Source organism: Meleagris gallopavo, chromosome 2 (genome assembly GCF_905368555.1).
Source record: "Meleagris gallopavo chromosome 2, MGAL_WU_HG_1.1, whole genome shotgun sequence".
NCBI classification, from domain to species: Eukaryota; Metazoa; Chordata; class Aves; order Galliformes; family Phasianidae; genus Meleagris; species Meleagris gallopavo.
The window spans coordinates 76,267,068-76,339,156 of record NC_139405.1 but is presented as its reverse complement, the minus strand read 5'-3'; the positions used below and the strand labels follow the sequence as shown (position 1 = coordinate 76,339,156).

The 72,089-nt window shown below is 41.3% G+C and overlaps 1 long non-coding RNA gene across 1 annotated transcript; it reads right to left on the bottom strand.

Moving 5' to 3' along the window:
* Positions 1 to 54,691: 54,691 nt before the first annotated feature.
* On the bottom strand, positions 54,692 to 67,538 carry LOC146545040 (uncharacterized). Its single transcript, XR_014881488.1, has 3 exons — positions 65,602 to 67,538; positions 64,506 to 64,694; positions 54,692 to 61,395 (listed from the first exon to the last, which is right to left on the bottom strand). It is a non-coding gene; the product is annotated as an uncharacterized LOC146545040 (long non-coding RNA).
* Positions 67,539 to 72,089: the final 4,551 nt, after the last annotated feature.

The window sequence follows — 72,089 nt, the reverse complement described above, 5'->3', positions numbered from 1 at the left end:
AGGGCTTACCTCATGCTGTGAAAAGGCTAAAAAGGGATAGCAATATCTACCCCTGCCTTGTACATGAAAATACTTGAACAAAAGGTTCTGTTTTGCTGCCCAGCACCTCCCCTTGTTCTATTCAGTTGTCCATCTTAAATCGATGTTCTTTCCAAGAAAGTCTATGCTTGTGATCCAGGCTCAAATTGCAGAGCCAGATGTGGAGAGTCAGCCTTGAGCCTTACCAATTCCTTCCTGCCGCTCTTTTCTCAGACATAATGTTGGTGTTATTATGAGGTGTGCACTGCTCTGGGAGATTGCAGGGAATGCTATTAACCAGTTTCACCCAAGCCTGCGGTCTAATACCTGCTTGTGAATCTCTCCTGGCACGTGATATTTTCAATTAACACTTGCATGGTACAGTTCTTAGACACCCATTCTCCAAGGTAATTGTTGGGCACCACCCTCCCATAGGATAGATACCATGAGCAGCATAAACACTTCAGAGACATTTGGCCCAGATCCAGGCAGTTATTTAGGCTTACAAATAATAAAATCAGGAGTAAAGAACATCTGTAATCCTGGTGTCCTAATGCATAGGCCAGTTCTCAGATGTCCCATAGTCTTGATGTGCTTTCCACTCACCCACTGCTAGATTCAGAGACAACTGCTATTGGCACAGGGACTCATTCCAGCCCATCATCTTTGACCTACCTGTAGTGTGCTACATAGCTATGAACTGCAGATGAATGACTGAGATTGCTAAATAATGAAATCACTGACCTTATAGAGACACTCCAGATGGCTCAGAACACAAATGGCCTGTTTCAAGTTGCCAGGAGCACATCATCCAGGTGCCCTATTCCATATGTTGCTGGTTCCCAGCTGAATGCCAAGCTCAGTGTTTCACTCCTGATTTTTAAATTCCACTGCAGAACCAGCCAAAGCTATTAAAAGGGCTGTTTCATTCATATTTCCTACATTACTCAATTGGCTGAGAGTAGGAGTGATTCATCTTCCACTTAAGCATGCTCATCTTTCTGCAATTCATCTTTAAAAAGATATAGAATGAATGAAGGAAAGCACCTCCAGGGCTGGGATGGTTTTGATGGGTTGAGTTCTGCACAGCCTGAGGACAGGGTCCGGACAGCAGTCCAGCTCATAGGGCAGTACAGTCTTTGGCCCCTCAGACCGTATTCCATCCAATATTTCCTAAACTCCCTTTCTGGAGTCATATTAATGAGCTGCTCTAGAAGCTTTTTTAATTCACTATAGCAAAACAGCAGATGTGAGAGATTGCACAACAGTCTGTGAAATGCAGTCTCTGCCAATTCCAGTGGCAGTTTGGAAAAATGAATGGTGATTTCTATGCACGTTATTAAGGTCATTATTTATCGGATTTACACAATTCTATCACTGGATGAAAAAAAAATGAGTCAATATCTTGCAAAATTCTGTATGGTCTCCTCAAGTCAGCCATTAGAATTTTGTTCCTTTTTTTAGCTTTGCACTGTGTTTTAGTGCTTATTTGCTTGGCAACAAGAACATGGTTTATCTTCTCATTCCCAAAACAAAATCAGGAACTACTCTCCTAATGTGTTTCATTTGAGTGATGGGGTTTTGGTTGAGGATGTCATGGGCCAGCTTTGTTGCACAAGTATACATTTAAATTCAGAATTATTCTACTGAGGTCTGTGGCATTTTACCACAAAATTTGATGTCCTTTGCCCTCTTTACTGGACATGGTGAAAGTACTATGCCCCCAGGCCTTGAGAGTAGGTCCTTTTTTCAGCTGGGAATCATGTATATTATTCCCATGGCTCAAGAGCTCTCCTCCATCTCTGACTCCTCAACCAAAATGTTGAGCACTAATGGAGGAAGCAATTGCCAGGGAGATTTACAGTTCATCTCATGGAATGGTCTAAGCCCATGGCTAAAAGCAGATCTACAAGAGAAAAAGGCTGTTTTCCTTACGAAATATGAAGTGAATAGGAGAGACCAACATTCAGAAAATATAAAAGGCTCAAATGATCATGAGCAGCAAGACAAAAACTGGGCAGTATTTTCACATCCGTGTCAGCTCCCATATTTTACTGAAAAATTTTTCTTACAAGAGGTATCCACAGAGTTCAAGAGAAAGAAGAAAGCTTGCTGAGAAATAAGCTAGTTTTTGTTGTTGTTGTTGTTGTTGTTTTAATTTTTTTGCGAGGAGTTCTGGCTCTCTCCAAAGTGAAAACTATGGCCACATACCTAGAAAGTTAGACAGACTGGCTAGAAAACAGTGGGTGTTTTTGAAGGCTCTCCCTAAATCCTCCCATACAATTTTGGAGAGAATATCCATTCTCTGAAACAGTACTGGATAGAAAAATTAATTTTGACCATGTGCTTGAATCCCAGAAACTTTAACAGGGGCTCAAGCCACACGTATAACGTTCTGCTTGAAGCCTCCTACCTAAATTAGATCCTTCAAGCTCCCTCTCAGGTTTTTTTTAAACCATGATTGAGCTTGAGACCAACTCCTCTCTATAACATGGCTAGTGGAAATTTATCAGCTCCTAGAGAAGAAACTCTCATATAAAAATCTCACATTTATCTTTGTCTTTGAAGACATAGGTTGAGTTTCAGTTTACTTCCACATTTTAGAGCTTTTCATAGCCTTTCTGGACTGTCTCTGCACACATTAACACCACTCCAGTGAGTGTATTCTCTGTTGTGCCTGTCCCTATTACCACTGATTGAAGATTTTCCCCCATTGGTTGATGCACTAAGATATAATTAGTGAGAGTTTGAATATTAACTGTACTGAAAAAAAAATGAAGAATCATTGTGTTTGCAGCTGTAGAGTAGAACATATTTCCACCTTTCCTATAGTCAAGAGGTAGAAGTGAAAATGGAAGACAGAAAAAAAAAAACAAAACACTTTCAGATAGAATTATCCACGGAAACTCACATAGTTGTAGAGATAATATATGGCCACAAGTAATTACATACAAAAATTACAAAATTACAAAATTACACATTAAGACTTACCAAGTCAAGGAAAGTTAAGGATTCATAGTTTTCAGATTATCAGTCTGTTTTCTTCTGTGGGACACTTACTGGAAAAAGATATTAGCTCTTTCTAAGAAATACCCTGTATCAAACTGCTAAATAAGACAACATCTAGAAAATATTTTTGGATGATTTTTGTCTTATCCCTGGATAGAGAATGAATGCTGTGGTTGTTTAAAAATAATCTCAAAATAACTAAGTTGTTGTATGGGAAAAGATTCTCAAGTTAATGCTTGTTTCCAAGCCAACACAAATCCACAGACAATGTTTTTATCTTATAAATAAGATATCTTAAATCTAGACTTAGAGTTCTTCCTTTTATATCCACTTATTGAAAACAAAGTACATTAGGGTAGAAAGATGCCATTGTTTCTGAGAAATTTAACACGAACCAATGTTTTGGGTCAGATCAGTAAACCACTGCTATGGAAATTATAATCAGTGTACAAGATTAATTCTGAATATTGCAACCTATCAACTGACACTGAAGACTTGAGTCAAAAAAGAATTCAGTTTCAGGCCAGCTTACACAATCAGTCTAGATGAAGTGCACTTTGACACTCCATATACTGGAAGTTGGGCCATTCCACAGCAAAGATCTAGTCATTTTTTAAGATGTTCACCTTCATCTGACTAGCATGACATTCTGTGGCGAAGTCTGAAAAATCAGTCCAGGGCATTGTTCTTTTCCTGGAGACTTCTATAGCAAGAAGGAATAGTTGTACGCTTTTTTTTTTTTGCATCAGTGTAACTTTCTCAATTGTACCAGATCCACTTCATTTTCACCTTCCCTGGCAACCCAGCAACAAACTTAGGAATTTTGATTTTCTGTCACTTATTCTCTTTTGCAGTTCTTTTGCCTTTCTGAATGCTAGAAAGAGGAGAGATGGATCTTGCAGGACTCAGAACAAGTATGGGGAAAGGGAACAAGGACTTTCAGAACCACGGAATCACAGAATCATAGAATGGCCTGGGTTGGAAGGGAGCTCAAGGATCATCAAGCTACAACTGACGTGCCGCAGACAGGGCTGCTGACCTCCCTCTTTAATACTAGATCAGGCTGCCCAGGGCCCCATCCAATCTGACCTTGAACACCTCCAGGGATAGGGCACCCACAACCTCTCTGGGCAGCCTGTTCCAGCACCTCACCACTCTCTCTGTAAAGAACTCCCCCTGACATACAACCTAAATCTTCCCTCCTTCAACTTAAAACCATTTCTCTTTATCCTGCCATTATCTACCCTTGAAGAGAGTTGACTCCCCTCCTACTTATAAGTTCCCTCTAGCTACTGAAAGGTTACAATGAGGTCACCCTGCAGCTTTCTCCAGGCTGAACAGAAGTTCAACAGGTAGTCTGCTATTAGCGCCTCCTTTTATATAGTTCTTACATATTTCTGAGTTGACATTGGAACAGGAAGAGAATGACACTGAATTATACCTATGTCAATAAGGGTTTCATAAGGCAATAAAATCTTTACCTAAGATGGTGGTAAAGCCTCGCAGACAATCCATCCCTAACGAGTATTGTAGAATAATACCAAATTACATGATTTGATATCTGGAAACTGGTCAGGTTCCAGAACAGGCAAATAGCCTGTTGTTGCTTGCCAGTTGAATATGTCAAGTTCATATATAGTCATGCTTCTGCTGCTGCTCTCCTACCTTTTCCAGAGCCCCTGAGAGCCAACTCCAACTCCCCATCTTTCACATCCTCTGGCAGCAGACAGTACCCTGAGCTAATTCTCCAGAGCTCTTCTCTTGCTTCTCTGTCCTAGGGCTGGTAATTTTTCTTCCCACACCCATCCCACATTACTTCAGTGACTGAAATGCTTGATTCTCCCCTGGACAATATGCATCCACAGGGCTATAACAACTCAATCGTACTTGCCCTGATAGAAACTGCGAACTGTTTTTTCACATAAGAGTTTCAACCGACATCCAGCTAGACAACAACGGAAAGGTTCAAGAGAAAAACAGAATTTCATTCATGACTTTTCTGCAGTCATTAATTTAGAAAAAATACCTGGAGATCACCTGGTCCAACTGTCAGGTTAGGTCCAATTTCAAAGCTGGACTAGCTTGCCTTAATCACAGAGTTTTGAGAATGTTCTGGAAGATACTGGACAATATTTTGCAGTGTTTGACCACCTTCATTCTGAGTAAATTCTCCTAATATCTAATGAGAATTTGCAATACTGCACCTGAAATGAGTCAGACTCTGCCTTCTTTCTGCTTAGAACTAATTGTGGGTCATATTCTCCAGGTTGAACACAACTCAGTCTGTCAGCCTCCCCACATAACATTTGTACTAACACCACTCTCGACAAATCACTCCCTGGCTGCCTAAAGGGCTTTTACATGCTAAAGAACAAGAGTAAGAAGATGATTAAATATAAAAAAGTTTTCTTTTTTCTTTTGGGATTGGATTGATTTTTAAAAAATTATTACTGGTTTAGGCAGAAGAAGAAAATCAGAGTTTTCAGTTATTCTTCAAGTCATTGAAGGTAGATGTGTTTTACACTATTTTTTTCCAATAGTTATTATATGTCCCTGTGCAAAGCAAGCTGGCAAGCTGACCTTGTGTTAACACTTGCTCCTGGAATCCACTGAGGATGGAGCAGAAAACGTTCATGAGCTCTGCACAAATCCAATGAACTCTGAAAATTTCACAGGTGCATACTGCACCTTGGGAAAGGGCAGCAGGACTTTTGGAAAGGGTAGCGTAAATCTTTCAAGTCTGAAAGAAAAAAAAAAAGGACTAAGCTATCAACAGAAACCTTAGGAACCTTAGCTGATACTGAGATCTATAAGAAAAGTTGCAACTATTCCTAATACATGGTAGATTTTACTGGAAAATATGTTTTGAGATTAAAAAAAATATATATATATATTAATATATCTCCCTCCTCCATTCCTGCTGATCCTGGGCTGCATGAATGAGAGGGTGCAAAGCTGAGAGGTGTAAGCAGCATTTCCATCTACAGCAGAGCTGTAACACTCAGCAGAAGCAGACGTAGCTGTCATAGGCTAAGCCAGAAGGAGGCAGCAGCCAAGTGGTAAGAAATGGGCAAGTTATTTCTTCTTAGGCTGCTCTGGCTGGAGGAAAATGGCTTAGGATGGAGAAATATTCTCAAATTTTCCTTTTCCTTCCTAAGACTGTGGAATGGAGAAATAGCCAGAGCTGACAGAGATGGAGCAAGGCAGAAGGAGCACTGTGCAGAAAGGAATGATGGAGGCAGCCCTGGGCTGGTGGGCCTGGTGGGCCTGGTAGCAGCAGAGAAGCTTGGCAGCATCTGCCTCTTCTCCAAGATGGGGAAATATTTTGACAGTTTTGTACATGGGAACACACACCATATATATACACACAGCATACATGGTGGATTTTTTGCAATATTCCATCATGTTGGAGCCAAATGTTGCTGTAACACTGGGGCCTGCCGATGCTTTTCACCAGCAGCTCTTGCCGATGCAGATGGGACTACATTCAGGAGCAAAACCTGCCATGCAAGATCAGTTTCAGTCATGCTCAGGCACCAATTTAAACCCACTCACATCACACCCACTAAAGTGCAAATCAGGCTTAAGCTGGCCCAACCTGCGCTCCAAGCCCTCTGTGAGGGGTCCCCGTAGAAGGCACTTGGCATTTCCACTTTCAGGACACTTCAGCTGAATCTTTTTGGGGTTTCCTGTGACTGATTTATATCAATTTAGCCCAAGTTTCCTTGCTACTCTCCTTACAAGTATGTAAGGAAGTTTAACTTGGTGGAAGGAGTCCGGAATCTCTCACAGTGTAAATTATGGTTGGGTGCGGCTGACTGTCCTCACCTCAGTTTTAACACAGCTTCTTCAGTGAGCTATTGGAAACTGCATATTTCCAGAGCTTCTCTGGTGAGCCCTATATCCTAGGCTCTTCCCTCTTGCAGATGCTGCTCCAGTTTCCAGGCTCAGACAATTCTGGGAAGAGTCTAGGTCTGGGAGGAATTCTTGCATTTCCTTGGGGCTGTTTTTTCACCACAGCCAGAAGGAAAGTCTTATTTATGAAAATAAAGCTTGGGAAAGCATGTCCCAATTTCTTTTATTCCAAACATCCAAATGAATTTAGCGTTGCACTCTGTAGGTGTCCACAAGCTCACAGAAATATTTCTTTCCTGTAAAACTGTAATAGAATTAAAAAGCCAAATAAATCCACTCGGAAACCTGCCCTTCACTTCTACTAGTGGCAAGCTTTAAAAAACTGTAAAATAGAGCAGGACCTTTTCAAGGTTCACACTGAGAAGCTGTTGAAAAGTGTAACCAAGCGTGACTAATGACTGCATGGCGTGGGGTATTTGCATAGGTTCTGCTTGCAAGCATCAAGCCTGTGAAACCAGATCATTTGAGGTGGAATTTCAGCAGCACATGAAGGAACTCAGATAGGAAAGAAAGCTTCTACACAGGCTCCCGTGGTGGGGAACAGTCACAGTAACACAGCCAGCGCTTCCTGATGCTGAGAGACCACTCAGCTGCACACAGTGAGAGGGACATATGTGATATTTGCCTTCAGGGCTTAGTTTTGATTAATCAGCAAACAAGGAGTAGTAGGAAACAGGGAATTAATACTAATATTCATACTAACTGTAAGTTAGAAAATCAGCCATTATGAGCATTATTAATTCTCTCTGGAGATAATGTGGACCCTCAAATGTACTCAGTAGGCATTGCTCAGTGCTCCAATTTTTCTCCACCACCAGTATAATGCACCATAAAATCCTAAGCCTGGAGATGAGCCCAGCTTTCATGCCCTGAGCAACTGTGTGCCACCTCATGTCTGATTGGAGCTGGTGAGGAGAGAGGTGCTTGGCTACTGCTGTGGATTGACTGGAGCCATATAGCTGCAGGAAGAGGGCTGAATTTCAGCAGTTCCTCACTTTGTCTAGCCGCCAACCCCGCTCTGAGACTCCAAGAGTCTCTGCCCCTTACTGAATTAAAATAAAAAACAAAACAAAGAACACCACTTAACAAGAAGTGGCCCACAGAGGAGAGGAAAAGCCTGCACAACAAAAACAGTAGTCATGGCATTCTGCAAGGTGGGTGTAGTGCCACATGCAGCTGGAGACACAAGCCTCCATCCCTCCCTCTTGCTGTGGTCCAGCACCCCATGGCCAGCAGTGTTCCAGGACACTGAACTGTTCCCTATTCCCTGTGTCAGCAATGGTGTCCAGCTAAAGATGCACAAAACTGTTTTTCCCATGGAAACCTTAAGTAAGGGTCAGAAGTACTCTGGGATTATAAAGGAAACAAAAATCCTAGTGATACCCATAATTTTTGAATATTTTGCCAGTTTATGATAAGATATAGGCCAAAGGCTGTTCATACTCCCACATGATTATCAGTGATGAATGCAAATCTGGCTACCTCAAAGAGGCAATTTTACCAGACTGGAGTATACACCCACCAGCATCTCACAGTGGCTGAGTCTCCTCTGCTGCTGTTTATGCTCCTGTCCTGTTTAAGACTCCTAAGTGTGGTAACATTAAAGGAAGAGGAGGGCAAGCATGCATCCATTTTTAGGATGAACATGGTACCACTGAATCTATTACTGCAACCACAGTAAAGCAACATTCAGTCTGGGTTCTTCCCAGAAACTGGAATCTAGTTAATCCAGTTCCTGTTGCCTTCTCACATAGCTGACCAGGAGACAGTGATGCCAGAGCTGTGGGGATGAGAAGAAGGGACGTACCTGCCGCTGTGCCAAGAGCCTGAGCCCGAAGACTCTAACAGTATTGGCAGAGATATTAAACATGATCTAGAACTGATTGGTTGAGGTGCTGTTAGGATGGTCATGGTCCCAACGCAGCATATGTGGAATAATCTATGCAATTATAGTCTTCTTAGTGCTTCAGAGAAGTCCCAGTGACTGTAATACATGCTAACTTAATCTCAGTCACAGAAAAAATGTGTTTCTAATTTACAAATTCGGCAATTTTTCAATAAAAGTTGTTGCACTTTGTCTGATCTATTCTCAAAATACGGAAGTGCTTGAAGCATGACCACCTGCAATAACAGATTACTGTTCCCTAAAATATTGCCATACACCTACAATGTGGAGGCGTAAAGCTTCTCTAAAAAAGATCTTTGTTATTTCTTATAGAAGAAAGAAATGATCCCAAAGTAAAGCTGGTTTTCAGCAGCCTCTCTGCTCCCCAACGCAACTGGCATCAAAGTCTAATGAAAACCTGTTTGCGGACACTGGATCTGGTCCAAGGTATACTATTGGCATATTCTAGACCCTTTGGGACATGAGTCATATAAAAAACACAAGGCTGTCATCAGATGGCTGGTGGCTCAAATAAATCAAATTTACTTTGAAAACTGAGGCATACCAAAATTTTATTAGGTGAAACTTTGGCATTTCTTATAGCCAACTTGCACATATATATTTTTATTACTTACAGCAGTTTAAAAGTATGCTACCAATCATATGCAAAACAAGACGAGATTGCAAGCGTACATTTTTTACTGGGTGGCAGGAGGAACTGTGTTGTTTTCTTTTAAAGCCCTGACTAGTGCTGCATGTTTGTTAAAGGTGGCACAGCAGAGTGGGCCTCTCTGTTTATTTTCCTGTGAGCGGCTGGGCACACATCCTCCATTTGTGATCTCAAGCCCTAACTTCAAAGAGCAGCTTTTCTTGCAGAATAATTGCTCACTAAGCCTATCAACTGCAGCACAAAAATGACACATCATGTTTGCAACAAGAATGTACAAGAAACAGAGGTAACTACAGCTGAAGTCCCTCAGTGCCCTAGGAGGAACTCGATCCTCAGAGCTGGAGGGGATGGTCCTGTAGCAATCTGTGGGTAGAGGTACTCTAATCCTCCAGCACAAGAATTAAAATCAATGTAAGTACCATATTTGGGACGACAACACATGCTTTTGGACCTGATAATAAAAGCCATATCTGTGACATAGAAGAAAACACATCAATTTTTAAGAATTGCCCTCAGCAGACAGGAGAGCCAAACTCCCACTGACATTTCTCAACTTCATTTATTCTAGTGAGCCTTCAGATAGCCTCTGCTTTAAACTAATAATAAAAGGAATAAAATGTTGCAGATCTGATCTAGGTTTTTTGTTGTTTTTTTTTTTTTTCCAAACTCCAACGAGGCTCAATGGGAATATATTCAAATAAAGGCTGAGAAGCATGCTGGCTCCAATCCAAAATAACTTAATTCACTGTGCAAACACAAAGAAAGGGAAAATAATGGTGCTGTAGATAAAATCATGGGATTTCTGTATCTGACATGTGCTGTTTTGGGAGAGACTCTCAGCCAAATTCTGACACCCCCCTGTCACAGTAAGATGAGGCGCTGCGGTTCCCACCAGCTGAATCCAAGGGGAGTGCTGCAGTGGGATGCTCCATCCTGCTGGAAACCCAGGCTTTATTTCCAGGAGGAGCTCATCCGCAGAGCCAGGTGCTCCTCAATGTGATCTCCTTCACAGAAAAGCAGTCAGTCCAAAAGGAATCTGCCCTGAGTGTGGAACATCTTCTATTTCCTCAGAAGAGTGATGCCAGGGCTGAGCTACTGCTTCCAGACTCTGCTCTGTTGAACCAAATGGCCAGCTCTTGTAGAAGTTGAGCTTGTCCACTTTCATTCTGACAGCAAAAGAAATGTTGCCTGAAAGTTACAGAAGTAATCTCCAATGTTGAGCATTTACAGTGATCTTACAGCATACATGTACATGAAGCAACACCCTCACTTCAGTTATTCCTTGTACAAAGGGACATAAAAGTTTCCAGTGGAAAATGTACCATAGTTTCCAGTGGAAATGCGAGGCCTGATCCAAAGTATTTGAAGAAACATTTCCTTCAACATTAAAGGGCTTTCTCCTTAGCTCTTAATTCCATATGTTGCTGGGTGTGTTTATTTAATCTGCAGCGGGATATGATAGTGCTCAGAAGATTTGAAAAATTTCTGTAGAATTCAGGCTTCTTTCCCTATCATGAAGGAGTAGACATACTTCCTCTTGAAATAACAGAAAACTGAGTCATTAGCAGAGACATCAGCAGTTTTTAGTCACTGAATAACAGTGTAGTGACTCAAAAATTATCCCCATAGATACTAGATGAGTTTCCAGGGAATTAAAAAAATGTAACAAAAAGATGTAACGAATTCTCAAGTGAAATGGAAATAATTTCTGGTAGCTTGTGGTTCTTCTGAGATAATTTCTTGTCTCTTGAATATGCTGCTTGAATATTTTCCAATATTGGTGTTCTCTATCTCATTGTTTTGGCTGCTGTAAATATTTCCACAATTTTCCTTCCCCTAAATGATAATAAAAAAAAACATCAGATCATAAAATGTTTATTCAATTTAATTAAAAATAATATTTACAGTCTGCACAACTTAAGTTTGGCCTACTTTTGCATATGCATCATGACACAGACGTTAATTAAATGATCACATAGTATCTTCCCCTTAGGATTGCAATCTTTTCCTTTGCAGGATAACCTTTCTTTCAAAGTTCCCAGCTTTTGATTGATTGACTCTGAGACTGGGAAAAAAGCTGCAACTGACAATGAGAAGTTTCTCCTCATTACCCTACTAGGCTAGGATCTGTTCCTCAGATTTCACCTTCTAGCCGTGACTTCCTTTCCAGCCCATATCCAATTCTCTCTCCTAAATCCTCTTCTGATCTATCACTCCTTCCTTGTTTCCATCTCTCAGGCCATGTCTCATTGCCTAAGTAGTCCCATATTTCCTTTCCACTTGCCAGTGATCCTGCAGGAAACATCTTGCTGCCATAACGGGGCTCTTTCCTTTCCACCCAGCTTTGCTTTTGTCTTATGCAAGGTTCAGATCAGAGAGTTTTCCTCCTCCTTTTCCGGAGGCATTCTCTGGTGGGAGGCCATGCCAGCAGACATGGAGCCACATGAGGAGAAGCTCAGGCCCTTGCAGGACTCAAGTGGTGACATGTCTGCAGACTGGAAGAAACATGCGCATGCTCAGCAGCTTTACACTCTTCTGACCTAACCAGGAAAAGGCTCCTGCCTATAAGCCCACTATTTTTTTCAGAGTTCAGTTAGTCTGGGCAGGCTTTCATAGGAGCAGACCCACCCCTGGTATAGAAATCACATGAGAAAGGCTGGACTCACTAGTACAGTTGCTTTCAAGCTTTCTGTTTAAAAAAGCCACATCTATTTTCTTCAAGAGTGGCAAAACTGGTTATTTTTTTTCTTTGTACAGTCTTGGATGTGGTCATATTTTTTTTTTCTTTTAGTAGATATTCATCTGTTTTTCAAAAGATCCCTCCAGCTACAAATGACCATTGGAAAGGTTCAAATCATGGTTTTGCAGATTTGTTAGCAACCGAAAACAGAATTGAGACATCTTAGCAAACAGCAGGTAGCCCTGCAACATCACTCTAAAGTACATCCTATACACAGAGTCATTCTGACTAAACTCAGAATCCAACCTTCTTCTCAGCCGTCTGTGGCAGTAAAAATTGCTGACTGAGCCATATATGACTGGAGTGAAGGAAGCCACCAGGAGACACAGCTGCTAATTTAATCTATGAGTGAAGGCTTATAACACTCAATGAGGAGTCAGTGGGGCAGTACCAGAGACAACCTCTACCTCTTGACCCAGTCAGAACACAGGAGAGTACCCTGCGAGAGAGCAGCTGACAGGTCCACTGTCCACTGTCCTCTGTTTTGTAAAAACCAGCTTTCAGAGGCTCAGCCATTGCGAGAGCATTTGAGGGGGGAGCACTGCCTTGTTTACATTCTTTTTCATCATTTCAAACTTCTCTTTGCCATGAATTAAAAGCAAATGCTTTGGAAAGTTGCAGTAATGCCGCGATCTCCCAACTTGGAAATATTTGTTTTAATCAATTCCTTGTAAAAACCCTGCATGTTCAACTGGACCTTGAAAATTCAAGTGGGAGGATGCATACTTCACAGAAAAGAATAGAAAAAGTGTAGAACTCAAATGTGCATGTGCAGTTGGAGGCTGAGTCCACAAAGACTTCCAGCTCTGCAGAAGACCTGTCACAGCCTTGGGTTATTAGCCTAATTAAAAAGAAGCTAGAGGCTTTGAAAAAGTCATTTTTTCATACATGGCTGTTTTATGAACCAGACTTATTTCCTCAGTGCCAAATTGCATTTCAGAATGTGTTCTTGCTAAATAGAGTGAAATATATTTCCATTTTTCATGACTGAACCACATTTCTGCTGAGGGGGAGGCAGGAGTTCCAGTACCATTTCCTGAAGTCAGCTGCAGACCTGCCATTAATTTCTGTGTCCCAGGATTTAAGTAAGAGATAACAAACCCTTGAACGGTTTTAAGTTCATTGAAATGTTAGCCCGAAATGAAGCATATGCCATTCAGTTAAGATGCACATTTACACAGCTGAGGATGACAAGCCTAACTTGACTGAAGACCGGAGGAAAGAAAGATGCCTCCTCCTACATGATCTGCCCCCTGAAGAAAACATCTGCCTGCATGTTTAACCAGGAATGTGAACTGCTAATGTAATCTGACCTTTAAACAAAGCAAAAAATATTGCACCAATATACAAATACAGCAGAAGCCAGAATGTTATGTATTGCTGACTGTTTTCAGTACGTGTATGAATAAAAGTACAATGAAAATAGATAAAGGGCTGAAAAACTTGGTAGCTCAGTGATCCACAGCTTTCAGGCATCTAAGAGAAAATATGAGCCCTTAAGTTCAGCCTGGTTTCATTCTTGGAAATGATCTGAAGTGGATCCATTGATGTCTTTACAGCAATATCAAAGTATTTAAGGCTAAATGTTGTTTCATAATCAAATTCATTTAAGCTATAGTTTAGTCTAGGGCTCAGCACTTCCTATGAGCAATAAGATTTTGAGGGAAGAGATTTTTTCTAAGATTTGTTTGAGATGAAAGAGTTTTGTAGGATCTGGATGGTTGAATTAAATATTCAATATCTACAACAGAGGCAATATGGCAGATATCACCTTTTTTGTTTGTTTGTTTGTTTTTGGGTTTTTTTGTCTGTGGAAACAGTAGAAAAAGGAGATCAGAAGGGCTGGAGTAGACACTTGTTTCTTGGTTAGATAGTGGCTGGAAGAGTATCAATTCAGTTGTTTTTTATTTCTTTTTATCCAGGTTGCAACTTGAAGCAGTCAGGGGCTCTGTTTCATCGGTAAAAAAACTTTCCTGCTGAGACACTGCAGTTTACTGAGGAAGAGAAACTGAAGATGATGTGCCTCCCCACTTATCTGTTCCTGCTGCATTGTGTGTCTGGAGAGGGGATTTTTGCCCCCTCCTTTTGCTTATTTTGTCAGTAGGTACAAACCAACAACCCACGATAAAACACAGGCACTAAAAGACTTAAATCCTGTGACTGGAGAGCATGCTTTCCTACAATGGCAGGATCCAGCTTTCTCATCACAAGGACTAACTACCTCAATAATCATGCAGTATGTTCTTTCAGACTTTTTTTTACTGAGTAATGAGAGTTGGTTCATTACGGATGTGACATCAGAGAGACTGACCCAAACACTCCAACTCTGAGTAATTTAAAATTTCAGAGAGCAGCTGAGACACTTGGTTTCAGAAGGGTAACTGAAGGTAATTCATCAGTAGTATTAAAAGCAGCTGTTGACAGACCAGATTAGTAATCTTGGTAGGTCTCCCAAGGCATTTCTTGTTCAATAGCACCAACATATCGTGGGATATTCAAAATGCCACTATAATATATATTCTTCAGAGACATTTGGTTTTCTCCCAGCCATAGGATACTCTTGGCTCTGTAATCCATAACTGACTGATGGTCAAGAATTCCTGTTCATTAGCTATATCCTCCAGATTTTTTTGCATATACATAGCACAGATTCTTTCACCCCTACAATACACTGCCATGACTTCTCTGCTGTTAGATTCTGTTAGATTCTCCCGGTTTCTGTTACTGTGGTCATCAACTTCTGGTTGCAATCCTTCTGCTTGTCAGAAATGACCCTTCTCTGCTTTCTTCATGCCATGGCGGCTATGAGTTCCTGCTTGGCTGGAAGGAGTGGATTGGGAGTATCTATGTAGCTTAGGCTGCCTGTTTTGCCTGCACTGCCTGCAGGAGGTGCATTCTTGCCCTAGAGTCAGGAGTCAGGATGTCTTCAGCAAAAAATATAGAGCAGAGCATCCCAGTAGCCTGATTCTGTGTCTGTGGCAGCAGAGCTATTACTCCAGCAGTACCAAACTGTATACTCACTTGCAGAGTGGAATACTATCCTCTCACGCATTTTTCCTTTTTATTTTCTTTACCTTCACTGTAGCAACAGTCAATGCAGCAAGGATTTTCTTTTTGTATGTTTCAGTTGTGTTCCTAACAGTGTTAGCACAGTTACAAGCAGCAGACTGTGAAATGAGCTTTGTATTAAGTCTTGCTCCTTTAATTATATAGAAATAAAACCATGGCTTAATTTAGGGTAGGGCTGCTGCAGCATTTCCCAGAGACTCCAGGAGGCCATTTGGGACCTTCACCATGCCCCTTGTGAAGTGGTAGTTGTACTTTTTAACCTCTGTATTTTTGCAGTGAACATGTTTTGAAGATTGGTTACCACAAGAATGGGGGGAAAAACGTACAGTCCATGTGCTGCCTCTGCTGTCTGCCTCACCACCAGTTTATCTGTTGTAAAGATTACCAGATGCTGTTGGAGCTCCCTGTTTTTTTAGCAGTTGTCTTCATTGTTGAATCAATTTGTAGCACAGAAGGGATCAAGTCAGCTTAATTCAGTTGCTGGTTTGAATGTCTTCATTTTGTATTTCCCTTAGAATGTCATTAAACTCTTCTGAACTAGTGCGCTCTGTTAATTTCATTAATCCAGCCACGTATTCAGAAATTGCTTTTTCTATTTTTTAATTTTTATGATTTGGTTTATAAAAAAAAAAAAAAGAAACGGTCTGTGCTCTCCAGTCACTTTTGGGACAGGCCATTTTGCAGAATTTCCACAATCCCAGCAAATGCTTTGTCTGGGGGTTTAATAGGGGCTGTTAAACTACACAGCAGGTTGTACCTTATAGCATCTATTACACTCAGTAAAAGCAGCACATTTTTCCCATCAGTTACACTCTCCCTGATTATACACTGCTCCAATCGCACTATAGGTGAGCCAGGCCTCCACTGAGCAATTAAACAAGCCGTTTTCCCGCCAATAGCCAACCATTTTAATTCTTTCAAAACACACACACAACCTCTCAGCCAGCTCTCATGCCCAAGGCTCCTTTGCTCTGCAGTCACTCTGTGGCACGGGCTTAGGGTTACACCTTCAGGGCCAGCAGCTGTGGCTTGTACGCTTGGCCCAACATCTGCAAAGCAGGGGCCACTTCCCAGTTCTGTGCCAGTCAGGAGCTCTCTGTGGCTTGAATGTTCTCTCCAGCCAAGGTGAGAAGGGCTGTGGTAAAGCCCTTGTGCCACTGAAGTCAAGGCTTTGCTGGCATGTACATGAGAAATGTGGCATCAGATGGTGTCTTGATCCCTTTTTGAAAAAGGTGCGTGCATGTGGGAAACCCATATGTGCTCGCGCATATGTGAGCTACAACATTTGAATGGATCCCTTGGTATAGTTGGCCATAAAAGTTTGGGAGGGTCCTGCACTGTCCCGCCAGCCTGTGCTGAAGAGGAAGGATGCTGTACGAAGAGCAACTGGTCTTTCAGGATACCTGTATTGAAGACATTCAGTTGGGAATTTGCAGAAAGTCTCACAGAATAAGATGTACAGACCACTGTGAAAAGCCTCTCCAAATAACAAATTCTTTACTCAGAGGGCGGTGAGGCAGTGGCACAGACTGCCTAGAAAAGTTGTGGGCGCTCCAGTCCTGAAGGCATTCAAGGCCAGGTTGGATGGAGCTTTGAGCAATCTTGCAGAAGTTGCCCCTACCCACAGCATTATATTAGATAAACTTTAAGGTCCCTCCCAAAGGAAACCATTCTATGATTCTATGATAGTAAAAAAAAACCAAAAAACTAACACCCTAAAGAAAAAGGCCTTTTTTACTTTACTTGAACTGTGCTTGAGAGTAGCTTGGGAGGAAAAATAGTTGACCCGTGCTGAAAGACTGTGCCAGTGTCCTAGTTTATTTTTCTAGGGCGGGCATAGCCTTTATTTTACTATTTAGAGTAGTGGATTTTGATGACTAAGAGATTTCTGATGACCGTAACGTAAGAAGTTTCTTGTCCAGCTTAAATGGACTTCTTATTGCAAGTATATATACATGTAAATACAGCCAATATGAAAATAAATGAAAGATTTTGAACTGTAAGACATCTAAAGCTTTAGTCCATTCATTGACAGCACACATTCCTCTTTTCACTGATTAAGTAGCTAGTGGATCTTGCAACAGATGGTTTTTACAAAGAACATATTATAATTTGTTCTCCTTTAGCTCCCAATGAATTTTAGCTGTTGGTGTTACTACAGAATTGCCTGGGAGGAAGCAATGTTACAGTTCTACGTGGAGATTGCACAGAAATGACAGGGAGGGAGGTGGTGGTCAGTAGGAGACTATGCACTGAGTCATGAACCTGGTAGTTCATTCTTTCTGAAGGGAAAACTGATTTTTTTGAGGGATTTTGCACAGGAACTGAGGTAGTTGAAATCTCATAATTCCCCACACTGAGAACTTTCATCAGCTACAATAAAAATAAGAGGAATTGGCACATAGGATTTGTACATCCTGCAGAAGGTCCAGAATATGGAGTCTACAGGGCTAGTGCTAAGCACCACTGAAATTTCTCCTTTCATCTCCTGGACACGATAAAGACAGTGAAAATATTTTCATTTGTACCTCTGGGCTCAAATCTGCCCAGTGGAGGAACTTCCTGATTTCCCATTAGCTTCGGAGAGGTTTGAGGCTGGTCAGCAAAGAGGAATCCTGCACTTGTCAGAAGGTACCTAAAGAGCAGAGGGGATCTTTTATGCAAGAACCTGACAAGAGTGAGAGCTTTAAAGTGCTTTAGCATACTGTGATAAGATGGAAAATACATCTGTGAAACAATAGATCTAGTACATTGTAGTCATCATTCTGAATTTTTTCTCTTTTCTCCACAGTTTCATTAGTTTTTGTTAAAACCTTTAACAGATGCCTAATTGACACAGACAGAAGTATTTTCCCAATCATGTATCACTTTAATTATCCAATGGATTTCAAGCTCCTCCACTTGAATTCTGCATATCTTCTCATAACTTTTCCCTTAGGAAAACATTGCAAAAAACTCAGAAAAGGAGAGAAGACAGGACAAGTTATTTCAAGCAGAAAGGAACATTTTTCAGAACATTACGTTTTAAAGCTGAAGTCTGAGTGTAACGCTTTGTATTTCAATGAATCAGCAGTACAACTCTGACCTAATGGGAAGTGTTTCATGATACATGTTACTTGGGATTTTATGCCTGTATGAACATCCTGTTCTCAGCTGCATTCACCAGAACTGTATTTGCAAGAGGGCCTCTCACTACACATGCTTTTTCCTTAGTACCTTACCTTTCCAATGAAGGCTGATCCTGCAAAATGTCTCACAGCTGACCTTGATGAACATGATGATCCCCCACCCCACCCCCATAAATATCATACTGTAAGGCATATTGCAGGACACCATGTTTCTGTAATTGCTGTAATGCTTCTTTCAGTAACACTGCCATGCCTTTAAAATGCTCACTCCTAGGGACAGGTTAAAAAAAAGACCCATATATCTCACCAGTCACATTCATGATTCATGTCACTAGGAGCCATCTGGGTCAACATTTCCCTAACATTCCAAGTGAGAGAGCACTGCCCAAACCCTTCCCACCCCACCAAACATTTACCTCAGGCTGTCATCTGTTCTCATCATTGAATCTTAAACTGGAAATACTATTTAGGTCCTCTGATTTCACAGATCAACCCAGTCACAGAACTCTCCCACTTATTTATAGTTTCATACAATTATTTTATAGAAGCATTATTCAAAACGCTTATAATTTATGTGAACGATGTTCTATAGAACAAAAATACATGTTCAGATGCCCTCTTCACGCTTGGCAATAGCTGAAGGATCTGGGTCCAAAGAAACTGAATGTTGTCTTTCTTCTTGGCTGGAACAGTCTGGTGTTTTCTCATCTTTCTCAGCTGGGAACAACTGCTTAGAAGTGGGACAGTGTGATCTAGCATCCGCCCCACAGCATTGTTGCTCGAGAGGGGGAAAATCTTCAAGGACACGACAGAAGTCTGTTTTCCATGGCAAGGTGATAGTATCAGCTAAGCTGCATGCTGGTTGAGTACATTTGGTTAGGAACATTAGAGGAAAGGAGATGGAGCAATAAAGGAATAAGCCCTTTCTTACTGCACCTGGTATGTAGCATGTAGTTTTGCAGATGATAACATTTACCCTTTATGACAATGTTATACATATACATTGAGGTTTGCCTTCTTAAGTAAAAGATGCTAACAGCATTGAGTAAAATTGGGGCAAGCAGTGTAAACAGGATGGCATATAAAGTGTGATATAGTATACAGAGGGCAAAGTATGTTTGAAAGTTAGCTTATTAATAAAACATGGTTGGCCTTGATTTAGTTTATAAGAAACTTTAGACATTTATCAACATCTGTCTGAACCCATTTCCAGTCTCTTTGGACTCTGTTGTGGATAAGCTGATTAATAAAAGATGATGCCTTAGGAAGGAAACTCAGATCTTTGCAAGCAATGACAAAAGAAAATGCAGCGCTTAATCTACATATGAAAGGAAACGTGAAAGTAAACTAGTTTACCACTACATCCCAGGATGCCAGTCTCTTATAACATTTCATCTGACTTAGTTTTGGCTGGAGTCAAGCAAAGTAAGAAAGAATTCCAAAAATTAAGTGTGGAATTAATTTACAAGAAAGATCCTAGTGCTCACTTATGGAGACTCTGAAATCTAATCCTGTTCCCTTGTGGCTTCCTCCCCTCAGTGTTTTTAACTTTGCAGCTTTCCGTGTTTGTTTTTCATTTGTCTCCTTGATCCTTTAGTCTTTCCTTTCCCTTAGGCTAGAATAAAGCTCCAGTATTAAACAAGTGCCACACTTTGCCCATTGATAGCTGTTGCCCAATAAAATGTTGCTCTCAGAAGCCAATTAGTGAAATATGTTTCTTGTAATAGCCAGTAATTTGTTTAATTTTCATGCATTCTTGCCTGATAGCTAGCTGAAGGGTGCACATGCATAGTTCCTGCCTCTTAGATACAGAGGCAACACATTTGAACTGTGTGGTGCAAAGCACTCTCCCTGCTCACACAACTGGCAGCAGCAGTGGTACCTACCTTTTCTGTTTGGGCACTTGTAGGCTGCACTAGCAGCACAAACATAGGCTGATGTCTTTCCAAAGTAGGAAACAGCATGGTCACAGCTGCATGTTCCCTACCAGGGCTAACATGGCCCAAGGAGGGCCAGAACTAGAAGTCCCCAGAAGTCCATGGTTGGAGCTCTTCTCCTGCTCTGCTCCAGCTTCACCACTGTGCCCCTGTGCCAGGGATGGGAGAAGGATGCCTGGGTGCAATCTAGGAGTCAGTGTTTGGGCACCACTTCCCCTCACTGCAGCCAGATATGGGAAGGAAAGGTTTGCCTTCAGATACAGCTCCATTGACTATTTCAGTATTTTATGCAAAGGAAACTTCTCTAAACAAGAAAATGAGGGGCTACATCTACCCTATTGCATGAAAGATGTCAGGGACACTTCTCTGGTCCTGAAGACCATAGTTACTGCAAAGGTTATGTTCATGCATCTTCACTATGTTTTTCCCCAAAACAGGGTGTCTGTCTGCTGTTTTGCCTTCTTGAAATTTAGACTGTCTTTATGCGTCAGCCAAGAACTGAGAACTGTGGGATGCTTCTGCCATGTGGGAGATCAGCTTTTTAAAGACCATTTTGTAAGAAAATATCTCTGGTTGTTATTTCATCATTTGAAAGAAAAGTTTATTCCTTGAAGTACTTTTAAATTATACTGAAAGCTACTCTAGATTAACGTAGACTTAGACAGATTAAGCAGACAGTGTGGAAAGGACCATGCTGAGCCAGATCCTATGCTGGGTTAAATTGGCATGATGCTCTCAAAGACAAAGGAGTGACAATTAATACCAGCTGAGTATCTGGCCCACTGCACTTAAAGACCATGTCAGAGACCACCTACTTTCTGAGACAGTATATGAAAATGAAGACATTTAGAGGCTGTTATGCTAGCTGGAAATTCCCAATCTGGTTTCTGCAGCAATAATGGGCCCCAAGTGTAGATACTGAGTCATGCATCCAGTTGTGATATTCAAGGTCTTTTCTATAAGCAGCTTGAAAATGTGATAATTATTTTATTTAATAAGTACTAGTATGTATATATATATGTGTGTTAATATTCTACCCAAATAAATGGGATCATATACTAGTACAAGGATTTGTCCATATAACTTACCATTCCAACTCATTCAGTTAAAAAACAGATTTATTAAGGAACAAATGGGCTAATACAATTTTTTTTTTAAGTTACTGTAATCACTCTTAAAGCACATTATGCCATATGATGAGATCCTTTGATAGCAAATATTGATAGCATATCCATGTGCCCTTTGTTGCAGTTTTGCATTACTCTCAAAACGTGTTTCCTCACAGTCTGTAGAAGCAGTGAAGTTATAATATTGGCTCTCGTTCTACATTCTTACCAGTCAAGATCATTCACTGATTCCTGGATGTCAGGATCAATGGTGGTGGCCATATGGCTTTGGAATGATCTGTTGTCTTTTCCGTAATGGCATTGTGGCTTTGTGTTTCCCCAGCAGTGATTAATAGGCACAGACATGCGTTCTGCACATGTTGATAGGTTTAGATGAACTTAGAATTTTTGTCTTTCTTCTCTTTTTTTTTTTTTTTTTTTCTTTTTTTCTTGGAGCGGGGGGAGGAAGAGTGTTTCTGCTTTGAGAAAGAAAGAATGAGGTCTTTAATAAATATTCACTTCTCAGGGACATGATATGATTCAATCGACATGGCTAGATGACAGACAGAACCCATCTAGATCCTCAGGGATAATTATGACAGAAGGATTAGCTAAGAACCATTCACAACAGGCAGCTCTATGCTGGAGAAGAACTGCTACCTTCTAATGCTTTTTCCTACCAAACCTTGGAAACAGGGCATTCAACACAGAACTAACCCCCTGCTCCCATCTGTACTAGCTTCAAAACTGAGGAGTTAGCACACTGACAGGTTTGCTTTTCCCATCCCTGTGAAAATCTTCTTAGAAGCACAGCATATCCCAAGCCTCCTTCCTGGAAGGCACAGAAAATGCAGGTGAATGAATAGACTTCCTTGGATGTCTTGGACATCTCCTGTAGAAGGCATGCAGTGAGTACCCAAGGTAGATATTTGTTGATTGGATACCCAGAGCATAGCAACAATCAACAAACAAGACAAGACACATCTATTAAGCTGTTTTCTCCACCCTAAAACTCATTTAAAAAGCTGTTTGGTTGATCCTTGTTGGTTAGCTTGAGTTAAAAATGTACAGTGCTAACACATGGTACTGCGAGTAATGGGAGAAGCATACAAAAATTATCACAGGACAGAGAGTCTGAAGTAATTGCAATCTGAATATTGCTATCACAGACTCTGGAGACTTCTTTAACAAGAAGCTGGAAAATTCTTCCATAGCCATTCACAACAGCATGGCCTGTATTCCCTTCCCATCCTGTGCAATGTTTTGTTCTTGTTATTACCTTCTAGATTGATCAAAATGGTTAGACTCCACAAAACAACAAGAATAACAACAACAACTAATTTGTGTTTTGGAGGATATCAAGGGATACCAAGTTCATAAAAGCTACATCTGTGCATCATTCTTGAGAAATATTTGCGGCGCAGGTGGTGGGCGTCTGGCAGACAACAACAAGAAGTATCACATGTGTTTGCTTTGCTCATTTGCTCTTCTCTCTGGTCTTCTCACACTACTAGAGATAGTATACCGGGCTGGACAGGGCCTTCATTTCACCACTACAGCTGTTCTCATGTTTGTAAGTTACGAGACTTTAAGCATTTAAAAAATCCAGAAAGTAATGGCTTGTTGCCCAAGTATCATGTGCAGTTTGTTTTCATCTTCAAAAAAAGAAAGGCAAAATTCAAGATGTTTGCAAGGAGTAGCAGAAATTTTGAAAGAAAGCAGCTTCTAGAGTGCACCAAATTCAAAGGGCTGGTGGTGGTTTGATTGTTTTCAGTACCACTGTTTGAAGTGTTATATATAACTAACTGTTTTAACACTTTCCAGGTTCTTTCATCATGAAATTTATGTTGCAGCAGATTGGACAGAAGATTGGACATCCTCTGTGGTGTTAATGGTATGTATGTTTACTAAATCTCTTTCTCCTTTTTGATCTTCCATCATAATACGCATAGTGCAATAAACACTGGAGGCTCCATGGGAATTGACTGGCAGCTGTTTGGGTGGCTTGGAAAGGATTTGTCTTTCAGTCCTAAAAAAAAAAAAGTATAGTCATCTACTGGAACTTCAGGAACATTCTGTTCCAAGTTGGAAATTTTCAAATTCCTCACAGGTTTCAGGAAACTCCGGAACTGTCAATAGAGACTTACATGCATTTCTAATTAGAAAAGCATAAGTAATTAGAAATGCATAAGGAAAAGACAAATATCCTGACAGGAGAAAAAATGCAAGTGGAATATTGCAACTACCCAAAACAAGGCAAAGAGCTGTGAAAAATTTGATCTTTTTGTGATGTTATTAAATGCAGATGGTCCATTTGGCTCAACAGCGTGACAGTTATAATATTCAACTCATCTCCCTTTACACACTCAAATCCCAGTGATAGGATACTATGATAGTCAAAACAATGTTCATCTCAAGGCTGAAAAACAATCTCTGATCACTCCACGACCTATATGGGTGTACTTTCTCTATATAATGGGCATTCAAAGTGTTGGACTAGAGCATGGTATCAGATTGTATGGTACTTTAAACAAAGGCCAAGCTGATACTATGTCATGCCAAGGTAGAAGTTTTCTTTGGGGTATGAGAACATAGGTGACAAATACACAGCAAGGAGAAAGAGAAACCTATAGATCATAGGCCAATGCTAAGGCATGGTTGCCTGTAAAAAGTTTCCTTTGATAAAATTTGAGGTTATAACTCAGAAAATGACTATTTTAACCACTTTAACAGCACATGGGGATTCTATTTTTTCTCTACTGGTTATAAGTTCTAGTGGTTATAGCAGGTTTCAGTGAATAATGTATTACAAGTGCATGTCCTAAAGACCAGTAAACCCTCACACTCTGGGAACAGGCCTGTGCCAAGGCTGCTGGATAGCACACAGTGTCAAGAGACAAAATGACAAAAAGAAACATTTAGCTAACTTTTATAAAGAGATAGAAATATTTTGATGTACATGGTGCATCCTGGTAACATTGCAAATTCTCCCTCATCTAGAAAAAATATAATTTTTTTAATATTAACTTGGGGTTTTCACAGTTTATAGAGAATACATTCAAGACAAAGAAAAAAAAATTCTTGGAACAACAACACAAGACTGCAACATGGAGACCATGTTAACATGGAGGTTAACTCCAAGGAAATAGGAAAAAAAAAAGCAATATCTGGCACTTTCCCTATGATGTAAAGTGCATGTTATTCTCATTTAGCAGACGAGAGCTGACTTGAACAATAGAAATATTTGTTAATACATTCTGTTCCGCAGTGACTGTTAAAAATATTTGCTGCATTTTCTCCTTAGATGCTGAAGCTCTCTCATTTCACACCTTTTCCCAGATTTAATCTCTGCAGTATTATTTATGTGGCAATATTATATTCAATTTACAAATTACAGACTGCTGCATAATGGAGTTGCTCTTTTCCCTAGAGGTAACAGCAATAGTTACATTAATCTTCTTTTAAAAAATTATTCAGGGGCTTTCAACATGCTGCCAAGAACTCCCTCCCAGATTCCTTTGTAGTCCTGTTTTTAATTGTAAGAATATCTGCAGAAAATATAACATGTAAGGCCTGGGTCCCAGTGGAGCTCCATGCTGGCACAGGTCCTGCAGTGAGCACCAGATGGGTGGATTTGGGTTTATTTTATCTCTTCCAGCTCAATCCTGTATGTAGATCCTGACCTGGGAACATGGTTCTTCACTGGGTCAGAATGTGTCCAGTGTTGCAGCACGTTTGGCTAGGAAATCTCCAGTCTGGGGCAAATGCTGTTACGTACCCAGGCACTTTCCATCACTGTGAGCCCCAGAGCCCTTTCTTGGTCCTCCTGCTTCTGCCTAAGCTGTGACTTGAGCACCATGGCCTAAGATGGCCAGCAAATCCCTCGGTGTCCTAATTGTTCCCAGGGTGTTCAACACAGCCTGATGAGAACCAAGAGCTCAGCATGAGCCAACAGCAAGAGGATTATCTCTCCTGGCTGGAGATGAGATGGCTTGTTTGGGTGAGAACTTGTCATCTGCCAAGCACAAAAGATCTGATGAGATGAAGTGATGGTCTCTTCTGATTTAATTTCTAAGACAATGACATTCTCGTGCGTTTCTCAGCAGACAACCACCAACAATAGGCATGTACACACTTGCCAGTTTGTACTGCTAAGAGAAAGTTCTGCCAGTGCTGAACTTTCCCAGGGGACCTCATCCAATAATTCCTTAAACAGCCAGAATTTCACTCTCCTGAATTTTGGGGTTCTGACTCTGCTCTTTGCCGGGCCCATATTCTTCAAGATCACAAACTCAACCAGGGCATGGTCTCTAGAGCCATGGTCTCTAGGCTGCCTTCAGTCCTACTTCTTTAATGATCTACATTTATGTGCACTGAATCCAGTAATGCTTTACCTCTGATTGGTCTGTCCAATACCAGAATTGGCATGAAAATATTTGGTCAACTTATGTGGAAATAACTTTTTCTTTTTTAAGGTTTGTTACAAGAGCCTTGCAGTTGACATTGACTACCGACACTGAAATATTGTTCTGTTCCAGATCTCCTCTAGCAGATTTCTCATGGAAGGAATTCCCAAGTGTTTGAATGTTTTTGTCCAAATGTGGTCCATATCACTTCTGCCTCCTCAAAGTCTTCTTTGCCCAAGCTGAGGTTATAGTCAACTCAGACTATACCAACCAGCTGCTTTCCCCCTCCCCCCCTGTTTTGCATAGGTTTTGCATAGGTAAAAATGATTGAAATCCATGTACTATGACAAATGTCTTCTACAAATATACATGAGGAACAAAAGGAACTTCTGTAAGTCTATTACTTGATGTTGATGGTTTAAAGTGCTAGTAATGAGACATTATGAGACAGATGCATTCAATAAGTATTTCTGTTCTGGTGGATCAAAGAAGGAGGAAGTATGAGTACATTATGAAGCTGATGAAATGTGTTCTGGTCTTACAGTAAAATGGGTGAATGCAAATCAACTCAGATCTGTATCAGCAAGGCTCTGTAAATGGCACTGAGGCTTCTTAAGGCAGCGACTCTGGAAGCTGTACTTTCTCTAGGCAGGTAACGAATGCTGAGCTTGTTTGTATCAGAGGTATGACCCAAATAATAGTAAGCTAGTTGGCCTAGCTTACTGTTGGTCTTGGGAGCAGCATATAGGAAATGGCTGATACTAAAGACAAAAATAAAATCTGTTCCAATTAATTTAACCTTAGTGGAATTTGAGCTTGTCAAGTCATCCTTGTATCACTAGTTGAAAAAACACTTCAAGATTAGAACTCTAATGAATCAGTCATCTGACTATAACATTTTTTAATGTAGCATTTTTAAAAGTAGCTACTTGATTTCAACAAAGGTATTTTATGGGCAATTATCAGTGGGGAAGGCTTTCCAGAAGGGAATCATTTCTCCTTTCCACCCAATACAATCTTTTTTTAAATCACAAATATTCTGCAAATATGTTTTTAAGATAGTACAAAATGTGAAAAAATAAAGATGACAGTGTTTTTGTTTGAAAGTGATCAGACTCACTTCATAGCTAAATGCAACCAAAACAGTTCATCCTTTGAAACAAAAAAGCGTGAACTGTGTTTACAGGATTGGGTACTGTATCACAGAAAGCTTGAAAAGGGCTATGGGGATTGTCACACGTAATCAACTGTTCACGAACTCCTACTGTGATCTCATTATTAAAACAGCTACAGTGGCCACTGGAAGTACAGAGATAGGGGCTGGGATTGGGGATGCAATATTCTGTCTGTACAAGGAAGAAATAGGACCACTTTTGCAGTGGCCACTGAAGTAGATAGAGGAGCCGAGGGAAAAATAGCTAAAGGATCAGGATCTTCATATAGGACACATTTATTCCATGGTTATTTCATGATGGATTACCCCAGAAAATAGCTTCCAAAAGTTTTTCCATGAAACAGCAGATCATGCAACTCCTCTGCTGGACTCTCCCTTAAGTCGTGTTTTCTGGATTATGTTCCAAAGGAAATCAGTAGGGGTTGCAGCTTTCTGAGGTGAGTTTAGTGTTGGATACCTGCCTATGCGCTGTGACACGCTGCCTTGGCTAATAAATCGTGACCTGTGTGGTTATATCGGTCAAATGCTTTCTCAGCCAGAGCAATTCCCAGCAAATCAGTGGGCTCCTTTCACAGTGCCCATCTGACAAGCACAGGGTAGCGCACAGATGGTTTAGATATAAAAAAGAATGTTGCATCAATACTGTATGTGTGAAATGTTTCAATTATTCCTAAAATATTTTTAACATGTTCCAGATTTATCAGGCAAAATGTTTAGGAAGTAATTGGAGTTTATTCTGGTTTTAATTTTGGTATAGTATATTATAACAAACACATGTTCAAAATACATTTTAGGTATCACCAAATATTTATAAAATGTATATAGGTGGAAATCCCAAGGTCACTACAGTAGCTTTATTTTGCTAGTCTGTTTACAAGGAAATGAGTCATTAAAACCTATGGCTGTTTCTATCTGTACCGAGAATCCTTCTCTTGCAGACAGTGGATAACCTATTGGTTTTACATATTCATGTAAGATTAAGCTTTCTTTGATTGCAGAGGTTGAATTTAACCTGCCCTTATATTATTTTTTGCAATAATAAAAACTTCTAGTGGTATCTCCAAGTAGACATATATGTCTCATACTTAACATCTGATCATATTGCTGTCATTTCCCACTATAACTAAAAGATGAATTAAATAAATGAGTATCCCAAGCAATTCTGGATAGGAAATCAGAAAAAAAAAGATGCTATCATACTTTTTGAAACGCACAGTAGGCTTTTGCAATTGGAACTAATTGGTATGTTGTGTACATCACTTCCCGGCTTGAGAAATACTGATGAAGATTGGAGGCACTATCTACCAGGGAGCGTTTTCCCATCAGTTTTAAAACAAAGATTGGCTGATTTCTTTTGATCTCCTTCATGTCCTTGGAGATGTCAGGTGTGGAAAAAGGCACACATTTTCCTAGCCTGAAGAGTAAAATATTGCCCTCCACAATTCCCATTACCTTACGTGAACTCAGTTTGTGTTTTTTGTTGTTTTTATCCAAAGTTTATCCGAAGTTTTCATCAAGAAAATCTTGACATAGAAACACCTTACATTAACCAAAGCAAAGTTGATTTCAGTGCTCAAGACCAACATGCCTGATCCTCTCCTTGCCCCAGTTGTTAGGGACAAGCTTGTTTTCCACGTCAGCTCACAGAATAGTTGCAGTGTTGGGGGATGAGAAGACAGACATGAGAACAAAGATCTTTGGTGGTAGAGCAGGACTGGCAAAGGAGAAGCCAGTGCCATATACAGAAATAGTTGCAAACCCAGGATTCCCTCTAAACATGATGACATACATATGTAGACATGTACTGTTTCAGCAGGTATTATGGTATCCAAAGAAACACTTTGAAAGATGAAAGCATTGGGGATTTTTCTCTTCACCGTTCTTCCTCACTTTTTTTAATACAAATGTTAAATTCAGCTCTTCTACAAGATTAAACTCAAGCAAAATCTAGACATCTAGGCTGTACTGACTCCTGCTGCTGGCTTAGGAAATCTTGACTTTTCTGAAAGAAAAACTATTTTCTCAATTACAATTTTCATTAAAAACATACCGTAGTACAGATGCTGTTTTGCAATATTCTTTTAATCTCTGTGAATTTATTTAACTTGTTTACTCCATCAGAAAATTCTTAATAGCAACCATTCTACATCTCTTTCCCTTACCTCAGTGATGTGGCTGACCCCTCTGTATGCCACATCTGAAGACTCACCATCTACCAACAGTAAACTGAGGAGATCCGGGGACAGCAAATGATGGTTGAACTTGATGATCATAGGAATCTATTCCAACCCCAATGATTCTATAATTCTATGATTTGAATGACTTTTGACATTGAAAGTCTGTTACACCTGTGACCACAAATAGCTTATGTCCATGATAACGTTGGAAATCTTGTTTATTTTGCACCACTTCCAAAAAACAGTGCAAGAAGCTGTATTTCAAAGGGAAGGACTTGGTGAAGCAAGGCAACAATTCGGTTTATTTATCGATGTTAGTAATTCCAGATTCCAGCCCATGAAGCCAGCAAGTATGGTGCATATTGAGAATATCTATGTAAAAAATAATGGCAAATTAATGCAAATAAATTAGCTATAATAAGACTTTTTCACTCATTTTTTTAGTAGTTTATCATGCTGCAGTCTAATCAATATGTGGTAAATTGTGATACAGTCATTATTCAGGAACTTAATGCCATATAAACCTAAGAAATTCATTTTTCTAACATTTTAATTGTCTGCAGATATATAGATGGACACTAACTGTAGCAAGGCCACATTAAATTCATTTTAAATGAATTTCAAGCAATTTAGAAAATCATGATCTCCACTCAACTGAAGTGTGGTTTCACTTTGACATCAGCAAATCTACACTGGGTGGAAATAAAAGCTGTTTCATGGGCTGAGCAACTAGTTGAAACTCATGAATCCTGGCACCACACTCCAAGCCTCACCAACATGGAATCTTGCAGATATCATTGGGAATGGGACTCACCCATATGCACAAATGAAAAGCCCAAGTAGTTGAGTTGGGTCTGGGTGTCCTCAGAAGTTAAATGGAAAGAGAGTGACTCTTCTCAGGCTGAGACTGGATTTCTCATTTTGAGGGGGGTGTAAATTAGTGTTGTGCACCTTGACTTCAGCATGGCTTTTGTTGTGTCTCCCACAGCATCCTTGTAATGAAGCTTAGTAAATGTGAGATAGTTAAGTGGACAGCGAGGTGGATTAACTGACAGACTGCCTGACTGGCAGAGCTCAGAATGTTACAATCAGCAATGCAGTCTAGTTGGAGGCCTGTAACTAGCGGTGTTCCCCAGGGGTCACTGCTGAGTCCAGTCTTGTTCAACATCTTCATCAATGAACTGAATGAACACTCTCAGCAAGTTTGCTGATAATACAAAACTGAGAGAACAGGCTGACTTCAGAAAGCTGTGCTGCCATTAAGAAACCTGGACAGGTTGGAGAGTTGGACAGAGAGGAACCTGATGGGGTGCATCAAGGGCAAGTGCTGAGTCCTACACAGGGGGAGAAATAACAGTGTGCATTTGTACAGGTTAGAGCCTGCAGGAAAGGAGCTCTGCAGAGAAAGACCTGGGTATTCTGGTGGACAACAGGTTGGCCGTGAACCAACAGTGTGCCCTCATGGCCCTGATGAGGCCACATCTGGAGTCCTGGGTCCAGTTCTGGGCTCCACAACTCAAGAAAGATGGAACTTCTAGACTGTCCAGCAAAAGATCACAGAGATGACTGGGAGCCTGGAGCATCTGCCCCATGTGAGGAAAGGCTGAGAGACCTGAAGAAGAGAAGACGGAGAGGAGATCACCTAACTGTTCATAAATGTCTAAAGTGTGGGAGTCAAATGGATGAGGCTAGGCTCTTTTCAGTGGTGTGCACAGACAGGACAAGGGGTAATGAGTAAAAATTGCAACATGGAAAGTTCCATAAAAGCATGAGGAAGAACTTATTTACTATGAGGATGACAGAGAACTGAAATAGGCTGCCCAGAGAAAGTGTGAAATTTCCCTCTCTGGAGATCTTCAAAACCTGCCTGGATGCTTTCCAGTGTGACCTACTGTAAAGAACCTGCTTCAGCAGGGGGGTTGAACTTGATCCCTTCCAACTCTACGATTCTGTGTAACACACATGCACTGGACTCACTGCTGTGCTGTGTAACTGTAATTGTAAGTGAAATATCCCTGCACCTCGTCTGTGAAGCAGTGCTAACAACACACACTTTGTCTCAGTCACACTGTGGGAAGGAAGGTGCTGAGGGTTGTGACACCCTCAGCGTGGAACTTCCCTGAGGTGTCACCAAGACATCTGGGCTGGCTTCAGAGCCAGAACAACCCCTCTATATGGCCCTGTGAAAAGGCCAACTTGTTCACCTGAGTGCTGTGGGACTTCAGGAATGCAGGCAGGTGCCTGCTGCAGGGCTGTGTCTCACAGACATGCTGATGTGCCCCAAGCCGATGCTGGTATCTTCAACTCCACAGGAGAGACAGGCACACCAGGAGTTTTCAGGGTTAATTCCTGAACCACCCTTTTTGCAAGTAGCTCAATCCTGCACCAAGCACATCTTGGTGGCACTTGTACTGCTGCTTCAGATTCCCACGAGAGGATAAGGACAGTCTCAGAGTGCTCCCAATGCTGAGGGCTTCACTCATGCCTACAGCAGCACTTTTCTGTCTGCATGTAGGGTTTGAAAGAAGCAGTGGCTTTATTGTCCCCAAATCAAAGCTACGTCTAAACAGCTCTGACAATAGAAACAATTTATATGCATAAACATTAGTTGCATGCATTCTAATTACAAGATCAGGCACTTAATACAGCCATTACTGTAATACTTCTAAACATCCATGAGTTTACTAACTGAACCCTGCTGAGACTCACATTAACACTTAGTAAATGGACTATTCAGAAAATGGCATGGTAAGAGTTACACCTCTAATATTCTATAGAGCTGCATACAAATTGTAACCACATTTTCATAAGTGATAAAATGTTTTATCCTCTTTTGAAAAATAAATGCCATAAAAGCCAAATGCAGTTCATAATAACAAAGGCAAGGAAAGATATAGCTAGGCAGGGTTCAAGAGGTTTTGAATTCACATTGTTGAGTTGGATGTAATACAGAATCTGGGTACCTAAATACCTTTGTGGGTCTGGCAAGAAGTTCTTGGCCACAAAGTATGGGCAGGGAAATGGAAGAAAATTCAAAGTTGCTAATGTGTGGTTCTACTTTAAGGACTAGCTAAGTGAAACTGGCACCACTATGATGTTAGTAAGATTCCTGAGCTTCTTACACGTGCCTTGCCTTGCTTAAGTGACAAAAAGCTCTTTTTTGATGTTGATTCTAACTACACCAGTAAGAAAAGGATGTTCCTGATCCCAGTGCACTTCACTTATGTGTCCCCTTTCTCTTGTATGGCTGTGACAGAACTTCATTCCTTCTGTAAAGCCTTTATTCAGTTAATACAAACTAGTGGGGGAAAAAAAGAAAAAGGAACTTCAGAAAAAATGATCTGTTTTTTCAAACAAAAGATTTTGGGAAAAAATATTTTGCTGAGCAAACCACTTTAAAAAAAACACAAGTCACATAACTAAGAAAAGATGGAGAGAGACACTGAAAAGCATTCCCTATTTTCCACTCTGATATATTCCAAAAGATTAAAAATCTCAAGTCAGATAAGCAAGATACCCTGAAGAATGGCTTTGATTAAAAAAGAAAATTCCAAAATAGAGGAAGAAATAGAAAGTTTCTTCGTTCATGTGTCCCCACTTTAGGTTGCTGCTGTATCAAGGGAGAAGACAGAAAGCAAAAACAGAAAAATGTTGTAAGATCTCTTCCTGAAAAAAAGACAGGAAATGATAGTTTCTTTTTCTAGAAAAGAGTGCATGTTCTCTTAGTCGTAATTAAAATAGGCGAATTTGGAAGGAATATAAGTGTTTCTGCTACTACAGAACATATCAACAGATAAATAGTTAAATAGACAATTTATAAACAATTAGCCTGTAGTTTGTCTGCTTGCAATGTTTCTTCCTTTCTCTAAAATCACTGCTACTGCCCAGTAAGGAGGAGCTTTTCTGGCCCAAAAGGGTGGGCTGATCCCTTTTTTTGGATGAAGCAGCTCACATACTTTGGCAAATGCCTACACTGCAAAATGAAAACCACCCCTAGAACTCTCCAGTTCCTAAAGTTTTTTTGCTCCTAGTTTAATCCCTTCCCACAACTGTCCCTAGAAGCACAGCGTGAGCCTGGCCTTTTCTACTGACAAACAGCAGTGAGGCTGAGTAGATGTGCCCACTCCAAAACCTACAAAACATGAACAACCTCTGTAGGCTTTCAGTCACACCCTTCACATCTGAGCTCAAAATCATTCTTCCACCATTCTTCCAAAACAATTATAAACCATATGGCAAGTAGAAAATAAATAACTCCATCTTACCACTAACCCTCCTTTTTGGCTAAATGGATGTCTGCAATTGCGCAGCCTGTAGATTTTCAAAGCATTGTGCTTCTCAAAGCTGGTGAGGAGGAGATGCCTTTACATATCTTTTCCGCATTTCTACTGAATAGAGTTATACCAGCTGCTTCTTTAGAGAGGAAACTTGCGTCTTGGAGCTGCTCAAGTGGGAAACAATTCCCAGACCAGCCCTGCCATGACGCTGTGGGCGATCACCAATCGATTCCAGGTGCAGTTCACCAAGTACAGCATGTCCCAGATTTCTCATGGATGAGCTGGTGCCATTCTGAGACTTTCCACCACTTGAACAAAGCTAAAAGTTAGCTTTTCTACAGAGAGTTGTGCTTACACATGGGAACAGTAAGTTTGTCACCAGTCTCAATATGCTTAGGCATCTGATCTACCCTTGTGTTTATGATTCTTCCCATCTTTCATTTTGATTTTATATCCTCATCCCCGTGGGAGTCTTTTGCAAAATATTTTATAGGCAGAGGGATTATAGAGCGTGCTGCCAATGAATAAAGCAGCATCCAAAATCAGCTTGTCATTGCAACATATTGTGTGTTTCAAGTAAGAGCTCCACCACCAGCGCTGCAAAGGCAACTTCTGCAGGGGGCTGTGAGAGAAGGTGCAAAGAAAATGAAGCCGCTTTATTTCCAGTGGTTCCCTGTGTCAGGCAAAGAAGCAATGGGCACAAAATGGAGCACAGGAGGTTCCCTCTGAACACCAGACAGCACTTTTTTTCTCTGCGGTCACTGAGAACTGGCACAGGGTGCCCAGAGGCTGTGTGAACTTCCTCCTTGGAGATCTCCAAATGCTGCCTGAACGTGGGTCTGGGCACCCTGCCGTGGGTGCCCCTGCTTCGGCAGGGGTTGTGCCAGGTGGACCCAGAGGTCTCTTCCAACCTCAGCCATTCACTGAATCTGTGCCCTGTCACAGCTCTGTTTGATCATCCTGGGGATCATTCCTGGGGAAATGGCCGCAAGTTGTACCAGAGGAGGTTTAGGTTGGACATGAGGAAAAACTTTTTCCCTCAGAAAGTGGTCAGGCACTGGAATGGCCTGCCCAAGGAGGTGGTGGAGTTGCTGTCCCTGGCAGTGTTCAGGAGGTGTCTGGATGAGGAGCTGCAAGATATGGTTTAGTGCTTGTGGTAGCAGTGGTAATGAGAAGATGGTTCGACTAGATGATCTTATAGGTCGTTTCCAACCTTCTGATTCTATGATTCTATGATTCTATGATTCTATGATCCTCATCACTTGTTAGGACCACACTGTTTTGTCTTTTCCTCTTGTTCCAGGCTCCTGGCTCGTGTATGTAACAGTAAAACAAATGTGACCTCAAGCCATAGCATGGGATAACCCAGCCTGAGCAGTTCCTTTGTTCTCCTCATGAGGCTTTGGCTGGTGCCAACCCAAATTTCCCAAGGTAGGGCCAGGATTTTCTTGCAGGGAAACCAAGGCCAGGAATTGCTGCTGGTAGACAGCAGGAACAAAGGTTCTCCTTTTGGGGAGAGTCAAGAACGCATCTGGATGGATGTGCGCTGTGACAGACAGTTGCTCTTGAAGCAAAGGGTCCATATGTTGGTCCATATGCTATTACAAACTTCAGATGTATGCCAGCAAGTTAGAAATGGCCCCTCTTAAAAACATGTAATGGTGTAATGACTAGGGAATTTTCTCAAGAATGGGAACCTGGCAGTACAACCCATGGCACTTCCTGGGCCAGGACCAGTGTTTTTTTAAAGTGCATTTTGCCTCATCTCCAGTGCCAACTGCATACTTTCTGACAACCTGAAAAAGATTACTTTAATCAGGAAAAAAAAAAAAAGGGATGTGAGAGCAGAGAAAGAAGTGCAGCTTTTCTTGTGTTGTGACCATTTCTTAACTTTGAGTGAAAAATCATTTGCGATTTTCACATTGCATTAGTCTAATTTGTCTGAAGATCTGTTTGTAATTTGAGGGAAATGTTTTTTAAAGCTAATGTAAAAGGTAATACTGGGATTTAATCCTCAGGGCTTTAGCAAATAACCACTATCTTTTAATAGGAAGTGAGTGGCATGTTGGTTGTCAACTCTAATTACTCCTCTAGGTCTGAAATCTTACCCATACTTTTCCTATTACCCAGTACTACTAACTTTTACAGAAACACAGTATCTGCTTTTTGTGCAGGACAAATCCAAAAGGTAGAACCTTCAGCTGAGGTTCCTCATCTTTTAGAAGAGCATCTGGGAAAGCATCAGAGGACAAAGTTAACATTTGAAAAGGCACTCTCAGAACACCCATTGCTCCTGTGGTTTGTGCATTATGTTTTTTTCCAAGAGATCTGGATTTGATGTCTTGTCCTTTGCTTTCTGGGGTGAGGAAAGCTCTGAGCCTTTTGAGAGTGGTGAGGGGCATTCAATAAGGAAAGAAGGGACCTACGGCGAAGATCAAAACACCAAAACAATACACAGAAAAAACAAGAGAGAGCCAAGAAGACTCAATCCTATGGTACCTAACAATAATTTTTTAAGGCATGAGTTTGTCCAATGTGTTGTTTATTCATCCAGTTTATTATAATGATGAACAGCTTTAAAATTGGAGTAGAACGCTAATTCATACTTTATGTATAGAAAAAATGATAGGCAGCTGTGATCCAGAGGGCCACTGGAGGAGGTCTCAGAATGTACAAGCAAAAGAATATGACTTAGGGTCTCTGTTAGCAATGAGAAATTATATATTGCAAATTAAGTATTCTTCCTACTACTTAACGAAAGCTGGGCACATGTGACTGCTATTGTCATGCCATGATCAATGTGATGTGAATTTGGCCTGTACTTACACTGAGCTGGAGGAGTTTTTCAGTGCTTTTGAGAACAGGAATAGGAGTAGACTGAAGCTTCTCAATAGTCCTCAGCCAGGTAACCAGCAGACAAATTGGCTCAGAGGCATCTTAAGAAGCAGAAAAAATTAAGGCTATTAATTTCACAGCACTATTGAAATGAAATAGTAGTATGGATCTACTGACCCTTGGAGGGTCAGCCAAAGGCAAGTGGTAAATCTTTGCCTTTTAGCCCAAGAATGGAAAGATGGTCCAAGCAGGTGACTTCATAGCTTCATGCCTGAGCAATGTGCATAACAGAGACATAAATTGGATTCACTGTGGTCTTTAAAGCAGTATTCACTGTAGTTCCACAGAGGCAAATTACAGAGGAGCTCTACCAGAGGCTAATGCAACCAGAACTTCATCCTTACTGCTGAGCATCTGTGGTAACATCAGACACACTGAAAGAAACACAGAAGCATTGGCACCTCAATTTACACACCAAAAAACCTATACCATACACACAAAGAGATATGAAAACCAGAACATATATTCCAACAAAAGACAAATCCATATGCAGCTTACCTGGACTTAACCACTGGTGCAAAAATGCATCTCATCCCACATTCAGTAAAAGGTTGAGCTGCAGGTGTGAATCACGTAGATGACTGCAAGGGCAGATTACAAATGAGCACATGTTGGGGCTGTGGTTTTGCACCACATATATAATAAGAAAGATAAGAAATTTTGCCAGTGCAACTTAATCCAGGTTGGTTGCTTGAATGGGAAAGACGCTGCAGGGAATGTAGACCAACATCTAATAAATCCAGTGATGGGCAGGGAAGAAGATTTTAAGTGGAGAAAAGAAAAACACAACAACCTCATGTTTTATATTTTAGAATTCTTTAGAAGAAATCCTGCCAGCATATAACCATAGATTCTCTCACTCTTTTTACAAAAGATTTTAAAATACCTCAGTAGTTATTTCTGAACAAAACAATAATTCAGGACAAATGTCCAATTGCAGTCAGACCTTAATCTTGCCTACATACATATACAAAACCTAACTGTAAACCCACTCAAGAATAGGCCAGTGATGGCTGTCAGATTACATCTAGGAACAGAAGATGTGCTCTGGTAACATCCTCAGACCTACCTCAGCAGTACTGCCTTGGTGCAGCAGCAACTTAGTCTCCCGGCTCCATGGTGAATGAAAGCCTGATGCTAACCCCAAGCTCAAACATAACATCAGACCTGGCTCTAATGTGAGCAGTGAAGTAATCACGTAGTGATCCATGACCTCTGCTATACCCAAAACTGCTCACATCTACATGATCTACTTCAGCTACAAGACTAAAACTGGATTAACAAACACTTGTAACTCAGAGAAAATGATCAGCACTGTGTTTATAGTGAGAATTAGGGTTAGAGACAGGCCTAGGACAACATGAGGATGACTGATGGCTTCCTGAGAAGAGTCCTATCTAGGTATGGAACTAATGTGACGGGATCATCTACCTGAAAAACCTGACAGAGCTGACCATTTTTATCTGCTATTTTGTACAGTAGGTTTGGATTTAGGGTTAAAATGGGAAGCATGAGTTATGACTGGGTCTAATTGGGGTTGCTTAGGTTTACAACCTATGTTAGTCTTTTACTTCAGGATTAATTAGACATGATGTCAGGATGATGTACCATTTGGTGACAAACGCTGATGGACTTGAGTAAGCAAATTTTTAGAACAAGTGCTGGGCTAACGTGGTAATGGGACCAGCCCAGACCTCACAGCCACCAGACAAATGTCAGTTCTAGTTGTGGCAGCTACTTCTGAGGGAAAATAAAAACAGAGAGAGAATACAAAAGATTAAAGGAAAACTCTGCCCAGAGTCAGCTGGGAAAAGCAGCATCAAGGACCCAGACCACAGTCATCCTCTGGGACTCTCTCCAGAGCAGCAGCTGGTGAGCATGAGAATGATTTTCAAGATGCTTTTCCTCTTGTAGACTTTATTTTCCATTGGGACCCATTCAAACTCCTCATTGAGAGTTCCTATTTATGATGGTATTGGTGTTGATCAGAGTGCGCTAATCAAACACAAATGTTTCAACACTGGCAATAATAATTACTATTGCCTACTTTGTTGTGCACTGTTTGGTTTTCTCCAATACAAATTAACATTTACAAACCAAAAGGCAAAGAAAAAGAGGGGAGAGGAGGTCAATTCCCCCAGCAGGGAAGCTACTTCCCATGAGGACCTATCTTGACAACTTTGCCAGGATTTGCAGGTGCAAGGACATGAAAATAACAGCACAAGAACAATAGCATACAGAAAGTAAAGAAAAATATTGCCAAAGGGAGTCTGGAAAACACTGTCTGAATGACTTCAGGAGGAGATTTTGGAGCTGAAAATGGCAGCCCTTCGTGTTACGAAGACTAGTGCAATGGGGTACTTAAGGCAGCACACGTGTGAGACAAGCACTGTTTTGTAGCAAGGTGACAAGCCCTGGAAATGTCTATGGATCTCCCTGAGGGCTCCCCAAGCCTTTACAAGAACAGACTGTCAGTAAGGGATATAAACAGTGTTCTGCTGCAGCAGGCAGGGAGGGACCTGTAGGTCTGTGATGGGTCAGAAACAGTTCATTCCAGTAGATCAAGGATTTTCTGGATTGGGCCAGGCTAGCTTAGATGTAGGTATTCCCAAAGAAGTCCCTATGGGCTTCTTCAGTACTTACTCCTGAGCCTGGCAGGTGTCACTGCTCCTGACCAAAAAGCAGGCTTGATTTGGGTGTTTCATTGAGACTGGAATGGGTCAGTGGGTTACATCTAGGGACTGCTGACATTTTCCTTCCAGGTATTTAATCTTCATGTGGTTTTCCTTTAAAAAAAAAAAAAATCAAGCTAGGTGATACATTGTATGTACTTAACGAAAATCAACAGCATGCAAGCCCCTAACCTACTCCTTCTGTATTTGCTGAGGATCTAGACATGGCAATATGGTAGCAAGTCAGAATGAAATTGGAAAGAACTCTTTTTCCTCTTCTGAACACGATCTGTCAGACACTATTCCCCACACCTACAATTGCTGATTTCATGCTATTATTTCATTGTGTTGGAAGAATTCTTTGAAAAGTATAGCAGATTTTTACCAGTAATTTAAACTGGCTACCAGTCTACATCCTGGTTACTACGTATCTACTGCCAAGACACTGTTTTGGTAACAGTTAATAATAAGCTGTCTGGACTACCTCACCATAAACATTACAGGGTTTCATCACTCATGTTTTATTTAATTCCACTTGTCATCAAGGTCTATTATTGGAGCCTTGCAATTTTGTTCAAGAGAACTGATTTTTACTACTGTTGAAAGCTCCTCTACGTACTTTTTGCACTTTATTCTCCTGAGCTAGGACCCTTTTCTTTTGGTTCTCAGGTTGACATAAGATATTTATTCAAATAAATTCATTAGATGATTGACATACTATAGGTGTCCCTGGTGGAGTATGCTTGAGATGCTAGGGGGAAAAAGGAAAATGCATGAGGTTAGCAAATGAGTACATCTGAATACAACCACCTGTCTTTGATTCCACTCATTGTACCAGAATTCCCTCTTGTTTACCATTCCATAAAGGTTTGTGCCAGCTGAAGAAGGTGTAAACTGAAATCATCCTTCCCCATGTACTTCATTTCTCTCATTGCCTTCGTTTTATTCCTGTTATTACTTCCTGCACTTGGTCTGGAAGCATGCAGTGTAGAAGGTAGTTGTCTGGAGTAAAGTAATGGTAAAAATGGTCAAGGATTAACATAGGAGTAATGATGGAGCAATTACTTCAAGAGAGTTTCAGGTAACAAAATCAATTAAGCACTTCAGACCCTGTAATAGGCAGTGGAGGTCTTGCCACTCACATGCTGGCTTTGCTTTGCATTTACTCTGTTTCCCAGCCTGCACTCCTGAAAATGGAAGAAAAGGATCCTGGCCACAGTGCCAAGGAGTAGTTGCTCATGCACTGAAATATCTCCAACCAGAGAGAGCCCAGAAACAGTAGTGGCTGGGCTAGAATGAGCCTCCCATGTTCAACTGCCTCTAGAAATTCCTGAGTCTGAAATATTTTAATGGGAAATTTCTCTTGCTTAGAGCTGATTCTTCTTGGGAAAAAAAAAAAAAAAAAGTCAGGTGAATCAACATTTTCCTAGTGGAGCAAGTTGAAGATCTCCTGAAGCAGCTCTGTGCTTAGTAATACCCCAGTAAGCGAGCTAGCAGTGAAAGACATCTGAAGAAAACAGGAGAAGACATTTGTTTCCTTAAAGTAACCAACAGGTGCTAAGGTAAATAGGTTCTTATAGAAGATCCCTAAATGTTGATACTCATAGGTCTAGACAGTCGTGCCTAGAACCCTGTTCAGGCACTGCCTTGGAGAATTCTGCTCTGCAAGGCATGTAGTCACATTAGTATGACCCAGAGCATGAAACAGTCAGTCCTGCTTGGAGTGTGTGTACATAGCTCAAGGCCAGTACTGTGCTATGCTGTTGCCACTATTTGGCACCAAACTGTCCAGCTTCTGGATTGCTCTGAGTGCAGGTGGAGCAGATGCACAATGTTTTGCATTTGTCCACGTGGAGAACTCCCACCCTGAGACGCTCAGGAATGCTTTGCCAAGAGAAGCAAACATCTCTTCTCTTTATACTCCCCCCCATCTGCCCCGTGAATTCTCCTTTCTCTGTTGTTCCTGACCTTTCTCAGATTCAAAACTGCTGCTCCAGGCACAGGACTTGAAGTCAGCACTTACTGTTACTGAAAAATTATTCTGTATGGCAGAATTAATTTTCTTTGCCTGGAGCATTTTGTTGTCCTGTTTCTCCTTTATCTCCATTGTTTATGTTCCTCTTCATTATTTTTTTTCCCCGGTCTCTTTTTTTAACCATTCTTTAATCCCAAATCAACTTGATTTCCAAACACATTCTCTGCATCTGAAGTTTGCTTGTTTCCAAAATTCCTCCACATCTATCCTTAGTAGTCTTATTGGGTTTGTCATGCTGAAGCAACCTTCAGTTGTTATGGCAAGACAGTATGGGATGATGGCAGAGAATCCTCCCTGTCTTCTGAAGACAGAATACTGGATCTACACACAGCACTGTTTTGGTGTCTGTGGTGCTTCTTCAGGGTGGTGATGCTTGGTGGGACTTTGAAATGGTGATAGCTGGATGGCATTTTGCTTAGACTGCCCAATGTTTGCAGTCAAGATAGATGCTTCCTTCCAAATACTGGAGGGCTTGGGAAGAGGTTGGCTGTTTCCACTGTATTCTCTTTTTCTTTTTTGGGACAAATGCATCCAACAACAGACTTCTACTAGGATTTCCTTCTGGTGCTTTGCTCACATACTGGGCTAAGCAGTGTTAAAAGATAATAAAGGGGACAGAGAAGGAGAAAGTAAACTTGGGGACTCCATCCTCAAGTGGATGGAGCTTTCCAGGGAGATGTCCTGCTTTAGTCTTTCACAGCTCTGTCTTTCATTGGTTTTTGCTGCAAATCCCATCTCCCCCTCTGGCTCACATTTCTTCATCTCAGCTTCAGTCATATTGGATGCTATCTCCTGATGCCTTCTCACTGCTCTCCTGCCTGCCTGGATCAAATTCTCCTTTCTCCTCTGCTCTCCTCTTGCTTCCTCACATAGATGATTGTTTGCCCTCAGCCTGCCCTGCCCATTCAGGCACATCTTGTGGTGCATCCACCCAGCCTGGCACACTTTTCTGCCCCTTTTCTGGCCCTGCTGCAATAACAACAGCAGAACTGCATTATGCTCATGCCTTTACAAGCTTATACAGGAATATACAGTGGTGTTTTACAAGGCTATAAAAGTACATCTTAAAGGAAGCAAGCACAGGAAAACAGGAGAAGTAGGGCCAGATCAGCTGATGTAAATAAAGGTTGCATTGGATTAAAAAGCTCTGCGACTATTTACGGCAGCTGCAGGACCAGACTTGTGGTCTCCTCTTAAAGCAGGGAAGTACTGGAGCATTCCCACTGTGTTGTGGTGGATGCTGTCCCAACTCCCCTTCCTCACCCAGTGGAGAGGGATGCTGGCAGGAAGGAGGAGGTAGCCCTTTACTCCATCTGAAGGCACAGCAGTTGCAGTGATAAGGGCTGATGCTTAAGGTAGGCTGCTACACCATGCCCAGCAGTGATGGATGGATACATTCTCCCTCTGCTTCTACCTGCTGCAGACTGGCTACCATGCAAGGAAGAGCCCTCATGGTTGGAACTGTGCAGGGTTTGCAGTATTCATCAAACCATGCTGTTTCAGGGCTCAAATCTGTCTGGCAAGGTGAGCTAAATCCAATGCAGGGACATGACTTGTAGGTGGTGGAAACAAAACAATAAGAAAGGAAGGGAGATCTCTTGGGAAGAGCCAGACATTGCGTTTTGACATGCTCTGTTCTGAGAACAGCAGAACATATTTCAGTTTTCCCTGAAACAAGTGTTGAACTTTCCATTCATCCTCTGAAATGATAAACTTGTGCCATGATAGGACTTTCTGGATTACAGACCTGATGCCCAGTGCGTACAGCAAATAACAGTTTATCTTTCATGGATCAAATCTTTGTAAGAATAAAAATTCCAGTAGCAATCCTTCAGGAGAGATAGCATCCCAGAGGTGCATCGAGATGATGTGGACATCTCTGGCAAGATGCTGTATGAGCACTTACAGAATCCAGGCATGTAAGTAAAGCAAAGGGACTAGTTCTGTAGAAATAAACTTACACATTGGGTAAAGCTTTTCTTTTTTCTTTTTTTTTTTCCTTTTTTTTTCTAGGACACTTCAGGAGTAAAGGAAGTTTTTTTTGTGTTTTGTTGTTGTTGTTGTTGTGGGTTTTTTTTGTTTTTGTTTTTTTTTTGTGATATGCAGTTCCATTGACAGCTGGAAGAGGTAGGAAATGTCATTCATACACTCAACCATACTGCCTCCATTGACTTGTTTGTGTCAGCTACAAATTTTGAAACATTGCACTTTTATCTCCATTATATACTACAAAAATTAAAATAACCCTGTTCTATGTTAAAATAACCCTGTTCTGAATTTTTAAAAGAGAATAGATTTCAAACAATGGGATTACTTGATGTGTTTTTTCTAACATTAAAATTAAATGCTCAGAGAATTGCAGAACATCCTAAGTTGAAAGGTATCCATAAGGGTCATTGAGTCCAACTCCTTGTTTTACACAAGACCATCCAAAAATCAGACAATATGACTGAGAGCACTGTCCAAACACTTCTTGAACTCTGTCAGGTTGGGGCTGTGCCCACTGGCCTGAGCAGCCTGTTCCAGTGCCCAACAGCCATCTGGGGAGGAGCCTTTCCCTAACCCCCACCTGGCTCTCCCCTGATGCTGCTCCATTTCATTCTTTCGGATCCTATAACAGTCACCAATATCTCTTCATTTCATTTGAAAAACAAAACTAAACAAAGAGCTTCTAACCAGCTGTAAAGAAAGTGTGAACCCCTCTCGTCCCAAAAGCCAGTTTTGTGTGATGGCTGTGAAAGAGCAATGAAAGGAGGTCATGTCTGAGATGAATCGTTCAGCTTGCATCTCCAGTGGCTGCAACTCACATCCACCTTGGCTGGGGAAGAGAGAGTCCGTGCTGGCCATGGCTGCCCAGCATTCATTTGCACCTGTGAGCTGGGGTTGTAAATTGCTGCCAGATCTACTTGGGGACAAAGAAACACCCAGTCAGGCTGGGAAATGTTGGGGTTTGGATTTCAGAGGATCATTAGTTCTGGTTCCCAAATCTGTGATTAAGGTTCTGGAAACATTCACAAGTTCCCCCACGGGCTGAATCTTAGCAGCCATCCTGGGGAGGAGGAGCACGGGTTGCATCCCCCACAGCTTGCCCTGAGGTGGGAATCATAAGGATCATGGAGCTAGGCTCCTCTTGCCAGAGCTCAGTGTTTCCAGGGCTACATGCATCTGTGAGGGTGTAAAACTGCTTCTAAAGAGACCCTTTCAATGAGCTGAGGAAATACACCAGGGAGAAGGAAAAATGTGCTAAGATGCGATTGCTAAATAAGAAATCTGCGAGGCCAGTTTGGCATCGCAGAGGCTTCTCCTGCAATTTGGCAGGGCTGCCTACATATTGTGCAGGTGCAAATGGCTCCTCCAGGGACCCAGGGCTTCTAGGCCTCTTTTCCAGCAAAAGGCAAGGGGGGAAATAAAACCACTGGACCAAGCCCTGCCCTCATTAACACCCCTGAATCCTACTGACTGAAGGCAAAATGTTCCCCAGATCAAGCGAGACAGAGATTTTCATCTCTAATTCCTGGCTTGGCATGCAGCTACTCAAGTCCAGATTTCTCCATGCCAATGGAGATGCACTAACCTCTGCGGAGCCATGAACAAGAGGTTGGCTCCGCCATGATGTTTCCATCCAATGCTTTCTATGCATAAATTAACAGATCCAAGCAGGGATCATAGTTTCCATATTCCTTCTGTTGGAAATGGACAGACCTGCTGCATACCTGGAACTGGGGATGGAGTCTGTTCTCGATTATCAGGAGTGTTCACCAACATCCAGGTGCTCTGGAAAAACCTCAGCTTGCACATTGACAGTGCAGCAGTTCACCAGTCACTGGTGGGGCTTTCTCTTTGGTCTTAGTGTACAAAGGAGCAAACATTGCAAACATCATTCTTTGTTCATCATTTTCTTTGCATGGACTACAAAAAATGAGGCCTTATCATACCATACTGGCATTTTTATCTGTCATAGCTGAAAAACTGAAATGAAAATGTGCTGGAACTAGCCAAATGTAAAAAACTAACACTTTTAAAGAGCCTCACCACTGCCAGTTCTGTGTTTTTCACCAGGCAGAGCTGCAAAGCAATTTGGATAAACTAATGTTTATCTAAATGTTCAAAGTGTGCAGAGGTCTTTTATAGCAGAGCAACCCGTCTGCAGCCTGGCCCTTTGACATACACCCTGCTAGCCTCCACATTATGTTCTGCAGTCACCAGGATATTATTCTCAGGTACAGAAGAAGTAGATAAATGCATACTTTTACTAAAATAACATCCCCTGCCCACATGTATCCCCTTCTCTGGCTTTAATGTTTTACACAGTGTTAGGACTTCACTTCTCTGTGATTGTTCAGCTACAAATTTGACAGTCTGCTTCATTTTGTAATTGTGTAGAGTTGTTATAATTGTGTGTAAGATTTATTTATTATGGAAACATGGGCTTCTTTCATAATTGCAAAAGAAAATTGCAGAAGCCCAAGACAAAGAAGACATGCTATGTACTTTGCACAGCTTCCACTTTCATCTCAGCTGTTTTTCTCCAAGACTTTCAATATTTTTCTTGCAATTATTCATTTGTCCTCCTCTAATGTCGCTCTGCTATGATGACCAGTTGGGCAATATATAACCATGATGCATGCAGACAGTGCCTATGGGTTAAAACGTGACTATAATACAGGTATTGTTTTTGCAGCTCGATGCACTTATTTTCAGATATGCTTCAGGTGATAAAATTACAGAGCTGTAAATCCCTTTGGTCTTCTTGAGTCCTTTAGTTGATGTCATTTTTCACTGGGAATAACATGTTATTTCTTTCTAGAGAACTGGGCAGTCCAGGAAAGGTGGATAGATATGATTTTTAAATGCAGTATGTGCAAGATGGGAAAGATGCTGAAATCAAATATTCACAAAAATTAATAGCTTTCCTGATCTGAACTCATGTTTCTCATGCTCTTTGGATTACAGTAGGGTTACCCTTCTGGTGTCTGCACCCCAGGGATTCACATCTGTGTAAATGTGGTAATAGAAAAAGGTCCTTGTGATGAATTCATGAATTGTTCTCATTGACACTGGTTGATACTTTTACTTGGACAAGTCTCCTTTGCAGGTGCACTGACCACACACTAATTGAAAGGATTATTTTCATAACTTTCTGTGCAGTCTGCAAGGCTTTCTGTGAAAAGCATAATTGTTTCAACCAGCTGCTTGGAGTTGTTTTTATTAATTTCTTTAAATCCAACAATGCTGGATCGGCATATTTCAGACTCTCCCCCAAACTACATATGAACATAAATAAAATGGATGCATGTGGCTCTCACATGGGGAGGGAACTTCGTTTGCAAGTATACTACTTCTGTTAGGAAAGCAAGGGGAAAATCACTTCCAAAATGTACTTTTCTCCCATCCCCTTGCTATTTTTGTCCTCATCTCCACAGCAAATCTTCAATGCAGAGTATGTCTGCATGGCACCTGTTGGGATTAGCTAGGGCCAGAGCAGACATTCTGCCAGTCCATGCATTTGCATTCTCTTGATATATCTAATCCCTAGTTTATGCTATACAAACCTTCAGCCATAAAGGTCTCTTTCAGCTGTGTTATTCCACACTTAGGGGTGAAAGCCATCCTTTCTCACTTGCTTCTACCCTCCATTTGCTTGTTGTACCACGTGCCCAGGGTGGGTAAAGTACAATTCAGGAGATCCTGAGCAGATAGGACTTGGCTTCGAGCATTCCTGATGTAAAACATTCATGCAACTCTCAGCCTCCATGTCCTTCCACAAGATCACAGATAGTCCTTTTCCTCTCATGGTGCAAATTATTTTACTGAGCAAACCCTGTGACTTCCCTCTGAGTCTGCCTGTGCCCCACCCCATAGGTGAGAGAAAATCAGAGAAAAATCAGGCAACCGAGGCTTGCAAAACCAAGAGGCTGTCCCAGAATTATTGGCTGTTACTATGCATGTAAAAGTAGCTTTTCATAATTTTCTTGATTTGGACTCTCAAGGGCAGGATACATTTTCTAGTTCTTTGCAACTATTTAAAACAGAAAATTCTGTTTCAGAAAAGGATGGTCTGGATCTTGAAAAAAAAATTGTAACAGAAATTCTGATATTTCCGGGGAAATAGCAAGCATTGTCAATATAGCTGGTCAAAAAAGAAAAAAAGAAAAAAAATCAAAAAACAAATTGCCATTTCTGGATATATTTTGACATGTTTGAGTTTTTTCCACTCCCAACCAGAAAAAAACACCAACTACTTAAGTTCATAATATTCCATTTGCAGAAGAAAAATGCCTTTTATTACGGCAGTGAAAATATTATTTTGACAATAATCATATGAAATTAAATATAGTATGTAAGGTACAAAATTTTAAATGATATAAAATAGCCAATAGCCAAAGGAGAGAGAGCATCTGTCCCAGCAAGGTTTTGTGTCATCCTGAATTGGGTGTCATAAAGGCACCTCTGAAGTTGCTCTATCTCTTGGTTGAGTAGAGAATGAACTTCTGGAGGTTACATTTGCTTTTTCTCCAATGCTGGATGCACTGTGCTCTCATGTGGATGCACAGTCCAGGATTTGTGGTATGCCAAGAAAATTCTCTAACCATGAAGGTGTAACACCCAGAGCACCCACAAGCTGGTGATGTTCCACTACAGCCAGGACACCTCCACAGAGCCTCTGCCACACAGAAGGGTCACCCTTCCTACCAAAACCCCTCTGCCCACACAGTACCACCTCTAAATGGGTCCTACAAGCACAGGTCAGCCCATGCGGTTGTGACCAAGCAGCAATGAGATCTCTACATGTCTAATCTGCTTTGGCAAATACATTTCCTCTCATTAATGTCAATGTCTGAGCTTCATATCATCATAAAAACACTCTTTCTGCACTCGTTTTCACTCCATGAGGCCCAGCTAGGCCATATTCTCACTGCCATTCTTCAGACAAAGAGGCATCTGGCCAGTGGTCTGTTCCCATCTTCTCATCCCCAGGCTGCATCTCCTTGGTCCATAAGAAGCAAAGCCTCAGCAGAAGCGTTTGCCACATTCCCACCTTCTGCTACTCACTTCCCACTGGGGAGGAAGTGCTCCCCAAGGCGTCCAGGTCGTTGTTTGTCCCGGAGCAGGCAGAAGTTTTCTTTGGCAAGAAATAAAACAGCTTTTGCTGCATGGGGCCCCAGGGCTCCCAGCACAGCCAAGGACAGCACCATCCTGCCGTGCAGCTGAGAGCCTCTCCTCTGTCTAAACAGGTGGGTAAATCAAGTGCTGTTTTATTCCTGCAGCTTAGTCCTGACTGAAAACTGTATTCAGCTCCAGAGTTTGCTGCCATAAACTTCTCAGAAAAGCTATGTAATGCACTGTGAAAAGGAGTGTATGTTTTCCTACTGAATAATACAAAAATAAAGCAGATCTGATTTGGTAATCAGAGCTTCCAAAATAGAAAGCACTCTATAATGTGACTTTCTGGTAATGCTGTTGTGGGCTCAACTGAGGATATGTCTGGGAGGATCATAGAATCATGGAACATTCTGAACTGCAAGACACCCGCCTGGGTAATCAACTCCAGCTTCTGACATTCAGGAACCTAAGAGTTAGGCCATATAGCTGACAGCATTGTACAAATGCTTCTTGAGCACTAGCAAGTTTGGGACCATGACTAGTTCTGTGGGGAGCCAGTTCCAGTGCCTGACCACTTTCTTGGCGAAGAACTTTTTTCACTATGTCCAGTCTGAACTTTGCCTGATGCAGCTTTAAGCTGTTCCTTTGTATCTTATCACCTGTCACCAAAGAGGAGAGATCAGTGCCTTCCCCTGGGACCCCTCCCAGGAGGAAATTGTTGCCCCTCAGTTTCTTCTTCTCCAGACTGAACAATCCATGTATTCTCAGACACTATCACTTTTCACTATCTTTGTTGCCCTTGTTTAGATACAATCTAAAATTTTTATATCCTTCTTGTGTTATAGAGCCCAAAATTGCATGCAGTACTCGAAGCTGTGCTAATGGTAAGCATGGTATCTTTTCATCAGTTAATTATAATGTACTCAATGCACCTCAGGATATGCTGGTCTTTTTGTCCATCAGGACACATTGTTGATCCATACTGAACTGTCCATCAACCAAAATCCCCAAGACTTCATGGAAGCACTCTGGCCACTTGTCCCCTATAAGCACAGCCACATTTGCACTGTTCCAGGAACAGAATCCTGCATTTACTTTTTTTAAATGTTGTATGGTTGGTGATTGCCCAATGCTATAATCTTTCAAGATCACTTTTTAAGTCCTCTCTGCCTTCAAGAGAAGCAACAGCTCCTCCACATTTAGTATGGTCCACACTAGTATTTACTGTGTACTCAGTGAAATATATGATATTGTTATCCTGTGGGGTTGTCCTTGTGCGAGGCAGGTTCCCACACATTTGCTCTGTGCACATCCTCTATAGGATGCTCCTGCACCTGGCCAGGGCCTAGCAGGCATGGTCCTGCTCAGGCTAGAAGTTCCTCTGGGCCATGCAGGATTTGGACCAGGCCAGGCACGTCTCTGATAACTCCTGTGTTAAGTCTCTTGTGTGCATTGTAATATGCAGTGCAGTGCTTATATATATGCTTGCAAGGGTCCTTCTCACAGTTATTAAGCTCTGTGAGTTGCAGTGTGGGCAGAACCCAGCGGTACAGGGATCCTGCAGCCAGCTGGGACTGTCTCACTCCATGACCCTCTCTGCTTACATGTTGTCAAAAGCTGATCCTCAGCAGGTAGCATTTATTCCAGGCCGGATGTAGCAGGTGGTTTCAACCCAGAAACACTTTTTTTTTTTTTTTTTTTTTTTTTTTTGTACAGATTCCAATTAAGTGTTTATAAGCTATTAGTTACATAAAACTCAAATCACTGATCTTGGCAAGTTTCTGTGCTTCTCTGTGTGCTAACGGCTCAGCTTAACTTTTGTTTGTTGTTGGGGGACTTTCAAGTGTGTGTAAAATATTAGCTTTTTAATTTGCAAGGAAATTAGTAGTTGGAAAACTATAATCCCTTACGAGCATGCACGCACACACACATATGTGCACACAGTCTATTAAAATCACTTATATTATTAAGTTTGTAATAAATCATTGGCATGGAATGGCACGTGCTGAATCACTAAGGTATTTGACAAAGATCGATTTAAAGGGTTACTCTCAGGCCCCAAATTCCATTTTAAAAACAAGGCCCTATTGAACTTAATCAATGGGTTTTCTGTGATTTTTTTTCCAGCAACTTTAATTAAGTGCTTTTGGGCAACTTTGAAGGTTCTTGTGTAGTATTTTTAGCTGCAGTTGTGAAGTGCTACAGGAGAGCATGAAAACATACCTACACACGTCTTTATACCTCTGTCTTCATGAGGAGCTGGGAAGCTTTCCATCACACATTGGTCATGGGTAGCGTTTGTTTCTCTAAACCTTGCAAGGGGAAGACAGAAGCATATCTATTGGACATGCTATGACCGCTCAATACTCATAGCCTGGTATAAGTGAAGCCAGTCAGAGGTTCTTCCTCTCTGCCAGGCACGTCCATGCCTGCTGCAGCTGAGAGATATGTGACTCCAAGTCTACATGGGATCAGGCCTGGTAGCATAGGATGAAAGAATCACACAATAGTTTGCATTGGAAGGGATCCTAAAGCTCACTCAGTCCCACCCCCTGCTGCATATAGGGCTGCCCCTCACCAGTTCAGGCTTCCAAGGGTCCCTCCAACCTGCCTCGTATGCCTCCAGTGACAGGCATCCACAACTTCTCCAAGCAGCTGTGCCAGTGCTTCACTACTCTCATAGTTAAGAACTTTTTCCTAATTCTAACCTACACCTACATTCCTCTAGTTTATAACTGGTACCCTTTGTCGTATCATTACATTTGTTGATAAAGAGGCTCTCCTTGTCTTTCTTGCAGGTACTGGAAGGCTTCTGTAGAGTCTCCTTACTATAGGTCTCGCCAAATGTAGCTCAGCATTGGTTGTATCACCTGTACATCTCTTCTGCTCAAAGGGCCAACAGAGACATTTTGTTTTTTTCTGTTGTTTGTTTGTTTAAGCACAGAGTTTTAAATTGAATGTGAAAATGAAGGAGAGGGCATATTTTGTTTTCCTTCCTTCCTTCCTTCCTTCCTTCCTTCCTTCCTTCCTTCCTTCCTTCCTTCCTTCCTTCCTTCCTTCCTTCCTTCCTTCCTTCCTTCCTTCCCTCCTTCCTCCTTTCTTTCTTCCTTCCTTTCTTTTCTTTCTTTCTTTCTTTCTTTCTTTCTTTCTTTCTTTCTTTCTTTCTTTCTTTCTTTCTTTCTTTCTTTCTTTCTTTCTTTCTTTCTTTCTTTCTTTCTTTCTTTCTTTCTCCTTTTTACTTTTTTATTATTATTATTATTATTTTTGGAATAAGATCTGACATTCATTTCCTTATTTTAATTTTTTCCTAATTTTCTTTGAATGAAGAGCAGGGCCATCCCACCAGTTTGAAGAGATTTGGTCAGTGTGCCAAAGCTGCAATTACAGCCAAATGAGAAAAAAAATCAGAAAGAAATGTATTTTATTCATTTCAGCTGTTATGTCTTAATGCAAAGAAATCATTTTGCACAGTTCTGTAACTGAAACCAATTTCTAATCTCCAATACTATTAACTTCTAAATCTCTGTTATAAAGAATATTGGCAGCGTACCAAAGTCTAATGCAGCCAAATGGACTTAGTCTGAGCTGGTGTTATATTTTCTTTTTTCTGAAACGATGAAAAAATAGGTAAGCTATTTCGTTAATTGCTGATAACATTTTGGTTAGTTGGATTTCCTCTTTTGGATACAATAGATACATTCCTGGAGTATGACCTAACTTTGCCTTTGGGACAAACAAAAAAAAAAGAGAGACCATTTTTCAAATGACAAAATGTATTGTTATAGGATTAGAGGCAGGATAGCTCTAGGATTATGCTGTATCAGTAATCAATTTAAGAGCCCTACGAATTGAAACTAAGCATGGAATAGCTGCAGGGAAAGACTGCCGTTAAGGACTAATACCTATGTGAAAACTTGATTGTTTTATTTCAGCTGAATTGCAACAGATTTCTGATAACTCCAATGAGACCCACTGACATTAGCTAGTGAAATTTAAAACATCTTTTTTTTTCCCCTATGCCTTTGCTGCAGTGGTACTGTAAATGCAGTCCAAGTCTCAGCTCTGCATAAATGAGTATTACTCACAACAACCTTGACAGAAAACATTCTTCAAGTCAGTGATGGGCTATGACTGAGCCTGCTGCCTTTACATGAGGGCATCTTCATTCCAAGGGAATCTGCAAAGCTGCCTTCTGCTTAGATTTAGTGATGCTATAATCCAGTGTTAGCATTGCTTTCCTGTTGCAAGATTTAATTGGGACCTCAAACAGATAATGATGAGTTGTGCCAAATGGGCCAGTGGAAGCAATTATCAGATTTGGATATTCTGGCACCCTAGACATAATTTCTTTGGCACAGGAAATGAATTATAACAGGATATCTTTAGACCCAAAAATTATTGGCAGTAAGGAAGGGAGGAACAATGCAGGCATGGTTACATGCTGATGAGCTTTGGCTGATTTGCTATGTTACCATTTCAGTCTGTGTGTGGCTATTTAATTTTTGTTCCTCAGGAGAACTGCAGTTCTAACACCATCTAAGTCAGAGTTTGGAGTGCTTACTTCATTTTGTCTCCAAAGAACATTTGTGTTCACAGAAGACCGAACAAAAGGAGAATATCAAGAAAATATGGTTTCCTCTTGCTGGAGTGTAGGATCCTTCACGAATAAGGTTTTCTTGTGATATTGAGTTATAAAATTCCTTTCTTCTGTTGCTAAACTTGCATCTTCGTATTTATGTCATATTTTAATTTAATTCAGTGCTCACAAAAAGAAAAGCTCTTGACTTTGAAACTATGGAGACTCACCTCAATGCTCTTTTAGGCATTTGCATGACAACACTCAGCAAGGAGCATGGACAACAAAGGCTCCTCCAGAGATCCCAGAAGAAGGCACTGACACATCCCTGCCTCTCATGTGCTGAATAGCCCTCTGGCACGACTTCCATTGTCTCCTACACATCTTGCTACTTCTGTACCTAAGCCAATGGTATAAAATGAGTGCAGCGAGTGTCAGTCTGTGCCATCTGCAGGAGCAGATGGGCAGAGGAGCATACAAGCTATGGGGACCTAATGGCAGAGTATTTTCACTGTGGCAGTTTGGGCTACCAGCAGGGCCAGTAACATTGGTCAGATTGTGCTGGGTCCTCATCATGCTCAGAAAGAAGATGAAATTGCATTGCTCATTTTCCAGATGCCACTAGTGGTTCTCAGATGGTAATTTTCCATTGTAACTGCTGGCATCTTGAGCAAAATATGATCCAAAAGAATAGGCTCTGAATGCCATTATCAATCTGCTAAGCCCAATGTCCTACCAGCTGTGACATCATTAGCTGCACATCTGTCTCTAAACTGGAGGTGATTTTTTACCCTTTTATCCCATGTCCACTCCAAATAAGCTCTCAATAAAAGACACTTGTTAAAGTTCAACTGTAGCAGGGGTTGCATCAAGGATTAAGAGATCGCAGATGGGCAGGCCCAAGCCTCTATCACTGAATACAAAGATATATGGTCTATTCTCTCCTTATGACTCATGTGATCCTCTTGATAAGATGAATGTAAGTTTCTGGCAGCCATACAGAGTGAAATCTATACCCCAGGAATGCATATAATTCAACTTCTACTTAAGCCTGAAATGATGGGTATATGTATAATAGTAGTCAGTGAAGTAGCACTGAGAAAATGTGGGATTTTTCAGATTAGATCAGAGGGAAGAAGTGGGGAAGAAAAGCAACTCAGGATTCATCTGAAGTAAATTTTTAGCCAATTAGAAATATATTATCCCTGGTGTTTTACTGAAAGAAAAGAACAAGAATACAAAAAAGTGTGAAAAGGAGGGCTTTGTCAGTACTGGGCTTTATTCCTTTTTGAGAGAAGCCTGTTAAGAGACAATGTGCCTTATGCATGGAAGAAATGACCCTACAGCTTCCACTGGAAGGAGTACTGGACATGTCTGGGTTGTCCCTGTACAGTCACTGTTCACGTCCCGCCATATCAAAAGTCAGTTTAATCGCATATTCATCCATTTGTTTTGCAAGAAACACCAGGAACCACACTGTGAATCGCAAAATTACAGACTGGCTACTGTTTGGGTGGCCTCATCACAGCTCTGCCGGAGCACAAATAAGAAATTTTGACTTTTTAACAGAGTCAGGAGTACTCTATAATCTAAATGGCTTCATAATGAACAAGCTCTTTTTTAGTGTGAGGCCTTATTCATTGCAAGTCTACTTTTTTACTTGCAGCATACCGTTAAAACAGCCACAGTGTTGCCCTGACTGTTTTGGTTTTGGACTAAACACAGTGTAGTAAGTCAAACATTATTGGTCACAATGGTAATGCAGAGTGCATATAATGTCTTTTTATTGCTGCAAGGCATAGTTGGAATATTTACATGGAATACATGAAATAACAGCAAGATTCATGTTCTGTTCCTTATTTGTAAAGTATTTTATTAAAAGGAATCTAAGTCTGAAGTTCATAAATAAAATAGTAATATCACGTATATCCAGATACTAGTTCCAGCTTGTTGATTTTAATAGACAAGTATAACACTTCAAATGTGGAAGCACAGTGGGTAATATTTATATGAAATCTCCAAGAACCATGGTATTTTGCTCATGTGGAATATCATGGCATTTTGCCTGGATCAAGTAACCAGCAGATTAGCACATTAACACTTTTAAGAAACATGCATGTAATCCACTCTGAATGTGGTCTTTGACTCCTGGTAGGAATACCTAATGATTTCCAAATTGACACATTACTTTATGAAGCAACTCAAATAAACAGGAGTTGCTGAGGGGTTTTTGGTAAGGATGTATGGCATAAGCACGCACACGTCATTATCAACACAAGAGACAAGATCGACTCTTTACAGAATCAGCAGAATCCATTGAGAGAAAAGAGAAATTTGGTTTCCCTTCTTCTTAAATGTTTCTAGTTTTACTGCTAAATGCACAAGTGGACATGAACTGATCTCTCTGATTGAAAGTTGGTCGCCACCTCAAGGTGGCTGCTTAGTAACAGTCCCTCTAAGATAGACCAGACTCACCAGCAAAGCCGATTGAAACCATTACCATTGCCTGATGGGAAGGTCACACTTGACTTTGCAGTTCAGGAATAGTCCACATGAGCCAGCCAGCCATGATTCAGTAGGCACAGGCTCCATCCTAGCCAGGAGTTCAGAGGGAAAAGGCAAAAGGATCAGGATCATGTCAGTCCCACGTCATTCAGCCACAGACACATGCCTTCAAAGCTGCACTCCAGCACAGATTCTTTGCATGGTTCTGGTCACACCATCAACCTCTATGGCCTTTTTTCTATGGGGGAAATGTTCATCCTTCTCTCCCTGGGAGCTGCTGCTGATAGCATGCTGATGCTGCATATTCATGATGATGAAGTATTTTGTGTTTGCAAAGAGGTGGTTGTGTGGGATACACATGCAAACTCAGCAGTGGCTCAGGGCCCCAGTTTATTTCAACAGCCAACTAGAGGGGAACAAAACTTTCTATTCTCAGGGTACTGTTAACTGAGTTCAACTTCTGCAGCAGAAGACAGCAGGGAAAACCCAACAATCCCCGTCCTGTGAAAGAAGAAGCAGAGTCTAGGCTGCGTGCCAAGGCATCCTATCACTACCCTTGTAAAAAATTTACCAGGGCTACCCCAGAAACAATGGCAGAGTCATGCTTGGCTGCTGTTAGTTGTTTTGAGAGGGAGACCACGAACAGGTCTCACAGAACTATTGCGACAGCCTCCATTTCCTGTTAACATAGTTCATGTGTGTCTTCTCCTTCCTGAGAAACAACTTCTATTAATGAAATTAACATAATTAGCAAGGATCCCTGCTTTCCTTAAAATCAACTATAGCTGTCCTGGCTCATACCAATCAAATCCTTTTTTCAGGAGTAGTGACTCTAAGGAAGCCAATAGGTTGAATCAGGGAATGTTCACTCAAAATAAAGGTGCAAGATCTCACCCTTTACCCTAACAGAGGCTGATAGGCTGATGCACATTTGACTTCTGCACTGGAGAATCAGGAAGGAGCATTGAGTTTCTAGACTTTACCATCTGCAGGTTATGTGTCGCCAAAGAGCTATCCAAGAAGAAAAATAGCCTTTCTACTCCCTTCACTTATAATCGTAAAAAAAAAAAAGAAAAAAAGAAAAAAAAAAACCTTTTACTTTTTACTTTACTTTTACTTGGCCTTTGGTTAAAATAATCTGGTTTAAGAAAAAAAAAAAAAAAAAGAAACATGGATATTTGCAGAATGCAATGATTCTAGAAGAAGAAATTCTGGGATTTGAAAAAAAGAGAGTCTTGCCATAACAGGAAGAGTTGAGCCAAACAGTCTTTTAAAGCCAAAGCTAAAAAGTAAAACTAAAAATTGCACTCCCTTCTTCTTCAATTGGATGCTGAGAGGATATTTCTTTTGCATTCGAGTTATCTGTAGAAAAAACTTGGATTGTAATTGAAATTTTAAAATCTTAATCATGAAGACCCTACTTGGAACATTTGCTTAGAAAGTGGCTCAGACATTAGTGAGCAACAACTGCTGTGAACCAAGAACACACTGAGCACACCATGTAAATGTCTTGTCAAAGCTCCTAGGTATGCAGCATCAGTGAAGCAGAACCAGCTCTGAGCAATGCTCCAAGAAAGAACAGGATGATGCTTGATAGACTGTAAAAAATAAAATAAAAAATAAAATATGAAGTACTCCCCTTACTTAAATTTAGACTGAAGCCCAGATTTTTGGAACATGCCACTCAAGTCAGGTCCTTCTCTCCTCACTGGAAGCCAACAATATTTTTGAATTTGGGTCAGATTAAGTGACTAGATTTCAGCCAAAAATAATTCAGGGTGGGGGGCAATCGTCAGAAAAATCTTGAAAGTTTGTGTGACTGTTTCAGAAACAAAAGGTTTCCATTTTTCAGGATGGATTCACAAGAGGTTGAGGGAGCTGATCACTTTCAGATGTGCTCACTGCAGAGGGGCCATTACATGCCTGCAGCTCCTCACCACGGGTGCATCAGGACCCAGGGTTGAGCAGCACCCGCCTGTCCCATGCTGTTCTATCAGATCCCCATACGCAGGCAGTTAGAGCTAGAGAAAACTGCGTAGATAACTGAGAGATGAAAATTGTTATGCTTCAGAGTTGCTTGGAGTAGGAAAGTGCTACATGAAGCTACATGAGGGATTTTTCCATGCAGTGAAAAATTGTTTCATAAATACAACGTAGCTAGTCATTGGGGTAAAAAAAGGTGCTAAAGATAGAGAAAGCGAAGAAAGTGCTTCTCTGGAGTGTTTGGGTCAGAAGGAACATAATCTGTTCTCTCCAAAAGTTTTATGGCTTTTTTATCTTTATAGAGCAAAGAAATTATAAGTAGTCTCCTATGTGGCGGATTCTCCCTGTTCCTCTCCCTCTAGAATCTTCTTTTTAAGTTCTTTCATTCAGAAAGGGCGAAAGGGTGTTTAAGCTTGCTTACGCAAGGGGCAGTAAGTATGACAGCTAGCAGGGGAACCTTAAAGAATCTTTCACCTATACACTTATATGGTCTTCAAGAAGCATTCTTGGAGTCATTGCTAGATTTCATCCTCATAGTGAACTGGACTGTTCACTAGATATGTTTTCTGCATCTATCAGTGACAGAAAGAAGCAATGGTTGGATGGAGTGTCTTGATGAAGGTCACCGAGGTCAGTCTCAGCCAAGGCAGGGAGAAGACCAGAGTTTCCCAGATCCCACCAGCCTCTCAGACATACCTTCTTCCTTATATTGTTGCTGCGGAAGGGATTACCTTCACAGCAATACCAAGGGAAAGGATCTGGCTCTGATCTGGAGGAGAATGAAGCAAAATCAGTGTGTTTGTTTGAACACTGGCTTGTTTAACCACACTGTATTTCCAGATGTGTTGAGTTTTGCTCACTGCATTTAAACAGCTGCATTGCTGTGAAATATTCTCCTCAGAAGATCCCTGTGAATGAACAAGAAGCAGGAGGACAGTAGTTCTTATTCTGACGATGGCCTGGGCTCTGATGAGATGACTGGGATCAAGTTGACACTCTTCAGTCACAGAACACTGCAAAAATTGCTGAGATTGATCAAAATTCTAAAAACAACATGGGATTAGGCCCCCAACCTAAAGGCTGGCACATATGTGGTGGCCTTCATCTGTCAGATACGTATGCAGCATTTGCAAATGCACCTCATAGTTTCTGCTGGAAGCAGAAAGAGTGGAACGAAAAGGGGACCACCCAGATAAGGACATGGAAAATGCACAGCATGTGTTCCCTGAGGGCTTTCAGAGATATTTTTTGCCATCTCACTGCCGCTCAGCCTGATTTTTCTGCCAAAGTGTTAAATTCAAGAAAAGATGTCTCTAAACCACACAACCAAAACCGGGTCATGGGAGTACTAGAAATCTTTCTGGAAATATCCACACTATGTTCCTGTTTCTTCCCATACTACTTTTCTGCTTGTTTGTGGAGGTGGGGAGGGGAGAATGCTGGCATTCTTTTCTTCTAAACAATATTTCCATGCAAAAGTTTGAGAAGCCAGTGAGAATATAACTATTTTGTACAAGTCTATTTTAATCCAGTAGAGATGCCAGTGCTGAATTCATTTATTTTACACAGCACAGAGAAGCAAGCACTCTGAAATCTGCACTGTGTGAGGAAAAGTTATGTTTTTATAATGTATATGTCTAATCCACGTCTTCTCACTCAGCCCACCCTTTCCATGCATGCACACTCACTGAGTTAACTTCCAGTTTAACTCTTTATTACAGTATCTAACTGCTTAATTGCTACCATTTAAACTCCAGGTTTGCTGTAAGCACAAATTAGCAACATATAAATATTAGGAATTTGCTAAAAGAGGACAGAAGTAAGGAACCTTAATTTAATATCCACCTTCCAAGGTTTATAACTGAATCCATACTTGTATTTAAATACCAAATAATCTGTTCATTATTATGCATAGTTTTCAGTCAGTGTAACAAAAACATGATGTCGCAGTCATGCTGTGAGCTCTGTAGCTAGGTTTCCTTGTTTATATTAACAGCTGTAAATACAGCCTAACATGGTCTTGACTTAAAAGCAGATTTCCCATAATTTCAAGAATTCACCACATTGTGAAAGCTAAAATTTCAGAACTTTTCTCATGTGCATATTGATTATGCCCAAGAACAGCCTGAAATGCTACAAATGTACTTGCAGTGGCCAGTTTTAGAGCCTCTGTATTAAAAGGGCCAGTTTTTCATTTTCATTAAAAAGTAAAATCAGCTTTGCAAATATTTGTATATAATCCTACTCCCCGAATGTCTTGACTGCAGCCTGCAACATTCCACATATACTGTTGAAATGTACTTAAGGACATTGTTGTGTCAAGATTTCAAATCTTTATTCCTCCATTTAAAAATACAGGTTATAAAACCAAACTAAAGCTGCTTAAATCAGTTAAAGGGTTTTCACTCAGTCAGAATTATTTTTTAGTGCAAAGGTTTACTTTCCTATATTTTAACAACAGCACTGGAAATCCTGAGCTGCCTTCTCACACTTAAGAACGTTGAGGAGAACAAGTTGTGCGTAAATAGAAAGTCAGGTGAAGAAAAAACCTATTAGAAGGGAGTGTTTCTGTCTTGTAAAATGCAGCAGCACTTCCTTCTGATAAGTTGTTCTAATGTGAGTTAGATCTGCAAATCCTGGGTAGAGCCAACCATTTTGGCATAGCACACTGAGGCCAAGGAGGTGAGGGTCTCCTCTGAAGGAAATCCCACAGTTGTACAGAGTTGCTGTAGCAATTTATTATCGAAGGAGCTTCCATTCACAGGGTCTCACAAGGATAATGTTAGGGATGTCAGATATATGCAGAATCTACCAATCCTATTAGAAGAGTTCTAGGGATCTCACTGCTCCCCCACAGGTTAGAGATGCTCCCGGGCAGACACTGCATGGGCACACCAGTAGCTAATATGCCACCACTGGTGCACAGCTTTACTTGTTGCGCATCTCCTACCAGCCACCTGTGTCCAGAAAACCTCTTTCAGACCAACACAACACCAAAGCTCTGCAGCTTTGTCACAACAATTATATTTCAGAGAAATACATGTCTGTGGTCAGGACATCCCATGAGCTTAGCTCCTAAACATGCAGGGCAGGCTCATAGGCCAGGCTGTAGCCAGGTAAGGTCCACAGGTACATGCAGAAGTTAGAGTCCAAGTGCTTTGACCTGCTCTGAGGTCCATTCTCCAGCAGGAGCCTCTCAGGAGCCCCGGTACATTGCTGCCATCCTGTTCCAGTGAGCAAGTGCTGATGGAGAAACTGATGGGACTCTCACATGGGACTCTGGATTCTCTTCTTTGTAGAGTAACAAAGCTGTGATCACAGATCTGGCACATGAGCTGCTCTTCTGCTATATACTTCCCACTTCAGTGATCACAAGTGATCTTGTTCAAAACTTAAAGGAACCTTTAAGCACTTTGCACATCTAAGAACTTTGCCTAGTTGTACTGACAATGCTAAAATATAACTTGGATTGACAATAGGTCCACAGGAATCTTAGAACATTTCTCATCATCTCATGCAAATCATTTTTGCACATCCAAGATCCTGTTCTACTTACTTGACTTCTCAGAGGACAATTAAAAACAGTGCATAACAGATGGCGTAGCCAAGACAAACAGAGGTTAAATGACTTGCCCAGGGCTGGTAGCGTCTAGCAGACTGGGCAACGGGAGTCCTGGGTATTAATTAGTTAATATTTGTACAATACTAGGAAAATATATAGGTCTATATAAGTATTATTGTAAGGCAGCCCCTGCAGTTTGGAGAAGCAGAGGGCAACAATGCACAGGCAAGTGCAAACATCCCTCCTTGTCTCGTGGCATTTCGGTTGTGCATGGGGACAAAGCATTCCCAGGGCACACCAGAGAGGGAACGGGAAAGCGAGGAAAAAGAGATCCCACCCGTGCAGTGCTGCTGCTAGGGATTGTCAAATGGGGCTACATGATTGGCTGCATTTACCAGAAACCTTGAAACCAAATCTGTGATATTTGTGAATGTTTACAGCACTGAGAGGTGCAAATCTTTCTGAAGTGCTACAGGACCTGCGTGCCAAGCTGCTCCACGCTCTGCTGCAGTCCCAGGAGGAAGGTCAAGTCCACTTGTACTAAATGAGGATCTGTGGGAAAGGAGGAAAGAACCACAGTGTTAGATTGCTCTTTTTTTTCTCCAGCTCTTTGGGGCATTCGTCCTGCTCCCATGACTTCAGATCTGACTTCTTCTGATGCCTTTTTGAGTCCGCTTCCCTTCACCTTAGCACCAGCCTGAGAGAGACATGTTCCAGTTTTACTCCAAGACAGCTCTCACTCTCCAGTGCTCTTGACATCGTCATTTTCTTTGCCATATAGTTTCAAGAGCAGTGAATATTTTTGGGCATAACCTTTCTTACACTTGCCTAGAACATGGAGAGGTTGAGATGCATTTTCCTCTACAATTTTCAAATCATTCAGACTTCCCATTCACACTTCTAGAATTTTCATCCATCTCTCATCATCACGAGTTCTGCTATTTTATTCCCATCATTTAACTCAAGCCTCTCAGAATTTCCAGTTGGTAATTCCAACATTCGTTTTCATTCAGTTTGGGATAAAAGTCTCAAATTTTAATAGCGTCTCCTCAAAAATACTGGCATTTCAACTTCTGTATGTATAGGCAAGACTTTTCAACATTCCTAATTGTCAAAGTGCTGACTTCTGTTTAAATTACTTGACTATCTTTATTTTGAATAAAACCAACACCAAGGTGCATTACCATTCCTGTGCAGGTAATATTTCTCTTTTTTGTAAGTCAAAATCTACAGGAACCTGCACTTCAGTGTAATGTAATCTTTACTGCATGATGCAATAGAAAAACTGCAGTGTCTGCATTGAGAAATGAATGGTATAGATATGGGCCTCATACAGAAAGGAATAGAGGGCAGCAGCTTTGGAGATGTCCTACAGTTGTCTCCTGGCAGTAAGCTGATGCTCGTTCCTGTACCACGCAACCTGAAGAGTTGATTGTGAGTTACACAATGGCAGGCATGGGTCTCCACGTCCCTTTCTTTTCCCCTACGGATATGCTGTGCTTTTATCTGAATTATTATTTTTTTTAATGAAATCTTGTAGATCTTTTAAAAATTGCTGGCTGGATCAAACTGACTCTAAAGGAAGCCTTTTCATTTTTGCTACATAAAATATTCATTCCTGAGAAGCTGTCTTTTCAACTGCAAAATTATTTTGACAAAAGCATCCAAAACCCTACAGTTCAGCTGAAACAATTTCTTTTTTTGCCACTGCTTTAACCTGCACCACTTGATGCCTCATTGAATTCCTCATATTTACTTATTTAACATCAAATCCTCTTCTCCATAATCCCCCTCCAGACTCTTGCTCCTGTCCCTGATGTCACTCGGTGCTACATCTTCTCTGTCAGCCAGCCAACCTCCTCATGACTGTGCAGCCTAAACCAACCTGCAAAGCCATGCAAACTTCTGAGTCTGGTTTCAGGTTAGATTTTAGGAAAAAATTATTCTCTGAAAAAGGCAGTCCAGGGAGATAGTAGAGTCACCGTGCCTGGAGGTGTTCAAGAACCTTGTGGATGTGGCACTGAGGGACGTATGTGGTCAGTGGGCATGGTGGGGGTGGGCTGACTGCTGGACTTGGTGATTGTAGTGCCTTCTCCAAGCTTAATGATTCTCTGATTCTATGAAAAATTGGTGTTATTTACTGGCTTTAAAAAAAAAAATGTTACTGGTTTCAGAAGGGTTGTCAACAATTTCAGCCAGTTCCTTGAAATTGTTAGAGAAAAACAAGTAAAAATATGAATGCATTTTTACTCAATTCTTACCAATTATCAAATTTTTCAACAACATTTTTGATTGCCAGAATCTGAGAGCCTGTTACGCAGACTGCTTTGGAATTTTAAGTTACGCGGTTGATCTTGTGGTTTAAAAACTTTTGGAGATTTTCCTCTTCAGAATTGCTATTTCCAACATAAAATATAATAAAAATATGGAGTGTAATCCAATAAAAATATAAACACAAAAATAAAATATTCAAAATGCAAAATTTGCAGCCAGGCTTGCTCTTCTTCTCCATATTGTGTACCAAAACTCCCCCTCAATTGGGTACACTGGCAAACCAGTGAATGCCAAGGCAAATGCAAATCTTCTATATTCCTCTGAAGCACCACATTCTGAATGTAATCAATAAGTGCAGATGAGAAAGCACATTGCTGAGACTGCCTTGGCCACCTCCATTCTTTGTTGCATTTCTCATGGTATGAATAACTCAACTCCAGATCCTCAGGACTCCCAAAGCTCTGAGTGAAGCCTCTTCGTTCAGACAAAGGGTTGCACTCCTGCTATCAAGCCTGCACTCAAGGAGCATCATTCCTCGGTCTAAGGAAGCACATGAACACATTTTCAGCTGCCTCAGATGAGGATTGATTCGGTGCTGTGCTGAACACATCCAAGGAATGCCAAGTACCCTCAATTCCATTAGCTTCAGTGGGAATTAGAAGGCTCAGCTGTATTTAATATTTTACGGGGTCAGGCTCTGAAAACTGTATGAGCGTTCTCAGTTCCCAGTAGGCCAAAATTCAGCAAAGCATTTGGTTTGAGACTTAACTGTAAACATGTGAATGGTCCCCCTGATTTCAATATGACTATTCTCATGATTAAAGTTAAGCATATGCCTAAGTGTTGTGCTGAATTTGGGCCAAAAACTACTGTTTTCAACTTCTACACAAGTTCACAATAGGAAAACTGCTGGTCTGTAATGCAATTACATTATTTTTTATTATTATTATTTTTCTGAAAGACTAACATGAGGCTGAGTATGTTTAAAATGCAGTGGCTACACTGCTTGAATAAAACGGGGTGTTCTAAGGAAGTCTTGGTTATTTCTGCAAAGCTATTAATTTACTGTTATTATTGTTATTACTACTATTATTCCTATGTGAATGCAGAACAAGCACCTATCCCAGAGACTTGGAGCTTTTGCTATTCCTAAAAGAATATAATCCATACAGGAAAGAATAACAAACTCTCTCTGCATGACAGCAAACATCAGCCAAGTGACAACTAAAAATATCCCACCCTCCCCAGAGACCCTCAGCCTCCTGTACATCCACAGTCTGAGAGCAGCAGTGACTAATGGCTGCTCTGAACATCCCCACCATTCTCTCCAGGGTCAGAGGAGCCCAGGGGCCAGCACCTCTTGTTTTTTTGGGATTAGAGAGCTCTACCTTGAAATAGTATCGACCCCCAGGTGGCAGCAGCTTGGCCAGTTCCTATCTGGGATGGGCAGATTTCTTCACACAGAGAGGCCAAGCAGATGCAGAGCCCGTATAGTTCTCATCCTCCTAAAGCCCCTTGCACCATGAGGAAATGGGGTCTCTGGCACTGAGGAATAGAGGGACTTCCCAGAAGGTCTCCTAGGGCATGGAAGAGAAACAGAACCATTCATCAGCCTGCACTTTGGGCCATCATGCATAATGTCATTTAAGAACTTTATTATACTCCATGGAGAGAGGACATAAGTGTGGGCTACCCAAAGCCCCACTCAGAGGCTGGGAGGAAGAGAGGATCACTCGAGGCTTACTCACCTCCCAGGACCCTAAGTATATACAGCTCTGAGCAGCACTGGAGCCATGCGCCAAGAGGCCCAGGGCAGCAGCACCATAGAGAAAAAGAACAGAGTCTGTTTCCCCATGTCCATTTTCCTGCTGATGTGCCTCTAGACCAGCTCCAGAGATACACATCATGGCCACACGTGAGCTCCCCTTCTTCCTCCCCAAGTTTTTCTCCCCTGCAGCAGGAGTTTACCCCTCAATATCCAAGTCCGGCCTTTTCATGACTCTATGATGGACAAACCATAAAACGTAGTCAGCCAGCTGTTGTAAAGGCACTAGGTGCCAGAACAAGGTTGCATAAGAGATGGGACAACTGCTTGTGAACAGAATCCCAGAACCTGTTGTTCTCAGGCTACATCTCCCTTTATTTTGACATCTTTCACTACCGTTTTAGCACACAAGCTTTGGCATGCGTTCATCAGCCACACCAACAAGATAGCTTGTTGTGGTATTTTCTCAGCTAGGCTGATTGGAAAATGTTCCCTGCTTTTGCTCCAAGCTGTTGTAGGAGGATTATAAAATCAAAGCACCAGCTTAGCCCAAATCCATAAAAACATAATATTAAATCCCAAACAAATCTCTCTTGGCACTTGTGACAGAGAAATGGCATCGAACTTATAGAAGAGACTCGGGCATGAGCTGCAGCACTGCTGGGATGCAAGGAGGATGAGTGACCCAGTTGGTGGGAAAAGCAGACATGGCTCCTCACCTTCCTGCCTTAGCCTCGGCTGGCTTGCTGGTGGAGGCTCCTGGGCAGAGACACATGTTCCCTGTACGCATTCAGGTCATCCCTCAGAGGCGTTTCCTGGGCAGCTTGGTGCTTCCAGCTGTTTGTGATGGAGACCTGGTCCAACACAGGGCTGTGGCACAGCAGTGGGTGGCTGTACCTGCTGGGGATGCCTTTCTGCCTGATCCCAAATTCTATGCTGTAGAAAACAGATGAAGAACAAACATAGTCGGGACTTAACATTTTGACTTAATCCAGCAGTCAGGGGGACTGCTGAATTCTCATCCTCGCTCACTCCGTTGCAGCTCACTGTGGGATGTTAGCCCAGCTCCTGGGGCTCCCACACTCCAGCACGGGGCTCCCCCCTCACTACTCACACTCTGCTGCCCTCTCGTGGAACCGGGGCCGGACATTCCAGCCGCTGCTGCCCGTGGGCGCCCACGCGTGGGCAGCGGTGCGGAAGCCGCAGGTGCACGCCCGGTCCCGTCCCACTGAGGACGTGGGGGAGTGCAGGGCTAACGAGAAACACCTTTGCACAGTGCCGCTGTGCAGCAAGCGGGTGTTGGCGGGAAGGCGTCCTGGAAAGAAGGCCCCGCCGCCCATTAATCACTTCAGGATGTCTCAGACGTGGGCAACAGCGCTGCGGAGAACCCAGGCCCTCTGACTCTTCAGTGCAGCATCGGAGCGTTTAACAATAACAGTCAACAGTGCTGATGCCTGTGAAAATACAGATGTAAGCCAGCTGTCTGTCAGGGTGAAAAATGTGTTTGTCTTTTCTTTTTAACATGTCATTTCCCTCTTGGACGTTTGCTGCCAGGATATCACGTGCTCCCTGCACCGAGAAGATGAACCATGCTCAGATGGAGGGCGGGTGTCCTTGTCCCGCTGCTACGCTTCTTCCTGATCTAAAGCTGAAGCACAACATAGCTGATCAACTTCTTTCTTTGTGCTCACTGCACCAAAATAATTTCCAGTGCTAATTTCTAGCCAAAGCAAACCACAGATTTATTCAAAAAAAAAAAAAAAAAAAAAAGGATCATAAGAGGCACGAGAGTGTGTGTGCTTGGAAATACAATAGATGTAAAGAGCGCAATAGCACTAGATGATATAGCAAAAGCTCAGCTACACAACAGTATTTATCTACATAGCCACCACTATTAGCTACGCATTTTCACCAGCAATGAACAAGAGCCTGCATGCTGTGCTCATAAAAGCCTGCACCAGCAGAGGTGACCCACTGTTTCACAGCTGCTATGGCAGTGTTGTTGCTGAAACATAGCCCACCACCTCACCTCACTGTGCTCACATATGCTGTTTGGTCTCCATAAACATTCAGCAAGCAATGATGAATGTCAACAGAAGCAGTTTTTTCCTCAAGGAGCTATTCAATGCCACACCTTTTCTTCATCCACGCTCCCATGTCAGAAGCCATTGTGTCAGACCGCCCCTTTGCTGCCAACTGTCACACAGCAACAACATGTAACAGAATATTGGTGGGAAGATTCAGCCTCTACTGCCATACCACCAACATCCACCTCTGACTTTGTGGGCCAATATAATAAAATAGGAGGCATTACTCCTATTACTCTTTGTATGTAGTGCCGTTTCTCATTTCCAAACCCAGAGTGAGGAGAAGCTGTTAAGCATCTGACCATGGAAGAGGGGGTTGTAGATGTTCTCAGGTAAGGAGCTGCTATGGAAATCCCACCCAGCGAATGCAGAGAGGTGCCATCTTGTGAGCTACTGGCAGGAGGTGTTGTTCTTCTGGGATCTTTGCTCTTCAGCAATCTGCTGAGAATGTAATAAACTGAGAGAGAAGAGACATCATCAATTGCAAATGTCCAGCTGTAGATGTTCCTTCCAGTTGTAGCTGTCTCTGTTCAATGCAAGGGAGTTGGACTACGTGAACTTTAAAGATCTTTCCAACCTAAATGATACTATGATTCCATGATTCTAGCAAATGAAAATGCTCCAGAGCACATTCCTCAGCACTGATGTGTTTCTCTTTGTAGAGCTGAAATTCCCTGACACAGCTTTGTCCTTAGGTAACTGGCACTGTCCCAAAACAATTCCAAAACAGAGACTGGAGGGAGCAGAGTGCAGCAGCCAGTCCCTGTGGGCAGAGTATGGCCCAACAGTTTTGGAAGATGACCTTGGCTGCCCAGATGTTGGCCACTTTCTACCAGTTGGTCTCAGTTTTAAAGAATGTTTGTGTGTACATCTGATGCGTAGCAAAATGCAGTCAGTATGTTCAGCAAACTCTATGAAATGTGTTGATGACAATCTCTTGACGTGTAGGTGAAGAAAATCTAACAGAGAGAATAGGGAGAGCATTTCTACAGATTTGGAAATAAAAGTCTGAAAATACAAAGGTGGACACTGAGATGAGAGTGACCACAAAATGACACCATTTATGATCTGCAGGACGGGAAGGAGGGAGAACCAAGATCAAAATGGTAGCTTTCAAGGAGAAGGAATTCAGAGAATAGGTAGGTAAGATGTCATGTGAGGACGAATTGACAGGAAATAGAAGATAAAGAAGATAAAAATACTCTTAGTTGAAATAAATATTGCACATAAAAAAGTAAACCATTCCAGAGCAGCAGCAGAAGAAGCAACAGTAATAAATGAACTTGGTTAAAGCATAAACTCTTCCTTGGCTTCAAACACTGAAATACACACACACAGTGGAAACCAGGCTAGACTGCTAAATATGAAAATAAGCAATGTGACTGTAAGAGACAGAATAGGAAGGCAAAGGCACAATATAACAAGAGGTTATTCTGAAAGAGGAAAATTAAGGAAGTACTGAAGGAAAGCTTTTGACAGATTATCTCCTGGAGTCTAAAAGTTACTTCACTTCATCTTTTGTTGAAAGTAATGTATAAAATTGAGTGAGTGAAGTGTAGCATGACAGAGAAAAGGTAAGATCTGCTAAATAGGGGAAGAAAAAGCTAGAAAGTTCTTAGGTAAATTAGAGACTTTTGTATCAGACACATCGTTCATCATACATGGCCAGAGCTCTCTCAGACTAATTGCCAACTGCAGTTACTTTGGAAAAACTGATAGAGTTCAAGTGAGGATGCAGAAGAGGGAAAAGGATAAGCAGCATTCCTGTCTCTAAAAGAGCACAGCTGGAAACATAGGTGTGATGCATTGGCTTCAACCCCCAGAATAGGGCTGGAACAAATAAAAAAAAAAAATTCATAAATGCCTAAAAGTCAACGATAAATAACAGCCCAATGGATTGCTCAAAGCATGCTGTACTGATTTATCTCTCTTTCTGAAGATGAATAAAAGGGAGATAGAAAATGTTTGCAAACAAGGTGAATTCAATGAGGAAGTAATCCTGTTTTCCATCACTTACAGATTTAGAGCAAGAAATAGTTAAGTGCAGGATGCACCGAAGAAGCTTGAGGCTGGACATTAGAATAACTACTTGGAAGCACTGCCTTCAGGAAGGCTCCATCACTGAAAGTTTCTGAGGACAAGCCAGATAAACATCTGAGAGTGATGCCTGAGGAACAGTAGGTTTTTTCTAGTGGCTGAAGAATGGACTAGATGTCTCTTACTTTCCCCTCCAGCCCTGTTATCTGCTTCTCTGAAAAGCTGAGGATAAAGAGTAAAAAAGTTACAGTTGTCCTGTTCTATTCAGTGGAAAGCGAGACCTCTAGTGAAGGGTCTTTCCTTCATCATTTTTTCTCATATTTCCATGCATAATTATGATTTTGAAATTCCTCAGAAATGAATTGCAATGGTATAGCTTTCTTAGGGAGTGCGTCATAGTTTAACATGGACACTTTGTTCACCATGTATCTTTGGTCTTCTAGAAATAGTGATTTTGTGTCAATTTTAACGAAGATCATTGTTATGAAGAGCTTAGACACACTGGGGACCTCACAACCTGTGCAGATAGGTCCAACCAGTAAGTGATTATGCTGGCAAGGTTATAGAGCACCCACAAACTACACAAAGATAGTGAATAAGGTATCAGGGAAGCGACTGCTGAGATCTGTGCTTGAGCTGGCTTCTTCTTATGCTTTAGTGTAGTTCTACTGTCATCATGAGGAACAATTTAAGCCAAGGGCTTTTCCAATCTAGAAAAAGATTTAAGCAACATAGGAACAATCTATCAGCCCGGGTGGAGATGTTGCACGAAGACCTGTGATTTAAAAAATAACCTTCGATTTTGTTGTCTAACAGATCTGTTCAGCAGCATAAATACACATAAATATTTTTGACAAGGACAACTATCTCCGGTCTGTTTCAATTCATTTTAGTTCAAGGAGGAAATAACTCTCCCTGGAACCCAAATCCTCCAAATCACTTAGGCTCCATGACAACCTGCATGGAGGAAGTTGTGCTAGGGTAGCTGGCTGCTCTGTTTCATTTTTTAGAAGTCAGATGAAATTATCTTGACATTCCTGAAGTGAAGTGTTGCCAGAAGTTTCTTCTCCATGAGACACAGAGATTTTTTCCTCTCGGTGAGAGTGAAATCTTTTTTGACATGCTGTAATGTCACGCAAAATGGAAATCTTGAATTTCCAGCCGTTCCTGGCTGGTCAAAAGCCGCCTGTGCTATAAAAAGACAAAATAGCTTGAAAGAATTATAGCCACCTCATGGCTGGGACACAGACGCTGTGGCTCAGAGGTTCACACTTGCTTACTTACTCCCTTCAGCTTTCACTGATGCTTTGGTTCCCTGGTGACACAATTGCCTTTGAAAATGTTTTTCTGAATGATTGCTTCTCAGTTGTACAAGAAAGCTACCACAAAGACAGTTGTGGGACCCTAATCTTCAGTAACAGGACAGGGAAAATTATGCATTTGTTTTCCTGTCCATCTGCTCTGCAGTGATGATGGGACCTAAAACAGTGTTTCCATTCAGTTTCTTTGGTTTAATAATCATCAAATTCTCATACAGACTTTGTGTCTTGAGCCAAGTTTCTCTACTAACATCTTTGCTCCTGAGATGAAATAAGATCAGATTTATTGAGTCCAGCCAGGGCATAAGGAAAACATATAGCTATTTGTTTGAAAAGAAAATGCCTAAAATTCCTTCATCTCAGATAATTTACTCCCTGCTAAATATCACATGATGTAAATGCATGCAATTCATAGCAAGTTTATGAATCAGAGCTTCTGAAGGCTGATCAACATACAATGGACAATGTGCCATGGGCCAGGACACAGGAGAATGGTACAAAAAGAAAGCGTGTTGTTCATTTCAGGTTCTGCTGATGCTGAGTTAAATGCTTACATGAAATACAGATGAATAAAGCTACTTACACACCCCTTCAAGCAGAATCTTTTCCCTTTACATTGCCAAATGTAAAGTTCTTGAATTTTCAATGGTCAAGAATGAAATGATTGCATTGCTAAAGTAAAAATATGTGTTGATTTTTTGCTTCACCCTTTGTGCATTTTTCTTTTAACAGTGATCACATGAAAAATAAAATTCAAAGTTTTATAGGTCATTGTTGGGGGAATTTTTCCTGCAATATATCCAGATAAGTTGTATTTTGATATTTAGATCATATGAGGATTTTCATTTTTCTTCATAGTAAATGGGATATTCACTCAGGTCTTTCCCTTCAGCTCATAGATTTCTTTTAGCAATGAACATGCTGGTTTGGATAAGCCTTTTCTCTTTTGAATCTGCCAAGCTGAAATTCTTCACAGTACCCCAGCATCCTGAGCTACTTCACCGTGAACATAGTGCTAAATACTACTTATAAATGGAAGCCTCGGGACAGTTTAATTATACAAAAAAACATAAGACCTGATTCTCTTATCTCTTGAGTAGAAGAAATCAGCAATGAATATTTTGATTGAATAGAATTTTCCTTAAATTTATCAATATACTGAATAGAGACATTTTCCAATTTTAAGTATACAAGAGGCAAATATTTGCAGCTGATTCTTTATGTGTTTTGACCTGCCAAGGAGTTGGTCTAAACCTTTACGTTCTATTTCAACCCCCTATCTTTTGATCCTAAACATCTTTTTATTCTAAAAGATATGGAAAAGATTTGTGTCTAACAAACGAGTACCCACAGATTGGCGAGTGTTGTTGGTGAAGGGTGTTACGGTCAGTTACCAATACTTTATGGAACAGTCAGCCTAAACCCATTCTCTATAAAAAGAGGGGTTCATTTTGTATTTGCATGTATTATAATTCTGCATAAACATTTACAGATAAGTGTGCACTAGGGAAAAAGTCAGCATTAGTACAGCAGCAGGCTAGAGTAGCTCACAGGTCTGCTTTTCCTGTCTGGTTTCTCCTACTTGGTAATCTGCAGACTGGATTTATGTAATCCGGTAACTCTGGCCTGTTTATTCAGAGTTTTCCAAATTTACCCAAACCACTCTGTCTGGGAAGCTGCCTGGCAATGTGCACAAAGCCAGAATTACGTGGTGCTTTCCTGTCCTGCCTGGAAATGCCACAGAAACCATCTCTGCAGGGGACC